This window comes from Lactuca serriola, chromosome 4, assembly GCF_051521515.1.
Source record: "Lactuca serriola cultivar US96UC23 chromosome 4, Lser_US96UC23_V15, whole genome shotgun sequence".
Taxonomy (NCBI): Eukaryota; Viridiplantae; Streptophyta; class Magnoliopsida; order Asterales; family Asteraceae; genus Lactuca; species Lactuca serriola.
The window spans coordinates 278,491,176-278,546,542 of record NC_136411.1 but is presented as its reverse complement, the minus strand read 5'-3'; the positions used below and the strand labels follow the sequence as shown (position 1 = coordinate 278,546,542).

Here is a 55,367-nt window from a genome sequence, read left to right as displayed (position 1 = left end):
AACATGCCATATCATATCCGATCACAGAACAACCATGCACCTCGGGTCTACTGTGTGACTGGTCCGCCGCACCAGCCAACAGTCCACCTGGTCCACCCTCTGAGTCTAGCCATATACATCGAGTCTGCAGTGTGATTGGTCCGCCCGCACCGGACCTTCAATCCACCTGGTCAACTCTCTGAGTCTACAGTATGACTGGTCCGCCCGCACTGGGCCTTCAGTCGGCCTGGTCCACTCTCCGAGCCTCGGCACGTCTGGTCCGCCCTATTGGGGCCTACAGCCTATCCGGACCGCTCGCTGGGCCTTCGGGACAACCGGTCCGCCCTGGGTATCTTAGCCTACAGCACAAAGTAGGACCCGCCTCAACCCAACCCCAGTCCAACAACCATGTGCACATAAACATACAATCACATAACAATTCACAGTCAACAAGGCGATCTAATAGATCACATAACATATCATCATCCTAACCAGGATACGACCTAACCAGTCACTAGCATAACATCATCCTACATACCAGGATACCGACCTTAACCAGGTCTCTAACATATACCATCCTAGCTACCAGGATGCTAACATATCAAAGCAATAACATAACAACAAATACCCGGATCTCAATCCGATAAAGGGCCGACCTTGGTGCCTTAGACCCTGTTGATATAGTGAGGATAACTCACCTTGCAACTGCCGACTGAAAGATAAGACCAAGATGCTCCGACCACTGATACGATCTCCACCACTAGCCAATACCAACACTGAACTCAAACAAAAGCCAACAATTACCAAAATGCCCCTGGAAGTCAACTGGTCAACCCTTGGTCAAAGTCAACCTACCTGACTAACTCTACTCGCCGAGTCAACCCGATGACTCACCGAGTCCTCATGCTCAGAACTTCCCCAATCCATGACTCGACTTGCCGAGTCACCCCGAGACTCGCCGAGTCCCATGAATCTGAGTCCCCTCGCACTCAACTCACCGAGTCCTCCCTTGACTCACTGATTCATGGCTCAACCAGAAGAAGTTTGGACCTCACGAACAGACTCGTCGAGTCCAAGAACAGACTCTCCGAGTCCAAGGCTATCTTTAACCTACTCGCCGAGTTGTTCTTCCAACTTGCCGAGTTCCAGTCCATCTTCAAGCAACTCGCCGAGTACACCTTTGTGACTCGCCGAGTGCCTCTAGATCTTAAGCCATACAGAAGCCTTCCAAGCCATGCAGTTGATCCAAAACGTAGATCTACCCTCCTATAACCCATCCATCACGTAAAGTGGCAAACTTTACGTGAATCCAAAGAGATCTAGGCATTTTACACTCTAGGGCTAGGGTTTGGGACAAGATGGCTTCACCAAACACTCGATAATAGGGACTTTAATGCACTATAGACCTTCTCCATTCCAGATTTGAGGTAGCAACCTCAGATCTAACCTTCAAACTCGAAATACCCCAAGCCAACCTTTCCTCACACTCCAAAATGATGATTCTAGATTAATAACAGCCCAAGAAACGAAGTAATACCTCAAAATGAAGCCCCAACAGAAGAGAAATCCGAATCTTAGCAAAGTCCCTTGCACCAAGCCTCCTAACTCTCCAAGATCTCCTTCAAAATCTCTTCTCCAAGGTTTAAATGCACTCAAAACCCTCACAATTGCGTCTTAGGGTTTTATGGACTTCAAGAGAGGGTAAAGAGGCTGGGGAGAGGGTATAATGTCCTTTAAATAGGGCTCATCCTCTGAAATTAGGGTTTTCTCCACTCAGCGCCTACTCGTCGAGTCCAGCCTCCGACTCGCCGAGTTGGCCACTTAACACGCGACCAGACTCACGACCCTACTCGCCGAGTCCACCCATGGACTCGCCGAGTTCCCCTTTCATACTTACACTTGGAACCCTGAATTTGCACTCCTGAACTTGGGATGTTACATATGATATCCTAGCAGTGATAGTATGTTGAGTATGAGCTAGAGTTTCAAGCTACTTGCTATGCCAATTAGGTAGATCTGTTGGACTACCGTAGTATTATGTGATTATCTGTACATGCATTTGTTGTGTTATATGTCGACATGCTATGTGGGGTGGGTTGAGGTTGTATTGCTCCGTGCGGTAGCCAACAAACCCTAGGAGCATTCCAGATACGAGCTATGGGCCCGGTAGGCAATCTAGACTCGTATTGTGGGCTCGAGAGCATTCCAGTTACGAGCTGCGAGGCCCGGTAGGCAATCCAGACTCGTACTGTGAGCTCGGTGACGATCCAAATGTGAGTTGTGGGCTGGTGGCAATCCAAACTCACATTGTGGGCCTAGGGGTAATCCAGTCTGTAAAGTTGTGGACCCATTACATGTTGTTCAGTTTGTTATGTTATGATATTGTTGACATGGTTATGTGGATTGTATGTGTATCGGTATTTTGGGGGTAACTCACTAAGCTTTCGGGCGTACAGTTTCAGTTTATTGTTTCAGGTACATAAGAGGATTGTGGCAAGGCAAATGTGTGATCATACAGCTCCTCATTTTTTATGAATTTGTTTATGGGATACTCTGATATGATACGTTTTGAAAACAAGTTTGTAATAGTTAATGGATTTGAAATGTTTTTAAAAGTTTAAATTGGTTTGAATTTTATGGGTGTTACAATGGAACAGGTTCATAGTTAATGTATCATTATTGGTCCACGATCTTGTTGCTATCTCACTAATCAAATCAGGACCACTAACTGCAATTTGGGACTTTATACTTGGGATCGGATGCTGGAGCTTAAAGGGGTAAGTGATCATGGCCAAGTAGTTTCATGAAGAATTATGCATGCAATACTAAAAACTGTAGGATATACTATAACAATGGATGTTCTTAGCATTGTAGTCTGTACCGCTGAGAGGATCACACTTGATCATGTTTGAACCGTTAGGATGAAGCACTGATGCTTGTCCCCGAGTAGAATCCATATCCAGTCTCTTTACACCACCATATTATTATTTTTTTTGCAATTTTCTTATGATTTTAGAGAGTCTTTTAGTCAAAATTTGGACATTTTCATTATTTTTGAAAAAAGCACAAGTTTGAAAAGGAGCTTACATCTTTATGCTCCACACAAGGTCATTTTCACACTTAGACCATTCAGATTATATTATTACCCTTTCGGTTCCACTTACATACTTTTGGGAACCAAATTTTGAGTCAAAAAGTTTTATTGGAAAAAAAAATCAATATGTTAGTGCATTACCTTCAAGTTAATGTTATTATGAAAAAAAGAAATCCAAGTTGTGATTATCTTAGATAGGTGACCGGTTCGATTATTGAACAAATTTTCCTACGTTTTAGTCACCCGACGTTTGATACTTATTTATTTGTTTAGGAATGTTTTATTGTATATAGATCGAGTTGTTTTTTTTTCCGCAAATTGGTGATGTTAGAGAGACTGTTGAGTCGGATACTACGGGAGGTTTGGGCCAACACTAAGTAAACTGATTCCTACAACGGTGCCCGAGCGATGAAACCCGATCACACTTGAGAGTGGCCGACAAACATCAGATCACGCAACTTTCGTGATAAGAGTGTACAATTAAAATAAGAGATCCATACGAGCCCGTCCATTTTCTTTCTCCCTACTACAGATGTTCTTCATTGTATGCATGTTCTATTGGGGCTGCGACTGACTATCCCTCCTTAATCGCCCAAAGGAGTTGTTCTGGCTTTGGCTTATGGTTCCATTGTCATCGGATGAAAAATTCATGAGATAATAGCAAGATCAAGTATGGCCATGTTGACTAACGTTGATCAAGTTCCGCGATTCTGTCCATTCTTTTTATTTTTCTTAGGTTAGTTCATCCCGAGTTCATATTAGTCTTGTCTTACTTGAGGACAAGTAAGGTTTAAGCTTGGGGTGATTTGATAGTTTCATGTCTCAGATTTAGGTTGTATGGGAAGTAGGTCGAAGGGACTCGTTGAGTCCCAAAGTGGAACTCGGCGAGTTGGATGAACAACTCGGCGAGTCCTATGAAGACTGCTTGGAACTCATTGATCTGTTCTTCAAACTCGGCGAGTCATATGAACAGTTAGTGAGTTAAGAGGGGTTTAAGTGTAGAAGGTCCAACCCTTCGTCACTACTCGCGGAATTAGCAATTTATCGAGTAGCGATAGCCCCAGAAACCCAAAGCCTCAAGATGGATGCTCTGGTGAGGATTTGGAAGCGAGTAAGGGATCTGCTCGTGGGACTCGGCGAGTTGTTCTTCAAACTCGACGAGTCGGATGAATTTCCTTGTGGCTTTCGAATGGGAGAAGAACTCGTCGAGTTGTCGATCCAACTGAACGAGTAAGGTCGCGGATGGGGACGAGTAGAGAGCGAGGGACTCGACGAGTTGATGACCCAACTCGGCGAGTCGCACTTTGACTTGACTTGGTTGAGGGTAAAATGGTAATTTTACCCTAAGTATAGAGATCGGTTTCTAACTGAGTGTTTGTGGGGTTTGTAGCTGGAGTATTTCCGGAGCAGCGGCGGACAGAGGTTTCCCGCACTGATTATCAACAGCTACTTGTATGAGGTGAGTTACCTTCCACTAGGGGTGGGTCTAAGGCCACAATGTCGGCCCACCAATGAGGAGTATTTAGAAGATAATTGTCATTGTGATAATTTATCTTGGTCTGGTATGCGTATTGGTTATGAGTTATATTTGTATGATATGTTACATGATAGGGATAGTTTCCCTGATAGTGGTCCTTAGGACCAAGGGGTAGGTCAGTACCTGGATATGCCTGACTGTGTGCTTATATCTTGCTATTGTATGCTAGTGGTAGGGGGTGGACTGGTCCCCAGTTACCGGTTGAAAGATACCGATGGCGATTACCGGTTGAAAGATACCAATGACGATTACCGGTTGAAAGACACCGATGGTATTGTATGGTATGTGGTATGATGGGGGAACTCACTAAGCTTTGTGCTTACGGTTTCAGTTTTTGGTTTTAGGTACCTCTTCGTTTAAGGGGAAGGAGCCGGCGGCGTATCATGGCATCACACACACATTTGATTTTCCGCATGGTGTTTTCTGGGATTGTACTCTGATATGTTATTTGCTTATGATGTGGGTTGAAACATGATACTTGATTTTATGAGATGACGTGTTGATTCAATATTTTCTAGTGAACGTTTTATGAACAATTTAATTAAAAATGAAATTTTTGGACTTGAATTTTGGGATGTTACAAGTTGGTATCAGAGCCCTGGTTTGAGGGATTCAGACACGCCCTCGGGGGGTGTCTGGACTCAAACTAAGGGGCTAAAAGATGTTTACAATAAAATGGTTTTCTAAAGATCTAAACGGAAGGATTTTAAGAAAGACAAGGTGTGTGATGCGTGCGACCGGCCGGGCTCAAGTAAGTTTTCCCCAAGATACCCATACATGTTATGTTATGCTATATGGCTTTGATTCAGAATTGCATGCTAGAATAGGACTAAGGATTTAGGAAGATGCCTTGTGTGCCTGATATATGATTCTTATAATTGAGTGCTAGTTAGGGCTAAGGATCTAGGAGGATGCCTTATATGCCTGTTGTATGAGTTGTATGCTAGGACTGTTTAGTCAGCAGTAGGATGGCCTGTATAGGTTATGCCTGATTTGGTTACTCGATGCACGAATGTTGCTTGCTTTGTGCTATGGGGGTTCTGGCTATTTCCAACTAACTAAGGAGCGGATATGTAACAGTACATGCTAGTTAGTTAGGGGGAAATGGTAGGGGCTCCTGGTGCAGCTGATGGCGGAGGGTAGGTCGGAAAGTGCCCTAGGGGAGCCTAGGATGAGGTCAGTGGAAAGGGTATCGGAAAAAGGGACTTGGTGAGGTCGAAGCAATCCTTGAGGAAAGTACAGGTAGATGTGGAAGGTAGTATGGGCCCGTACTACTGAAAGCAGAGGACCTGTACTCAAATCAAGGAGGGCCTAAATGGAACCAGAGACCTTGGAGAGTGAGTTAGATCTCTCGAGTATATGTATGATCCTGACGTTTATGCGTGTATTTCTAGCATGGTAACCACACGTCATGGGACAGGGGGTTCCGGATCAAGATCGGGATCAGGCTCGGGTGCGGGATCCGAGCATGTTGATGACGGGCTACGCGAGTTCATCGCGTCTGAGATCACGAGAGGCATCCTTGAGTCGACCCCTATCATCTTCGGGTCGATCAAGGAGGGGATTGTTGAGCTGATGAAGGATCGCCTCCGATCATTCAGGAGTGACATGGCATCTGGCCAGTCGGGATCTTGCACACTGTCCTTTAAGGACTTCAGGGGCAGTGGTGCGCCAGATTTCCATGGGGCGAAGGACCCCATTGTTGCCAGACGATGGATTGTGGACATTGAGTCCGCACAGCTGACCAGCTTCTGCCCCGAGGGGTCGAAGGTGAGATATGCAGCAGGATGCTTGCGAGACAGGGCCAAAGATTGGTGGGAGTCTGTTGGTGACTCATTGGGAGCCTCGGCTATTGAGGCTATGACTTGGTCGGACTTTGTGACCAGATGCAGGGAGGAGTTTGCGCCGACTGTGGAGCTTCAGTGGTTGGCCAGAGAGTTTTTAGATATGAGGCAGACTACGGAGACTGTGGCGGAGATCACCGCCAAGTTCCGGGAGAGGGCATTGTTGGTGCCCCAGTATGCGGGTGATGAGGATATGAGGAGGACCCGCTACCATGTCATGCTACGAGCTGACATTCGGGAGCATGTTAGTTTTTTCAGCTGGCCCTACCTTGGATTCCATGATTTCTAGGGCTAGGGAGAGGGAGATTGATCTGGAGCACGTCCAGAAGAGGAAGGCAGTGGAGGGGCTGACGACCGGGGGCTTCGGGGAAGAAGCCCAAGGGATCTGATGGTAGGCCGAAAGGCCAGGTAGAACGAGACCGCTATGGAAAGTGTGGTCGGTCACATGAGGGAGCTTGTCGCACTGGGCCAGGTTCGGGCTGCTATAAGTGTGGCAAGGTGGGGCATTTCGGCAGGGATTGTACTGCCCCCGCCCCTGCGGTACAGATGACAGACCTGATTTGCTTCCATTGCAATCAGAGGGGCCACAAAAGGGCCAATTGCCCGAGATTGACAGCAGCGTCAGCAGCGACGCCGGCCTCAGGGACGGCGCGGGTTACAGATGGCCGGAAGGTCAAGACAGAGGCTCCAGTGGTGAGGAGCCGAGCATTTCAGTGGACAGCCGAGGAGGCACGCGCTGCACCCGATGTGGTGACGGGTATGATTCTTTCCCTCTGATTTATGCATATGATGTTTGTGATGTTGATATGTGCTTTGTTTAGGATCGTTCTATGTGAACGGCATCCCAGTTCAGGCATTGTTTGATTCAGGTGCTACCCGATCATTTGTTTCTCTTGCGCTTAGCAAGAAGTTTTCTGAATCTTCGGGCATGTTGGATTGCTCTCTAGAGGTCGATATTGCAGACGACCAGTCAGTGTGAGCATCTGAGGTCTTCCGAGATTGTGTGCTGAGGTTATTTGAGGAGCGCTACTTGGTAGACTTGGTTCCCATTCCATTACGTGGGAACAAGGTGATTATAGGCATGGATTGGCTCAACCCTAATGGGGCAGTGATCGACTGCGCACAACAGTTGGTGCGGGTCAGGACCCCAAGTAGGAGAGAGCTGGTGATTCAGGACGAGAGGCCACAGCGAGGACCAGCTTTATGTTCAGCAACGAGAGCTAGGCGTTACCTCCAGCAGGGTTGCGCAAGTTATGTCGCGTATGTTATGGATACCCGGGAGACGAGTAGGGAGACGGTGGACGATGTACCTGTGGTACGAGAGTTTGCGGACGTATTCCCCGAGGAGTTGCCTGGGATACCTTCGGAGCGACAGGTGGAGTTCAGGATCAACCTAGTCCCTGGTGCGACTCCGATAGCCAAGGCACCGTATCGGTTGGCTCCTCCTGAGATGCAGGAGTTGTCTACACAGCTGCAGGAGTTGTTGGACAAGGGTTTCATTAGACCGAGCAGCTCACCCTGGGGAGCCCCGATTCTGTTTGTAAAGAAGAAGGACGGGTCACATCGGATGTGTATAGATTATCGGGAGCTGAACAAGGTAACAGTGAAGAACCGTTACCTACTCCCAAGGATTGATGATCTCTTTGACTAGTTACAGGGAGCATCTTGGTTCTCCAAGATCGATTTGCATTCAGGTTATCATCATATGAGGGTCAGAGAAGAGGATGTGCAGAAGACCGTGTTCCGGACGTGCTACGGCCATTATGAGTTCGTGGTGATGCCGTTTGGGCTCACCAATGCTCTTGCCACGTTCATGGACCTCATGAACCGCGTATGTAGACCGATGTTAGACCGGTTTGTGATAGTGTTTATCGACGATATCTTGGTTTACTCCAAGACGCGAGAGCAGCATGAGGAGCATCTACGAGAGGTTATGGAGACTTTGAGGAGGGAGAACTTGTATGCTAAGTTCTCCAAGTGTGAGTTCTGGTTGCGCGAGGTGCAGTTTCTTGGGCACCTGGTCAACCAGAACGGGATTTCGGTAGACCTGGACAAAGTGGAGGCCGTGATGAGTTGGGAGGTTCCGAGGTCTCCACCTGAGATTCGGAGCTTTCTAGGATTGGCAGGCTACTATTAGAGATTCATTCAGGACTTCTCCAAGATAGCAGTTCCGCTCACCCGACTGACTAAGAAGTCGGTGGTGTATCGCTGGGGGCCTGAGCAGCAGGCCGCATTCGAGGCATTGAGACAGAGGTTGTGCGAGGCGCCAATTTTAGCCCTGCCAGAGGGCATGGAGGATTTTGTGGTGTACTGCGATGCATCCATCGCAAGTTTGGGCGCGGTATTGATGCAGAAAGGGCATGTCATCGCCTATGCGTCGAGGTAGCTGAAGCCTCACGAGGCGAACTACCCGACGCATGATTTGGAGTTGGGGGCTGTTGTTTTCGCCCTCAAGATTTGGCGTCATTACCTCTATGGGGTTCGTTGTACGGTTTACACGGATCACGAGAGTTTGAGGTATCTCATGGACCAACCAAATCTGAATATGAGAAAGCGTCGGTGGCTTAATGTGGTAAAGGATTATGATTGTGAGATCCTTTACCATCCGGGGAAGGCCAATGTCGTGGCCGATGCGCTTAGCCGCAAGGCAGCACCGATCAGGGATATCTGTCTGAGGATGACAGTGGTGACTCCGCTTCTGGAGCGGATCCGAGAGGCTCAGCAGGAGGCTATGAAGGAGGAACATTAGAAGAGTGAGCGGATTATGGGGCAGGTTTCCTCTTTCGACTATGATAGTCGAGGATTATTGAATCTTCACCGTAGGGTGTGGGTCCCTTATCATGGAGGCATGCACCAGGTCCTGTTGGAGGAGGCACACAAATACCGATTCTCTATTCATCCTGGGGCGACGAAGATGTATAGGGATCTTTGTCTGGACTATTGGTTGCCCTGCATGAAGCGGGATGTGGCATGGTACGTGGAGCGGTGCTTGACCTGCAGGAAGGTCAAGGTCGAGCATCAGAGACCACACGGCAAGATGCAACCGTTGGATATTCTGCTGTGGAAATGGGAAGACATAATGATGGATTTTATTACCAAGCTTTCCAGGACCGCGCGGGGAGTGGATTCGATCTGGGTCATTGTCGATCGATTGACCAAGAACGCCCACTTTATCCCGATTAAGGAGAGCATCTCGGCCGAGAAATTGGCCGATATCTATATCAGGGAGGTGGTGGCGCGGCACGGAGTGCCAATTTCGGTGATTTCAGACATAGATGTGCGGTTTACTTCCAGGTTTTGGAAGAAGTTTCATGACGAGCTGGGTACTCGTCTGCATTTTAGCACTGCTTTTCACCTGCAGATGGATGGCCAGAGCGAGCAGACCATCCAGACTCTAGAGGATATGATGTGGGCATGTGTTTTAGATTTCGGAGGTAGTTGGGATACCTACCTCCCGTTGGCGGAGTTCTTGTATAATAATAGCTATCATGCGAGTATCGACCGTCCTCCCTTCGAGATGTTGTATGAGAGGAGGTGCAGGACCCCGATATGCTGGGGCAAGGTTGGCCAGAGGGTAATGGGGAGCACCGAAGTAGTGCTCAAGACGACAGGAAAGATTCAACAGGTCCGGAGTAGGCTTCAGACTGCTCAGAGTCGGCAGAAAAGTTATGCCGACAAGCGCCGATCAGAGCTGGAATTCCAGGTCGGGGATATGGTTCTCCTGAAGGTGTCGCCATGGAAGGGCGTCATCCGATTCAGGAAGCGGGGCAAGTTGGGCCCCAGGTACATTGGACCCTTCAGGGTTGTAGCCCGGGTGGGCAAGGTGGCGTACCGGCTGGATCTACCAGCCGAACTCAGTCAGATCCACAACAATTTCCACGTCTCTCAGCTGCGAAGGTGCCTGGTGGACGACTCAGCAGTGGTACCTTTGGAGGACATTTGGGTTGATGACAACCTGAATTACATCGAGCGGCCTGTAGCGATCCTCGACCGGAAGTCGAAGGATATGAGGAACAAGAAAGTGGAACTTGTAAAGGTGCAATGGCAGCACCGTAAGGGGTCGGAGTGGACTTGGGAGCCAGTGGATAAGATAATGGAGCATTACCCCGAGCTGTTTCAGGATCGAGCAGCAGACTTCGAGGATGAAGTCTAAAATAAGTGGGGGAGATTTGTAGCACCTGGTTCTTGGTACGTATTCTCTTATTTAATTCCTTGTGCATTTTGCATCTTTGCCTTGGACTCGACGAGTCAAAGGATCGACTCGCCGAGTAGAAGTGGGAAGGGGCACGGGGTTTAAGTTGTGGACTCGCCAAGTCGGGTCCCGGACTTGGCGAGTAAGCTGCTATGTGGACAAAACCCTAATCCAGGAGTGTGCACCCTATTTAAACACTCTAACTCGGCCTCCCTTGCCCCTAACACTTCCAGAAGAGTTGTAGAACGAAACCCTATCCCCCATATTGTTTTTGTGAGTGATTTTGGCTTTGTGAAGGAAGTTTGGAGCTTAGAAGAAGAAGGATAAGGTTGAAGGGTGCAAGGAAGGGAAGTAGATCTGAAATCTACTCTGTGAAAGGCTTCCATTCAGGTAGAAAAGTTCCTACCTTGATCTCTAGTTCATTAGATCCCCTTTTGTCCCTAATTTGTGGGTTTTAAGCCCAAAAACCTCAAAATCTATGTGTTTATGCTCTATGTTCTGAAAGGACTTCATATCTGGGCCTTATGGACATCTTAGAAGTGTAAAGTTTATGTGGTTGAAGTGATTGAGGTCCCTATTAAGTGTTTGACCACATAAAGAGCTTGGATTTGCCTTTTTGAGCTTATAGGGCCATGCATGCACGTAAAGTTTGCAGCTTTACATGATAAGCATGCCATAGGATCACAGATCTATGGTTTGGAAGCGTTGCATGTCTTATATTTTGGGTTGTATGTGAAGTGGGTCGAAGGGACTCGCCGAGTCCCAAAGTGGAACTCTGCGAGTTCTATGAAGATGGTCTTAGACTCGGCGAGTTGGATGAACAACTCGGCGAGTCCTATGAAGATTGCCTGGAACTCGTCTAGCTGTTCTTCAAACTCGGCGAGTCATATGAACAGTTACTGAGTTAAGAGGGGTTTAAGTGTAGAAGGTCCAACCCTTTGTCACTGCTCGTGGAATTAGCAATTTATCGAGTAGCAATATCCCCAGAAACCCAAATCCTCAAGATGGATGCTCTGGTGAGGATTTGGAAGCGAGTAGGGGATCTGCTCGTGGGACTCGGCGAGTTGTTCTTCAAACTCGACGAGTTGGATGAGTTTCCTTGTGGCTTTCGAATGGGAGAAGAACTCGTTGAGTTGTTGGCCCAACTCGACGAGTAGGGTCGCTGATGGGGACGAGTAGAGAGCGAGGGACTCGGTGAGTTGATGACCCAACTCGGCGAGTCGGGTCAACTGGAAGTTGACTTTGACTTTGACTTTGACTTGACTTGGTTGAGGGTAAAATGGTCATTTTACCCTAAGTATAGAGATCAGTTTCTAACTGAGTGTTTTTGGGGTTTGTAGCCGGAGTATTTCCGGAGCAGCAGCGGACGGAGGTTTCCCGCACTGATTATCAGTAGCTACTTGTATGAGGTGAGTTACCTTCCAGTAGGGGTGGGTCTAAGGCCACAATGCCGGCCCACCAATGAGGAGTATTTAGAAGATAATTGTCTTTGTGATGATTTATCTTGGTCTGGTATGCGTATTGGTTATGAGTTATATCTGTATGATATGTTACATGATAGGGATAGTTTCCCTGATAGTGGTCCTTAGGACCAAGGGGTAGGTCAGTACCCGGATATGCCTGACTGTGTGCTTATATCTTGTTATTGTATGCTAGTGGTAGGGGGTGGAATAGTCCCCAGTTACCGGTTGAAAGATACCGATGGCGATTACCGGTTGAAAGATACCGATGGTATTGTATGGTATGTGGTATGATGGGGGAACTCACTAAGCTTTGTGCTTACGGTTTCAGTTTTTGGTTTCAGGTACCTCTTCGTCTAAGGGGAAGGAGTCGGTGGCGTAGCATGGCATCACACACACATTTGATTTTCCACACGGTGTTTTCTGGGATTGTACTCTGATATGTTATTTGCTTATGATGTAGGTTGAAACATGATACTTGATTTTATGAGATGGCGTGTTGATTCAATATTTTCTAGTGAACGTTTTATGAACAATTTAATTAAAAATGAAATTTTTGGACTTGAATTTTGGGATGTTACAGGTAGTGGAGATGATGCATGCGTATATTATTAACCGGGCGAGTTTACGAGCTATGGAGGATTTAGAGAAGCCAAATTGGGCTTAAAATGAAGAAAACTTGAAGAAAAATGGGCTAGGAGCTGATTGGACTCGAATTGGGCTAAGTGGGCTAAGCTATGGAGGACTAAACCTCAATTAGTCCACATTCAGGAACCACCCGTGCAACATCACGTGGGCCGCGTACAGCACTGCAGGGGAAAATTCAGAATTTCATTTGGAAGGCTATTTGAGGAAGGTTGGTGCCCATCTTTTGGAGACTTTGGCACATCTGAAAATTGAACAACTCTCTGGAGAATTTGGATCTTTTGGAAGACCAAGAACCCTCAAGAACTTCATCATTTTTGCTCTTGAATCTTGTAGAATGTTTGGTAAAATCTTTTCTAACTTTGTTTCTTTGAGTTTAGCCATGCGTGGCTAAACTAAAATTGGTTGACTTTTGTTGAATCCTTTGAACTTTTGTTGAATGTTGAAGAATCCATTAACTTGCTCTTAAATTTTTATGAGAATGTTTTGTGTTTTAACATATTATCACTATTTGTATGTTTTTATTCATGAGTTTAAATGTGTTTGTGGTGATTAGTTGACTAATTTCTTGAATAAGTAAAGGATCCTCAAATTAGCAAGCAACAAATGATTTTTATGTTGTTTTTGCTTCACACAACCATAAAAACATTTCCTCCAACATGGTAGTGAAAGCATTTGACTCATCTTGAATTTGGTGACTTTTTGGTTCTTAATGCTAGTTTATTTTCACCAATTACATGCTTAATGAAAATTGTGACTTTGACTAAGGAAATTGTTATGAGCTTCTTTAACCATTTCAACAACTAAGAGAAGTCTAGGTAATCTCAAGCTCCTTGGATTACTATAGCCAAATTAAGGATTTACAACAAGTATTGCACAATTAGATTCTAATGATATGTTCATAAAAAAGTCAAAGTGAGGAAACCTCAAGTCAACCATATTTCTCTTATTGATTTTACATCAAACTCTTGTTTTTGTTGAAATTGTTTATTTAAATCTTAGTTTAATTCTAGTTTGTTTCAAGTATTTCAAAACAACCCCACCCCCATTTTTATTTTTATTGTTTTTTTACAACTATTTTTTACAAAGAGATTTTTCATAGAGTTATAAAATTGAACCGATCTATGTGGATTCGACCCCTTTACCATTATACACTATTTTAGTGTAAAAGATTTAGGGTTATTAAATTTATTTGCCTCGACAACCACCAAGGAAGCCTGCCGCCGGTCAAATAAAAAAGGTAGAACTTAAACGATGTTGGAGATGAGCACCCAACGACATATAATACTGAGCATAGAGGCGACATGCAATGACGATTTGTAGAAGAGGCGGTGGACCAGATATGCACAAGATCTAGTGGCGTTTCATGGAGATCGAGAAAAAAACGAGTCGAGATAGAAATGTGTTACCGAAGCAAGATTTGGCCACTCAATCTCACCGAAACACGTATATATATATATATATATATATATATATATATATATATATATATATATATAGAGAGAGAGAGAGAGAGAGAGAGAGAGAGAGAGAGAGAGAGAGAGAGAGAGAGAGAGAGAGAGGCGTAAGTGATAGATTTAAAAGCAAAAATCATAGATATGTCGTCGTAATTTGTAGATCTACCGCCGCAGATCATAAATATGGACTAAATCGCTACTGGTCTGATGAAAACGAAAGATTTGGAGGTCGACGACAGGCTTCTATAGTTTGGTGGAGGAGATATGAGCAGATCTAGTGGTGTTTAATGGAGATCAAGAGAGAAAGATGAAGACAAGATAGAGATGTGTCACCGGAGCAACGTTGTAAGAGTGGTAGACTTGTGGTGGTTGAGGTTTTTTCCGCCGGAGGTAGATCGCGGTGGTTGGTGGCAGCACCGGAGGTGGTGGTGGCGTGGGAAAGCCACCAGATGTGTGTGATGGAAAGGAATAGATCTTTGGTGAGAGAGAGAAATAAAGTTTTGTAGATATAATGGTTTTAGATGTAATAATAATGTTTGTGAAAATAGGATTAAACTTCATTTTATTTACAACCATGCCATTCTTCTTTAACTCTAGATAAAAATGTTTTTTATAGGATTTATAAACATCTAAAATTAGAGGTTCTTATTGTTTTTAATATTTTTTGGTTTTTATTTGAACATTTACCAAAGTATATATATATATATATATATATATATATATATATATATATATATATATAACATTTATTTGTAAGGATATAAAACTAATATATTTATATGAATATATTTGTATATTTTTTTAAAATATTTAACCTTAGTAAAAAAAAAAAAAAAACAAAGCTACTGTTTTAGTTATTATTACTTTTTTGAATTTTTTTTTGTCGGTACGGAGATTTATGTAGCAAAAGAGGTGTAACAGTGTTCGGTTCATTTTCTTTTTCAGCTCTGAAAATTTCAAAGTTGAACAAATTTGGAGGGATAAACCAAGGGCGGCAAACCAGTGCTATAGCCGGCCCCCTCTCCGTCAATCGCCACCTCCGCCCTATCAATGTCCTTCACTTCCAGATCTTCAAGGTCCTCCATCTCGCCTTTCAGGTCGAGAAAGTCATCGGAACCACCTGCCAAAGGCACCACTGCTCGCCCCACCAAGCCTCACTCACCGAAGCCACCTATTTCTCCGTCGACTCCCTCGATTTCCTCAACCAAACTCTCTGAACGTCCCATTTCGGCCAAAATCAAAGAAAATGTGACTGTCACCGTGAGGCTTCGGCCCCTAAAGTACGCTCATTTCATCCGTGTCGCTTGAAGTAATAATGAATTCGTTTTCTTCACTTAAAATTGTTGGTTTTGTTTACAGTTCAAGGGAAATCAGCAAAGGGGATGAGATAGCATGGTTTGCTGATGGAGATTATTCACTACAGAATGAGTTCAATCCCGCCCTTGCTTACGGCTTCGGTCAGTTTCGATAATCTCTATTTCAGTTTCAACTAAAGGTCTTATATGCTTCAATTGCTTTTATTTCAAAAACATCGAAACACCACAAATCTCCTTTTGGACGTCACACAGAAACGTAAATGTTTCTATGCCACTGATATACATTTTAATTGTGATCGGACGAAGATAAAACAACTTTTAAAATAAGCGACAAAAGATCCAACCAACAACTCAATCTATATCAGTTATACACGTATTTTGTTGAAATAGTGTGATTAGTGCAAAACTTTCAACTAACCTTTTAGAAGCAAGCTACTTCCCTTGCAATAATGGATCAGTTGTCTTCATGAGACCAACTCAAAATTTGAAAGGGATGTTGGGAAGTGGGATGGGATCTTAAGAACTAAAGCTGCAACTTTCTATGCATTTCATGAATGATTAATGAGAATACTCTTAATCAACTATATTCAAAACATTATTCTACAAGCAATAGCTTCAATGTTTTTTATTTCTCTCTTGATTTTTCATTCAATATCACACTCATATTGCAGACAGAGTGTTTGGACCAGCAACAACTACGCGCCAAGTTTATGATGTTGCAGCCCATCATGTGGTCAATGGTGCTATGGAAGGAATTAATGGTAATTGCTCCTTTTCTTTTCTTGAAATATTCCAAATGAAACATATGTTTTAAGTTAACATATAGAAGCTAGAAGTTTCATGCATTATCTTTCTCAAACATGCTCAAAGAAACAAAAATCTCATAACACTTGATAATTATTTTTTTGTGTCCTTTATCATTTTATGAGCCATTGGAAGCTTGGAGCATACAATTTCTCAAAAAACTGAAGCTTACAGATTTGCTGAATCTAAGATGTCATAAATTGGAATTGTTTCGTTTCCTTAAAGAAAGCTTAATACTTTTTTATGGCATATGAAACACCAATTCATCATGAAGAACTTCTTAACTGTTTTAAGTGTAATCATTTTCATATAATCGGCTAGTAGCTCTTCTCTTCTCTTCTCTCTCTCTCTCTCTCTCAGTTATAGAGAAGATATTTTATTGCTTCATTCACATACAATCTATTGACCATGGTAAAAAGTAATGAGTGTCTACTTGGATATTGGAATACCTGCATATTTTCAATGTAGTTGTTTACATTTGTCTTATTATGCAGGCACAGTGTTTGCATATGGTGTGACAAGCAGTGGGAAGACTCATACGATGCATGTATGCTACTGTAGTATAATGCTTTTGTATTTTCTTTCTTTTTGATTTGTCAAAATACAAGGAGAGAAATTGATGTTATTACACCATTTTATAAGATAAATGATAATTAGTTGATGCTGCTTATCATGTTTGGCCAAAATTTAGATATAACTTGTAGTTGCTAATAAGAATCTATTGCATGTTTAGGGTGAGCAAAAGTCACCTGGTATTATTCCATTGGCTGTGAAGGATGTGTTTGGAATTATACAAGAGGTAAATGCCTCTTCTCCATTAATCATTCTTTATTTATTTATTATTATTTAGACACTTGATTGTAAAATGGGATATGTTTGTTTCATTGATACATTCTAAAATCACTACTGTATCAGACACCTGGAAGGGAGTTCCTACTTCGTGTATCTTATTTGGAGATCTATAATGAGGTACGCATCGTTTTTGTCCCTTAGTTTCCTTGAATTTCATATAACTTTCATTAGTTTAAGACTACAAGTATACACCCATGTTTAAAAAGTTCTTCTAAACATGTAATAGATACTCTCTGTGACCATATAAATTAATATTTTGCAAATGGTAGATGCCTGAAACTTTAATAATGTTAATTAGTTAGTATTGTTTAGCTGCTGCTTATGATGTCATTACACTATGAATCTAATGTGTTTCTTTTCTCTAGGTCATAAATGACTTGCTTAATCCAACAGGACAGAATCTAAGAATACGAGAAGATAACCAGGTTTATATATTGAAATCATTATGCTCTAGCATTATTTTCTTCATCAGCTCTCTGTTTTTTTTAATGTCACAAACTAGTAAAACACTTGTTTAAATTTCTGAAATTAAAAGGGAACTTATGTTGAGGGAATCAAGGAGGAAGTTGTCCTGTCACCTGCTCATGCTCTTTCACTAATAGCATCTGGGGAAGGTATGCTGGTTTGTACTTGTCTCTCTTCATTTAGAAACATTTTTGAAAAGATATTATCTGTAAGCAAGAACACATGGAAATTGTTTCTGTAGTCCTTAAATGCATTTTGTTTTACTGGATATAGATATACTCCACATGATTCTTTCATGTCTATAATTATTCCTCAAGTAAAATAAATGGACTCCATATGTTACTAGCATTTGCTGCACAGAAATTTCTGCTTCTAAAATCTAAATTGTCTATCTACTTGAACTTTTGAATTTTACATACATACAGCATACTTATTATATTTATTGTTATTATTTCTGCAGCGCATAGACATGTGGGATCGAATAACTTCAACTTACTGAGTAGTCGTAGCCATACTATTTTTACCTTGGTAATTATATTTATACTGATGATCTTTCTATCTGTATCTTGTTTTGAATTGTGTGTCTATTTCTGTACCAGATGATTGAAAGCAGTCCATGTGGGGACAATCAGGAAGAGGACGTGACCTTGTCACAACTGGTATGCTATATGATTTATCTTCATTTACTTTGTGAGCGTTGTATTTATATCTATCGACATATGTTGATTTGTTTGATGTGATTCAGTTCACCACCTCTCTATCGTTGTAATTTGTAAATCCAATATTCATTCTCACACTTTTTCTTGTAGCACTTAATTGATCTGGCAGGATCTGAAAGTTCTAAGACAGAGACGACTGGAATGAGGAGAAAAGAGGGCTCATACATAAACAAGAGCTTGCTTACTCTTGGCACAGTAAGAACCTTTTTTTTTCTTTTTCAATTAAGTACTGAATGAATAAACTGCTGTATGGATAAATGAAGTTTGTCTTGACAAAGTGCTGTATGGACAACTGTTCTTTTGGACAGAAATGAGAGCAAATGGCCATTTTACCCTTTTGTCTAGAAGCGATGTGTTACCACTTGTCAATTAGAAGTGTAAATGACAAAAAATAAAATAAAACCGAATAATCAAAATAATAGTGATATAGATGCAATTAAATTTAATAATAACTTAAATCTAAATATAATATTTAATCACAATGTTATTAATAGTTTAAACTTTAAACTGAACATTTAATATGGACAATCACAAAAATGACCAAAATAGTGTGATCCATTTAACATAATGATTAAAGACCAACTCTATGACTCTTTGCACAAATGACCACTGATGTTGAAATTGGTGCAATGCAAATAGCAAAACTGCTTTTTGAATGGTCCCCACCACAAAAAACATTTCAAAGAAAAATCATATTTTAACAAATCACAATATTTGTACGTGTATTTTTGCAATCCTTTTTAAAAACTTTGAAGGTTTATTTTGTGGTGGAGACCATTAAGAAAGCAGTTTTGCAATTCACAGTGAGACCCATTGTGAAATTGGTGATCATTTTGTGCAACAAGTAAAAAATTGGTTGTTATTTATGTTAAATTGATCATACTATTATGGTCATTTTTGTGATTATCCGTATTTAATAAGTTAAAATACAAATCTTAAAAATGCCAACATTTGGCTTTTTATAGATTTTATACAAAACCTTATTAATGATTAACTGAGTAGATTTGCTGAAGTTTGTACTTTGTGATGGGATTAATACTGTTAAGTGTTATTCTTCCAGTTTTATTTTCCTTGTGAGAAATCACTGGTTGTGGACTTGTAATATATTCCATTCCAGGTGATATCCAAACTTACAGATGGTAAGGCTGCTCACATTCCTTATCGAGATTCAAAGCTTACACGTCTCTTGCAATCTTCCCTTAGTGGTCATGGACGAGTTTCTGTAAGTTCAAATCTTTTCTTCTTATTGGCTATTGCTTTCAATTTCATCAACAATGTTTCTTACAAAACAGTCCCTGGATATATGCTCAAGTTACAGTTCTTTTTGTCCTTCTAATCTTTTTAACATCTTTCTATCAGCTTATATGCACTGTAACGCCTTCCTCAAGCAATACAGAGGAAACACATAATACCCTCAAGTTTGCACATCGTAGTAAGCATGTGGAAATAAAGGCTTCTCAGAATAAGGTGATACTAACTGGGCAATCTTTTCTTTCATTGGAAATTTTCTGTCCTTACCTGCTGATATATGTTTGATCTTTAGATTATTGATGAGAAGTCACTTATCAAGAAGTATCAGAAGGAAATTTCCAGTTTGAAAGAAGAGCTTCAGCAATTAAAACGTGGTATGGGCATGGCACCAAACCAGGAGGATCTGGTTAATATGAAACTTCAGGTTTGTTAGTAGTACTAGAAGTTACAAGTTTTACTTTTTCCAAAATGATATTAGAGAAATGGAAATTTAATTTACCATGTGATGTGATGTGGCAGTTGGAAGCTGGACAGGTAAAATTACAGTCAAGATTGGAGGAGGAAGAACAGGCGAAAGCGGCTTTGATGGGAAGGATTCAAAGATTGACAAAATTGATTTTGGTGTCCACCAAAAACACAATGGCACCAAATCTACCTGGAAATTCAGACCACCGAAGGAGGCATTCTTTTGGTGAAGATGAAGTATGTAACAGCATGAAATAGCAACATACTTTGCTTTGTATTTAGATAACATTGTTATAATTAATTGTCTAGATTTTTAAAGTACAATGCTGTAATGGGAAAGTGGGATGCTAATATACATATCAGAGAAAGTACATTGTGTTCAAATATCACTTATTTGTTATGGGCTTACATCTCCAGCATCTATTAATATTTTGCACTTGTTTACAGCTAGTATACTTGCCAGAGAAAAAACGGGGAATCTTTATTGATGATGATGCTGGAAGCATTGATTCCGAGTATTCAGGACAGGGGAAGGCTGATCTTGATGAGCTGGTCAAAGATTACAGAAAGAATAGAAGAAGAGGAATGCTTGGATGGTTTAAACTTAAAGTATGCTGTTCTTGTTTCCTACTTCTTTATTTAACTACCAACATAATCTGAAATAATATTCTATATATAATCACTATCAGGTATTTAACTACTTCATTCTGTTTTGGTTGCTTTCTGTGTATTATTGTACTTTCAGTTTTATTTCATTAAGGCATTGCACTTTGAGAATCTACCCAATTAAACCATTGCACTTTCATTTATTTTCTTATTAGGATGTTATACTTTAAAAATTCTACTTAACTATAGCAATGAAAGTTGCTTTGTATTTGGCTGACATTGCTTTAATTGAGTAGCATTTTCAAACTACAGTGTTGTAATCGAAAGAAATGAAAGTATGATGCTACAGTAAAGAATAAACGGAAGTACGTTGCTATTTGTTGCATTTAACCCAATTTTATTAAATGTTTCGACTTACTTTTTTGATCATAGTCAATGGCAGTTTGCTTATGAGGTTAAAAATATGTAGTAATTTTGCTTGTAGTGGTTCCATTTTAAGACTTTGAGTAGAAAATATTGCAACAGCAATGGTAATCTTAATGCAGATTCCTACTGTAATGAAGTATATATTGGATATTCTGAAATCTGATCACTATTATAAATTTGTTGTTATTCTACTTTTTTCTTCAAATTTGTTGTCACTTCTAATATCATGATTTGGAGTGGCATTGATTATATTGGGTTATGTCTTTCTATTACAACCTTGTACTTTGAAAATTCTAAATCATAGCATTATCAAAGCAAATCTCACTGCTATAATTTGGTAGATTTCTTAAAATATAATGTCTTAACAGAACAATTTAAAAGTACAATGCGATAGTTGGGTAGATTTAATCAAAGTGCAATGCCTTAATAAGAAAAAAAACCGAAAGTAAAATGCTGTAATAAAAGGAACTGAAAAAAAATGCTATAATGCACAAGTGAATCAAAGTACATTGCTGTTCCTTGCATTTAACCCACTTATAGAAATAATAAAAATATAATAACTTAGTTATAATTTATGAGTTTTTTTTTTTTTTTGCAGAAACCTGATCATTTGGCTGGCTTATCACCATATACTGATCTTGAAAGCTCTGCAAGTGGTTCACCTGCATCCTCCAGATCATCAAACACAAGAATCATGCTTAGTGATATGAGGGAAGGAATGAGAAATTCAGTTGGAAGAAGAGGCGATGATGTGGCAGTTGGTGACTCACTTCCACAAAGAACACAAGCAGGTGATTTGTTTAGTGCAACTGTTGGAGGTCGCCATTTACCTCCGGTGAGAGAAATTCTACTGTTTCATGGCCTTATTTGTATTTTTTTCCCCATTAAGTGCTGTATGGATAAAGTGCTTTCAGTGTAAATGATGCTTAAAAAGTATTTGAGTGAGAAAATAAAGGCACATGAGGACAAATTTGAAATAAACCTTCATTCGTTGACTTTCTCTATTAGGTCTTTTTTTTGTGCATTAAGTAAAAAACAAAGTCATTTGTTATTCAACCTCACTTCCACACAAAAGGGTAAAATGGTCATTTACTATTTCAGACGGGAACTACTATTACTGACCAAATGGACCTTCTTCGTGAGCAAGTTAAAATGTTATCTGGTGAGGTGGCACTTTGCACTAGTTCTCTCAAGAGGCTCTCTGAGCAAGCAGCTAATAGACCTGACGACTCGCAACTCCAGGTCAGCTATTTTCCCACACAGTCACAGTGATTATTAATAAAGCTGACCTTCAAAAAATGTGGAATTGATGGTTGGATTATTATTTTGATTAGGAACAAATGAAAAACTTGAAATATGAGATTAGAGGGAAGAAATTTCAGATGCATCTACTGGAGCAACGGATGATCAGTTCAGTTGAGATGAACACACATAATTTAAATAGCTTTGAGATATCTCAGGTAATATGTGACTCTACATAGCATTTATGATTATATATGGCTATTAACTTTTTTGTTATTTCTCCTTAATATATATCCTTATACGGATTTATTGTCTCAATGTGCATATATATGTGTCTATTTAGGTTCCCTCCGAGCTTGTTACTCAACTAAATGAAAAAATATTCGAACTTGAGGTATTTTTTACTCTATGCACTTGATTAAATTCTTGATAACATGGTGCTAACAGAATAGCTCTTTATTTTATGTCTGGAAAAGATAAAAACAGCAGATAACAGGATTCTTCAGGAGCAGCTACAAGTGAAGGTAGTAGTGTACTAAAAATGCAAGAAACACCAACGTACTTTCGTTAATGCGTGTATTATAGCATCCTACTTTCATTTCTTACTGTTACAATGAGAAAAAAATTAAAGTACAATGCCTTAATTAGAAAAAAAAATTGAAAGTATATCGCTGTAATAAAACGGAAAGGAAAGTAGGATGCTATAGTAAAGAAAATAAGTGAAAGTATTTCTTGCAATTAATCATTTGCAGAAATATTGTATTGTATTGTATCACTATCACCTTCATTGTTAAAATAGTTTTTGGGCTCTAACAAACAAGTACTGCTGTTAAGGTATCTGAGAATGCTGAAATGCAACAAACCATTCTTTTGCTAAGGCAACAGCTGGAGTCTGTGATGTCAGATAACATTTCGAGTCCTCAACAACAAAGTACAGATAGCAGAAGTGTCACACTTGATCCATGTTCTCAAGAGTCATTTCAAATGAAAAACAGTGGACGAGATTGGGTTCACCAAAATGAAGAAAAATACATGAATGAAAGTACACCAACTAGTGTTATGAGTTTAAACAAAGTATTCTCCCAAGATGAATTCATACAAGGCAGTAGTAGTGATGTATCTTTGAATTCTCAGCTTCTTATTCAGGTTTGACTAAATACGTACTGTTATTATTCTTTATTACTTGAAAGTATGTTGCAATAATGGGTAAAAAAATAAAGTACATTGTCAATTTATCATGGTCCAGGCTGCAGAAATTGAGACATTGAAGAAAGAGAAAGTGCAAATGAGTGAAGAAAAGGATGGGCTTATGATTTGCAGCCAAAAACTAGCAGATGAAGGTTCATATGCAAAAGAGCTGGCTGCAGCTGCAGCTGTTGAGCTCAGAAACTTAGCTGCAGAAGTAACAAAACTTTCCTACCAAAATGCCAAACTCAATGCTGACCTGGCAGCAACAAAAGAGGCCTTATCTCAAAGATCCACGTCATTTCATTCACGAAAAAATATCGATACGTGTGTGAGAAAACCTGAAGAAGGTAATGGTAATGGTAATGGTATGCTTATAGAGGAGTTGCAACAAGAGCTTAATGCAAGACACCAAAGAGAAGCTTCTTTGATTGGTGCACTTTCTGAAAGAGATAAGTTAGAAATTGAGCTGAGAAAGAGACTAGATGCTGCAAAGCGACATGAGGAAGATTTGGAAACCGAGCTTGCTAAAATGTGGGGACTTGTTGCAAATTTACAAAAGTCTCATACTTGTGAGCCCAAGGACATCTTGTCTAAAAACAACAAAGTTATTGAAGATAATGTATTTTCTGGTCTTGATGAGACAAGGTCACTGGATCTGGATGAATTAAGAGTTTTGTATCATAAAGAAACACAAAGGTGCCGGGAACTCGACACTTATGTTTCAAGATTGAAGGTACATACATTTACCTTTTTCTTTTTCCCTTCAGATAATGCAGTTTTCTTACATTAACTTAATATTTTTTTCATTTCAGGGTGATGATATTGCTGGTTTGGACATTACTTCACTGGAGGAGCTACAAAACTTACATGTTGAGGCAATAACCAAAATCTGCCATGCAAAGGTAACACACACACTTGAATTTAAGCAATGTCTTTTAAAGGAAATAAATCCCAATTGAACATTTCTTTTTAATGCTAAATTGTGATTAGTTTTTTTGGTTGTCAACGAAGCAGGCATTGTATCGGTGATTTGATGATGCTACATTCAGTTGGAGGAATTACAAATATAAAGAAAAAATGATAATGCGGGATTTGATTTAGATGTCTGTATTTCCTCAAAATTTCCATGTACTCAGTCAGAGAATGTACATTTGCCAGTACTAAAAAGTTACATCTTGTAACAACTAAACAAACATTATGTATTTACTGGCTAAATATATATAATATATATATAACATATATAATAATTGCAATTGGGTCCGGAATCTGGAAGCTCTCTTTATTTATGAACCAAACCAACTAACTAGGTGTCATGTCAGTTTGCAGTACAATAGGGTGGTAAAATGCCCAAGTTGGACCCATAGGGCTTGCAAAGGCTTGCACTATCTGGTTCTCCATCACCATCATCATCATCATCATCATCCATGCTGTTAATAAACAAGAAAAAGTTCCTGTTTTAACAATTATTTTCCTCTATTATTATTATTTATTTTCTTTTATAAAGAAATTATTATAAGAGAAGGAGTCAGGACTTTGGGAGCCTGTTGCAGTTTGCAGGTGTCCATCCGATCTGCTGTTTCTCGTTGTCATAAATGATGATTTTGTCTTGAAATGATATGTCTGCAAATACCAAGTAAGCAAACTTTGTAATTCATAATCTACACAGGATTTAAAATAAGTTGACTTATCTTTTAAGGCTTACCTCCAATTACATTAATGTTTTCCAGGCCAACTTCTGAACCGTTTAAAATTCCAAAGCAGGCGTTTCCGTTTTTCTGGAACAAGGTATGCAAATGTTAAAACTTAAAACTATATTCTGAAATGAAATTGTAGACTTCACATCACTTACACTGATGATGAGATATGATTCAGGGTTCAACTGGAACTTTGACTTTTTAAACTTCAAAATTATTGGCTCAAATAAGTTTTTGACATCATAAATTGACTTGAAGGGTTTTGACCCTTTCCAACATACTGGGAGGCTTTTATCTTCATTTGTTATATAAACCTTCTTTCCTTTCATATCGTTCATAAGCTGCAGTGCACCCATAGGTTTTGATATTAGACCCCAACATCACAAAATGGTAAAAACAACCTAATCTCTAGGGATGACAAGGACATTCACGTCTTTTGCACAGACAATGGATTGAAAACAAAATTTTGTTGTCTGTTAAAAAGAAGTCAAGAATATTTTTCCCTCACCATGGAATATAGAGCTTTATAAGCTTCTCCACTAAAGTAAGTGTAGGTACTTCCACTATCAAACACTATAGGAAGACCTTTCATCCTAGTTGTTTTTCCACCCAAAAAAAGCTCAGCAGTTCCCAAAGAGTAGTGTTTTCTGAAAAAATAAAAAATGGTGAAAGTTAAGTGTAATATGCAGAAGAATGAATGATGCGATGCCAAATACTTTAAAAGTAGTTAGTTAGTTACTTACTCAATTTCGGTTGTGGACATGGGTGTCCAAACAACCCCTGAAGAAGGGACAAGTTGATCACCAAAAAAAAGATATCCTCCTCCTTTTGCACTAAGACAATGACCCACAACACTTCTTGTAACACCGAGTTCCCTGAGTTGATGTAAGATGCTTGCTTTGCCTAAACCCAAACCAAGGATTCCGTCCGTGTAAGGCGGATTCATCGAGGCCGGAACTTCCTGATTGTAACCGCATCTGAAACATAAAACTACAAAGTCATTAAAAATTGGAATTTTTGTTCCATTATGCATGCCAAACACAGTACAAGTAGAATTTATTATGTCTTGTAACAAACAAGGTGAAAAGTCTGACCCGAATGCTAGAACGGATTTGGCTACGGTTCCATTGATGTATTGTAAGGAAAAGGAGTCTTTAACCAACACACCAATAGACGATCCATCATCCGCGTATTGAACGGTGTAGTCACACTGCTCTTTAGGAGATTGACATTGGTGTGTTTCCGGCCAATGAACAGATTCGCAAAGTGGATCCATACATTCCACGAGTTCCTTGTTAGGCTTATAAGGCTTGTGAGGTGCCTACACAACCAACAACCAAATATTAATACAGAAAAACATAACTTTTTTTTTTTTTTTTTTTTATCATTTTATTAAGGGAAGAGTTACTTACCGGGGTGCATTTGGTGCAAGGTGCATCACATTGAAGCCAAGTCAGATCACTGCCTGTGTCTATATCTAAAAAATATGATTTTGGTGGATTTCCTATGCTCAATGTCGCATGATAGTATCTGCATACAAACATTTTATTTAAAATAATAACCTACCAAAGCCTAAACCCATAATATGTAAAGGTAAAATGCAATAAAAGTTATTTCTTGTATTTAACCCTAGAATTATAAACTAACTTTCACCTCTCTTTTTATTTCTCGAAACTCAAAATGCTTGGGGAGAACTATTCTATATTTTCCTACTTTTGAGTTCAATAATACTTTTTTTTTCTTAACAGAACATCATACTTTATAGGTCTACCTAATTATGGCAGCATTATAATTTCAATTCTTTTTCAACTGTAATATTATCTTTAAAAAAATACTCGATTACAACACTTAAAATCAATGCTATTGCTATAGATATATTAAATAAACTAATTGTTATTTCTTGTATTTAACCCTAGAATCATAAAAAAAAAAGTGCAACTGATTTGTAAGTCCTCACAGAAACCTCATTTTGAAGTCAGGAAAGGTATGCTTGTATGTATATAAATAGGAAAAAGATGCATTCGTCAAGCACGAATGCTTGAAGTATATGAAAGATGAAAAGTGGGTAAGAAATTAATATTAACATTTAAGCAGGAGAAGTGTTTAAAAGGGTAATAAAGGAAAAAAAAAGGAAAAAAGTGACATGGTGTAAAGGTACTAAAAGTTCAATTATTAAACAAACCGAGAGAAATTCATAACACATGTAACAGAGGAACATCAATTGATGAAAACATACATTCCACAAGCTTCGTAAATCGTAATCAATCCCACAATGAATTTGCATAAACAGATTTGAACTAAAATCAATAATCTATAGAAATTAAAATGAAGAAAATAGGTGTGAGGTATGCGTACCCGGTAGGATAAACATTTCCGGTGACTGGAAGGACGACGGAGGAGGTGTGATCCCCGGGCGGAGTGGCTGCTGAATAGCATCCTTGGAATGGTGCATAGAAGAGAGGTAAGACGCAGAAGAAGAGGGTTGTGATGAAGTTCATTGTTGAATGTGATTAGCCAATCGAATTTCGATCAGACGACGGGATGGAAGACAAATATTGACGAGAGTGGAGAGAGGAGTTGGACTTGGACTTGTTCTGCTTGCTTCCTCTCTACGTGTCTGTGGACACTGGAGTGGAGTCTGGACACACTTGCTTCCTGGAACCTCCTTTATTTCCACCTAAACGCGCTAATTTATTACATACCACATACGGAAATCCTATTGCATACAAATATATAACATTTCACATTTAAAATAAATAAATAAATAGAAAATAATAAATTAACTAGAGAGTACATTATGTTTTGTACGCTAATCTATTAATCAACTACTAATAACAATGCAATCGTGACCATAAAATTTAAATTGGTTCGTTTTAAAATATTTAATGGATTGCAAAACAAACTATTATTTCGCAACTTGTATATCGAAACTCTAAATTTTTAGAAATCATTGACAAGTAATTTGTCACTTTGTTTTTTAGAAAGCATTGACAAGTAGTTCTGTCATATTGTGTACTCCAATTTCGAAATTATTATATGTCGTGTAATTGTGATTCTTTTTTGCTGTATATTTTCTAGTTTTATATCTTCGTCTTCAATATCTTCGGACGTAATTTCCACACTTTTTCAAACTAAATATAGTACAAATCAAAATGATTTATCCAATGAGGTATTTAGAGTACTATTGTGTGTATTGGAGGGTCTTAAAGAGAGAACCTAAAAAGTTTTTGCAATGTATAACGTTACATTGGTCGAATTATTGTATGAATTGCCTTCAACAATAAACTATTCTCATTTGGTGATTTGGTTGGATGATTCAAATGCCCATGACTTGAACCACAAAAAAGGCCCTTAGGCCCTAATGTCCGACAAATTAAATTATATAAACCCAAGTTTTTTTTATTTTTATTTATTTATTTTTTTTTAACGACGATAAGTTTCAGAAATCTGTTTTTCTCGTGTGAAAGTACTAATTTTTTCAAGAAAATCGGGTTGAATCAAAATGGTCAGGTTCAACCTCTCCGAGACTACAAGTACAATTTTTCCGAAAAAATGCAATTTAAAACATAAGTAGTTGGTGAATTAGCAATCAATTACTTTAATGAATCTAACTTTGACAATATAAGTACTTGGTGAAATAGAAAACCAATACAAGTACTATAATAAAGTCCATTATCCGGTTTAAATTTCGTATTATATATAAATATAACATCCTGTTTAGGATCATTCTGTGATTTAGGGCCATGGGTCGTAAGTCGATTGTGTAAAGACTTTGGGTCTTAATGAGGCGATGTTTAGACCTTTTTAAAGGAGGCAATGATGGTTATGAGATCTAAACCTTTGAATTGTGTTTTGGAGTTAAAGGGTAAAATTGGAAAGTCTTAGGTCGAGTTCTTGCATAAAATATGGATTTTTGTTCGAAAAGTTTTTAGTCCAATATATTTAGATAATATTGTAGCGCTCTTCAATACCTTTCCGTGGATATAAAGATCGTCGAAAACGGAGTTGGAACGAAGAAGTTATGACCGTTTGAAGTTAGGGCAGTTTTGGGATAACCGCATACGCTGGGCGTATAGGGCAAAGTATGTTGGGCGTACTAGGGTATCCTGAATACGCTGGGTGTATGCAATCAGTGCCCAAACCTTATTTTCATGGTATGAGCCCTATTTAAGCTCCTTAACTTCCCCAAACCCATTCTATTCTCAACCTTCATCTTTCCACCACCCTCTCTTGAAACCCTAACCCTAGTGTGAGCATTGTGAGCAAAAAGAAGGTGTTTTTAAGTGTTTTGGAGTGTTCTTGGTGCACCCTGGAGATGAAGGAACTCATTGAAGAAGTGTTGGTTGTATTAGAGCTTGTAGATCTAGACTTCGTTCATCCTGATCTTTCTTTTAGAGGTAAAAAGCTTGATTCTTGATGATGCATTTGTTAGATCTAGCTAGTTTTGGATGTTATGAGCTTTTGGTCACTCTAGTGCATAAAGTTTAGATCTTGAAAGTTTGTGACCTTGTTATAGATAAAGTTGGAAACTTTATCCATCTAAACATCATATTGATTCAAATCTAAAGGTTGGAGACTTGGACTTAGTCTATGTTTGGCGGACTAGCTGAAAAGCTAGCTGATGGCTGAAAAACTAGCTGTTTAATAAAAAGCTAGCTGATAGCTGAAAAGCTAGCTAATAAAAAATAACGTTTGGTAAAACTAGCTGAAATATATAAAATTACATAAAAGGACATGTAAGAATATGTGTTTCTATAATTAATTAAGGGGTGTATTTGGAAAAATTTTAAAAAGCTTCTAAAAAACTAGTCTAAGTAGCTTTTCAAAAAGCTAGCTTATAAGCTAGCTTATCAGCTACTTTTTGGCTTACCAAACACGACAACATAAAAAAGCTCGAAAAATAAGTAGCTTATCAGCTAGTTGTGGCGCGCCAAACACAACCTTAATGTATTAAGTTGAAAAAGATGCACTTTTGGTTCCTTTGAGACTTAAAGACCAGATCTTGGATGTTTGGATCATTCTAATAGATAAAGTTGGAAACTTTATCCATTATGGAGTCATTACGAACCATAAAAATGTGACCTTGGTCCCTAGTTTTCCTCTATGCTTGGTCTTGGATGTCTTAATGGGTTAAGAAGTTAGGGTTTTTTTGATCTTGAAGACTTAATAGCCATGCAAGACCATAAAGTTGGAAACTTATGGTTAATGATATCATTTGAGGGTTAGATCTGGATTTTGGTTGAAAGAGCTTAAATGATTAAGCTCTTAATGGATTGGGAGGATGGTAGCCGCATACGTTGGGCGTACCAAAGGGTACGCTGCGCGCATGTGGTTAGCCCCTCGACTTTTGGTCAAGGCATAGTACTCCCCACATATGTGTTGAGTACGCCCAACATACTCAGCTGAGTTGAGTCGGTCGACTCGATTGACTTTTGACTTTGACCAGGATTTTGACCAAGTTTGACCTAAGGGCATTTTGGGTAATTTGATTTATAGTTTGAGATTTGGGTTCCTGTTAGTTGTATAGGTGATTGGTAGATATAACTTTTAGAGCAGTGATCGGTGCAACTATTCTTTCAGACTATGAGATGAGTTTTCTCACTATATCCATGGGCCAAAGACACCAATGCCGACCCATTACGTGGAATGCTAGTTGTCTTTGTGATGCTTGCATGAAAGACCAAGATTTGGCCCCTAACAATTGTACGAAAGATCAGGATCTGGCCCCTGGCAATTGAATGAAAGACCAAGATCTGGTCCCTGGAAATTTTATGAAAGACCAGGATCTGGCCCCTGACACTTATAGGTAATACTGGGATTTGATCCTCGACATTGCAAGGAAAGACCAAAGGGTAGCCCATGACACTTGTACGTTTTGGTATGTGGTATTTTGGGGAACTCACTAAGCTTTGTGCTTACGTTTTCATATTTATGGTTTCAGGTACTTTCGGCCCGAAAGGGAAGGGCACGACATGACTGCACAACATCCCCCAAAGTTTTCCGCATTGAATATATATATCCAACCAAACAAGTAGAATAAATAACTTCATTCGACTAATGATGGAATTCTCTATCCTTATCTAAAAGGTATAGAGTTATGGAGCTTATGTTATACAAGAAACTTAACTCAACCTGAGATCTATTAATTGCATTATGTAGACTATCCTAAATGATTGTTTAGGATAAAGTTTTTACAATCCCTTTGATTGTCATTCCAGAAGCCATACACTTAGAAAGTTCTTTTTCTAGGTGGGAGCAATATGGAACTGTAAGGGTTAAAGAACAATAAACTAAATACATCATAATTTAGAACTAGCAAGTTTTTCAATAATTATTTAACTTTTTCAAATAGTTGATCAGAAACTAATAGAACTGAAACATCCCAAAAATACAGACTAAAAATTTCGTTTTAAATCAATAATAAAACCATATTCATCGACGTCGTATAAGAATCATAAACAATATATCTCGAAATATCATAACAACTGTCAAATATATCAGAGTATAAACATCCCAGGCTGAACAAATGGTGTGTGCACTGCAACCTCTCCGAGCTCCTCTTTTGAAAACTGAGTACCTGAAACCAAAACTGAAAACCGTAAGCACGAAGCTTAGTGAGCTCCCCCAAACTACCACCTACCACACAATAACAAATAAAGCACATACTGGGCCTTGCCCACTGCATCAGACCGAAGTCCAGAACTAACTGCATCGGACCGAAGTCCGGAACTGACTGCATCGGACCGAAGTCCGGAACTAATTGCATCGGACCGTAATCCAGAACTGACTGGGACCTTGTCCCCTGCATCGGACCGGATTCCGGAACTGACTGCATCGGACCGAAGTCCGGAACTGATTGGGACCTTGTCCCTTGCATCGGACCGGAGTCCGGAACTAGCTGCATCGGACCGAAGTCCGGAACTGACTGGGACCTTGTCCCCTGCATCGAACCGGAGTCTGGAACTAGCTGCATCGGACCGAAATCCGGAACTGTCTGAACATAGCATAACATAAACACGTATCTGCTAACATAACACATATACTACATCGGACTGGTGTCCGGAACACATAACACAAAACATGCTTGAATCACAAAGACATCAAGCACTCTAACTACTGCATTGGACTGAAGTCCGGAACTACTGCTAACTAAACGGGGCGGCATTGTGGCCGTAGACCCGTTCCTACTGGAAGGAAACTCACCTCACACTGCTGAAGTCCCGTAGACACAATCCCACACTGCTGAAGTCCCGCAAACTCCACCCCAGCTGCTGGCTGACAGATTCCCGAACTGTCAAAACCAAATAACACCCAATTAATAATTGGGTTCTAACACATAACTAAAAATACATGCTTTGGATAATTACTACTGAACCCCTAGCTTGGCTTACCCAAGCCCAAGGCCCATTCCATAGGCCCAAAGTCAACTAGGGATCAAAGCCCAACATATGGCCCAATTTTCCAAATTGGGCCCAAACCTCCACATGGACATCCCTTAAGGCCTAATTGATCAGTCCAGTCCAACATCTATCATTCTAGGGCCCAATATCATACAACCATCTAGGCCCCAACTATGGCCCATCTATGGCCCAATTTTCCAAATTGGGCCCAATCCTTCATATGGGCCTTACCCTAAAGCCCAACTAATTACTCTAGCCCATTTGATTATTCTCGGATGGCCCAACACAAAGCCCAAGTGAAATTAGGGTTTCACATCAAATGATAACAAGGGTTAAGTGTTTCTTACTTAACCCACTAAGGACTTAACACACTAGGGACTTAATCCATTAAGTCCATTATTGCTTACATTAATTCCTGCCAATGATTATTATTTAATATTCACTTATTAAATAATTCTCGTGTGTGTGCTGATAATCTCTCAAATATTAGTATTTTCTCAATTAGCTCATTAAGGACTTAGTCCATTAAGTTCTTTACTCTACTAGATAAATGAGATGGAGTGATTGGGCTTAATACATAATCCCATCTCAATGGCCCAAAAGTGGGTCCAATAAGTCTAAGGCCCAATACTCATAATTAGGGTTTTCCACCCAAACATGGCCCAATAGGCCCAAAACCAATCTCTAAGCCCATTAGGGTTTGCTAGCGGGGCACCACCCACTACCATCTCGGGTAGTGGTGGTCGATGGCGGCTCACGGCGGCGGCCACCACCTTACGGTGGTGGTTACTACTATTTTTATTATTAACCAAATTAATTACAATTACAATGTTTGATCAAAACGTAACCACACACACACACTAACTAATACACACACACCAACCACACCATGGTGGCCGGCGGTGGCGCTTGGCGGCAGCCACCACCTCATGGTGGTGGTAGTGGCTTCCTTGCTATATCCGGCTAGACTAAACACCCAAACACCACTAAACTGCAATAAACACACACATACAATTTCTGCTTGCAAAACGAACTCAGCCACCTCCCCTAGGTGGCATACGGCGGCGACAACAATTGATTCACGCTGACAGCCACCACCTCACGGTGGTGGCACTGGTTCCTTTTTGGCTCCCAATCTCGTAGCAACACACTCCAGTAGGTCGAACCCTTGAATCAGTGAAACACTTCATCGACGGAATCGACATCAACGACGCTAAAGGCCGGAGATGGCGGCGGAGATCGCTGAATGAAAACCACTAGCGACGGCGGAGTGGCGACAGTTGACGACAGTACCCCACCACGATCATGGCGGCGTCACATCCTGACGATACCGGCGACATGGCTGACTGAGTAATAGAAGAAGAAGAAAGAAACACGGAGAGGCGACTCAGCGGCTGTTGGAACGATCCCAGCAGCGGCGGTGGTCGGAACAGAACCAGCGACAACAACTCTCCGTACTCGGCCTTCGACGGTCCTACCTTGGCTGTTCGTGACCTCACCGACATCGGGTTATGGCGGTGCTCAGCACACCAGGTGGCTCGTGATCGGAGAAACAAGGGAAGGCCGGCGATGACGGCTGGAGCAAGGAAGATAGGGGTGACGGCTGCCTCTCATTCTTTAGGGTTAGGGTTACTCGACTTCTCTTCATTAAGCGGGAAAGAATGAGCACCGGGTCTTAACCCGTGTCTCATCCAAACATTTGACCATTTTGTCAATACTAGCCCCTCCTCCCATAATCTTTTTCAATTCAACTCCTAAATTTACCCTTTTCGCCCCTGACTCCAAAAGTCCTTTCATAATAGGTCCTGAAATTACCAATAAGCCCTTAGCTTCCAACATCTTTCAAAAGTAAGTCCATTAATTACCAAACGTACCCTGATTTCTGAAACCCTTTTCAAATTAAATCCATAACTTACTCTTTTAACCTCCAACTTCTAAATTCTTCACCAATTAGTCCGGGACTTTCATTTGTTATTTTATTTAAATAACCGGTGTAACACCGAAAATTTCAAAACAATTTTTCGTTTAAAAATAATCGTTTAATTCTTAAAAACACTTTGCTTAAAATCTCATTCATAATCGAATTAGAAAACATAATTCCATTTTCACTTGCATAATAAACCAGGATCCTCAAAACATGACTCTTTCTCTGGTGTGTACAATCGAGCCGGTGCCGTCCCGTGATCCTGAGAGAAACCTGAAACACATAACACAAAACACTGTAAGCACGAAGCTTAGTGAGTTCCCCAAAATACCACACATAACACATATTAGCCACTCGAGGCTATAACTCTGTGGGTCCGTGGACCCTACTCTGTGAACCTTCCGGTTCTAACTCTGTGAACCTTCCGGTTCTAACTCTGTAAACATGCACATCATAAATCACATAGAAATAATGCAGTACAACACGTAACATACACATCATACAAATACTCTGTCACATAACTCTGGTTACCTACTCAAGGTAAAGTATAGTGAGAAGACTCACCTGGCAATCAGAAAGCAATTATCTGCACATGCGAACCTCGGACTCGCCACCGCCTAACACATATGGCAAATATCTCTAATTAATACTCGAAGTCCCAACTCTAATTAACCGGCGATTACTCTTTCCTTCTCTAGTCAGGTAATGGGTAAAAGAACATTTTACCCTTCCCTGACCTCTATTACCTCTGTTGACCAAAACTCCTAAAGTCAACATAAGACAACTCCAGTCAACGGTCAACACTGACCAGACTCGGCGAGTACACAAGAGTGACTCGGCGAGTCCATACGGGTTCTCTAAATCCTCTTTAAACCTCTTAGACACAACGAGTTCCCTCTCCACTCGTCGAGTTACTCGAAAACGAATCACGGGGCAACCCCGACTCGGCTCGTCGAGTCTGCCTATGGACTCGGCGAGTTGCTCCCATGACAACCCTCATCTGACCTTCTGAGGTCAGATCTGCTTCACCAAACCATAGATCTAACTCCCTCAAAGCCAATAACCATGAAAAGATCGAACCTTGGGCACTCATGCAAGGTTCTACAAGCTCATTTGGGTGAAACCCTCAATTACATAACAACCCTAGCTCAAAACTCCAAATAGAATGCATAAAGCAGGATGGAAGGGACTCTCTGGACCTCTTTGGGTCCAGATCTATGGCTTCACACTCAATGGGACACTATACTCCACAAATCAAGCCATAAAAGAAGCTAGAAAACCCTAAAATCACCAATCTTACCCAAAACAGAAAAGGGAGAACGATTTGATACCTCAATGGTGAAGATGCAAGCTCAGAAGCTCTGAATCGACACCCCCCTTGACCTCCCTTTGTTGGAAATGACTACTCCATTGCACAACCACCTCAAGAATGCTCCAAAGTGGCTCTTCTTCACTCTCTCAGCTCTCTGGTTCGATAGGAGTCTCTCAAAGGTGTAGGTGGCCGCCACTGAAGGCCGTAAGGGCCTTTAAATAGGTCCCAAACCCGGACAATTAGGGTTTTCCTTGACAGCGACGACTCGGCGAGTCCAAATACCCGACTCGTCGAGTCCCTTCATTAAACTAGTCCCCAAAACGCGATCCTACTCGACGAGTTGAGGCGTCAACTCGCCGAGTCTCCTCATTCTTTAATATATGATACTCAAATTCCCATATCTGGATATCCGGATGTTACAATTGGGGCGTTACAACTCTCCCCCGCTTAAATTAGATTTCATCCTCGAAATCATTCCTTACTTTTCCCTGCCCGCTCACTTCTCAAGTTATATGGTCATGATCCTGGGTACACCCTAGCCTTCTCAGGGTAGCTGTGACTAGCCATCACAAAGCCCTAATATTTGCAGGCGAACTAATTCCTCACGAAAAGTTCACACCTCCTTCATCTGAATACTACTGTCTCGGGATGGTCTGAATCCCCAATAGACCAATCTTACCGAATCACTATTGTTGAATCCAATCCACTTGTCTCTCAGCTGCCTGCTCATCTCCTGATAACTCAAGGATCCTACTAGAAAACTGAATTTCAGATCTACTTATCCCTATGATTCACTTATACTTGGCCAAAGCTCCGATAATCTCGCTGAGGGTGACTTGTCACTTCCCATTAAACCAACTATCCTGTCTGTACTTGCAACTTAGGGCACAATTACTAACATTGCCCAAAAGCTGTAATTGCCTGAAACACTGAACTTTCTGAACACTGAACTACCTGAACACTGAACTGTCCGAAACATTGAATTGTCTGAACACTGAAATGCTCGAAGCACTGAACTATTTGAACACTGAACTGCTCGAAGCACTGAACTATTTGAACACTGAACTGCTCGGAACACTGAATTGCCTGAAACTGTATGTTGCCACGTGGCTGCTTCCTGACATCTACCGAGACCTACCTGGTCTCAATTTTCCGCCAATCATCTAAATATCGGGTTCCAGCCCAACTGCAGAGTCAAAGGACTCCTTACTTAGCCGCCTCGCACGACTTCTGGACGAAATCCTTCTATGGATCTAGCTGCTACTAGTTATCCTGACACTGTGGCCCTAACGGCCTTCTGCTCTAACTGATTGGTTCCATGCGTCGAATCCTGATGTCACCGAGCCCAAAGCTAAACGCGATTGCTACAGCACCAATTGTAGCCTTATGTCATAAATGACCTTAAGCAGTCCACTGCTTCCTTGCTCTCATCTCTATAGTGGCACTTCTACAGTCTTATCACTGGCTTAACCAGGTCTCATCCGTCTGGGAAATTCTGAAATCCAATCCGTGGATTTCCATTTCCTCACTGCTACACCCGAACTGGTGGGTACTACTGTTCTTTCTGCATCCTAACAACGCACTCACGCTATCTACCAACCTAGTGAAGGTTGCGGCTACACCCACAGACTCACATCACTCTAGTACTATCTGCTAATCTTGTGAATGCTACGGCTACACCCGCAGACTTACAACACTCTAATACTATCTGACTGCTAGTGAATGCTACGGCTACACCCGCAGACTTACAACACTCTGATACTATCTGACTGCTAGTGAATGCTACGGCTACACCCGCAGACTTACAACACTCTGATGCTATCTGACTGCTAGTGAATGCTACGGCTACACCCGCAGACTTACAACACTCTGATGCTATCTGACTGCTAGTGAATGCTACGGCTACACCCGCAGGCTTACAACACTCTAATACTGGATCGAACACGCGCTTGCCCTGCAATCAGCTGAACTTGTGTCCTAACTGGAATCCCAAACCTGATTCCCTAAGGCTTGCTAGTAACATCACGGGAACGCGATCTCCTTATTGGCAAGCTTTTCCGAACTTCCATCTCACACTATCCTCAAACCATACAACCGCTTGGGTTATCTTCCTTCCCAATAAGGATGAAAAACTTATCCTAGTCTCAAAACTGCTCCTGCTTCTGAATCCTTGGGTGATTCTCCCCCACTTTGATTCAGCTAATGCCCTACAACACACAGAACTGGAAGAATTCCCAATCCTTCTCGCCACCCATGACCAATCTGCTAGAAACCACACTTACCATTGCTAGTGTTTCAACACTAGCTAATCCAAAAGATCACACAACTTCTAAAAATCCGAATAAATCTCCGGTAATAACATGCTAAACCCAGGAAGCTCCGAATCTCAGTTGGAGACCTCAGAATTCTCCTCTGCATCACGGCCTCTATCTTGGCCGGATCGACTAGAATATCCTTATGATTGACAAGGTGCCCAAGAAATTGCACCCCGGGCAACCAGAACTCACAATTAGAGAACCTTGCAAAAATTCTCTCCTTCCTCAAAATCTCTAGCACCTCCCTCAGGTGCTTCTCGTGCTGCTCCTCAGTCTTGGAATAAACCAAGATGACATTGTACTTCCCAATCCCGCAAGTGTTGCACCGAATTTGGTCCTGCTGGTCTCTCGAAAGCTAATCTGAAATCTACGGTCTCCTCCCGAGACCCCTCACTATAAGCAACTGATTTGGTTCCCTCTACCAATGTGCTCCAAGTCCATATCCCGCTCTCGAGCTCTAGAAGTCATATCATTCGGGGTCTTGCACCCCGAGATACTCACAATCTCCCTGCTATCATTCTACAGTATGTTCTGATAACTTACCTTCTTCATTTGCTCATCTACTGCATACCGTGGTACCATATAAGCTCTTTCCCGAGACTAGGCAGTGATCTCTGCCACAGTCTCATTCGTCTGGTGAGGATCTAACAACTCTGGCGCCAACTGCTGCGCCTCAATCGCCTGGGCACACTCTGCCCAGAATCTGGTCTGGAAGTCATCCCATGACATAGCATCAACCACATCATCCCTCAACTCACTACCAACCTCTTCCTATCAATCTCGTGCTCTATCCCTCAGGAGATAGGAAGTAAGTCAGATCTTGTCTCCTTTCGAGACAACGTCTGGTACGAAAAGTGTTGGTGACATATGCCAACCATCTGCTGCTAACAATGGGGTCCCTAACCCCCATGACAATCTGAAGCCTCACAAACTCTGAATTCCCGAAACATCAACGTACGGGTCTCTATCATGACTGCTATCTCAGTGCAGAATGCACTCGGCCTCTCATTACAAATCTCTATAATGCCCTCCTTGATCACACTGAGGATCACAGGAGTCTGGTCAGTGATACTGCGTAAAATTCTCAGATGAAATGAACTCTCTCATCTGATCATTAATCTGCCCGACTCCAGAGTCCGAGCCTAATCCCCTGTCGACACCAGAACTACCATCTGGTCTACCACGTAGCGTCACTATACTCGGCAACATGCCATCACTGACATTACAATACTCATCCAATCTCGAGGGATCTCACACACTAGAAGTTCCCAGGATTCATCTCAGCCTTCCTTGATTCGAGTACGGATCCTCTGCTTCCAGTAGTACGGGCCCATACTACCTTCCACATCTATCCGTACTTTCCTCAAGTACTGCCTCGACTCCACCAAGTCACTTCTACTACTACTGATCTCTGCTACTCTCATCCTAGGCTTGCCCTAGGGAAATCTCTGACTCCACCAACTCACTCCCCGCCATCAGCTGCATAAGAAGTTCCTGCTTTCTTTCCCTAACTAGCTCGTGAATACTATTACATATTACTTAGACTAGATAATTCTTCGAATGAGAGACCCTACCCTATAACGGTTGGACTCAGACAAGAGCTGCGAAATAGGGCTAGACCTAACCTTCTGAAATTATTTAGTCCTTGCAATATGTAACTTATCATATTCGTCTACAAGTTAGTAAAAGACAACTAGAACTCCTAGGAGCACGAAGCAAGCAGCATTCGGGCGTTGAGTACACATACTAAAGCATATACTACTCTGGCTATCATACAGGCTACTCTGTACCAGCATGCATCTCTCAATAAGCTGGTACACATATAACAGGCACATAAGGCATCCTCCCTAGATCCTTAGCCCTAACTAGCATGCAATTCTCATAAAGCCGATACACATATAATAGGCACATAAGGCATCCTCCCTAGATCCTTAGCCCTATTCTAGCATGCTGTTCTACTGAGACTGAAACTGAAACTGAAACTGATACTGACAATCATAACATAAACTTGTATGGGTAATTTGGGAGTACTTACTTGAGCTCGACCGATTGCATGCACCACACCCTTTTCTCTTTTCAAAACTCTTTTCGCTTTTTCTAAAACTCTTTTCTTTATAATTTTTCTAAAATTGTTTTCTTTTCTCAAAATTCTTTTGTAACCATGGTTTTTCTCTTAAAAACTTTATACCACTTCCTTAGTTTGAGTTCAGACACACTCGAGAGTGCGCCCGAATCCCTCAAACCAAGGCTCTGATACCAACTTGAAACATCCCAAAAATACAGTCTAAAAATTTCGTTTTAAATCAGTAATAAAACCATATTCATCGACGTCGTATAAGAACTATAAACAATATATCTCAAAATATCATAACAACTGTCAAATATATCAGAGTATAAACATCCCAGGCTGAACAAATGGTGTGTGCACTGCAACCTCTCCGAGCTCCTCTTTTGAAAACTGAGTACCTGAAACCAAAACTGAAAACCGTAAGCACGAAGCTTAGTGAGCTCCCCCAAACTACCACCTACCACACAATAACAAATAAAGCACATACTGGGCCTTGCCCACTGCATCAGACCGAAGTCCAGAACTAACTGCATCGGACCGAAGTCCGGAACTGACTGCATCAGACCGAAGTCCGGAACTAATTGCATCGGACCGTAATCCAGAACTGACTGGGACCTTGTCCCCTGCATCGGACCGGATTCCGGAACTGACTGCATCGGACCGAAGTCCGGAACTGACTGGGACCTTGTCCCCTGCATCGGACCGGAGTCCGGAACTAGCTGCATCGGACCGAAGTCCGGAACTGACTGGGACCTTGTCCCCTGCATCGAACCGGAGTCCGGAACTAGCTGCATCGGACCGAAATACGGAACTGTCTGAACATAGCATAACATAAACACGTATCTGCTAACATAACACATATACTGCATCAGACTGGTGTCCGGAACACATAACACAAAACATGCTTGAATCACAAAGACATCAAGCACTCTAACTACTGCATTGGACTGAAGTCCGGAACTACTGCTAACTAAACGGGGCGGCATTGTGGCCGTAGACCCGTTCCTACTGGAAGGAAACTCACCTCACACTGCTGAAGTCCCGTAGACACAATCCCACACTGCTGAAGTCCCGCAAACTCCACCCCAGCTGCTGGCTGACAGATTCCCGAACTGTACTCCATCTTCTCAAAAGCTGGCCTCGGTACCTGTCTACTGATGACCTGAGAATACAAGTTATTTTGAAAGAGTTTATCAGCATTAAGCTGGTGAGTTCATAAGTATTTTAGTGTCAATGTTTCTTGCAAAAACGTTTGAACCTGTCTCAATGTATAAGTTTGTAAAAATGTAAGTAAATGTTTGAAAGTGTTTGTAAAAGTTTGAATCACTCAGAAAATCCTATATTTTCTATAAAAGTAACCTTCTACCAAGGCTAGGCTGTTTTGTAAACTTTTCTGTTGTAAAAGTGTGTGATTACCCAAATATAACTATCATTTGTTAAAAATATAGTTTGTACACTAATGCTTAAGTGAGATTATCACTAAAATATGTAATGGGTAAATCATTGTAGTACTGTAGCTTTGTATAATAAGACTACTGCTGTACTAAATACTACTACCTTAAACCGGATTTATATTAAGGCATAATGTGATAAATTGCACCATGCTATCGACTGAAAATCAACGACATAATGAACGGTCGTAATAAGAAATGACGTTTGGCACCCGCAGACATGCAGGTCCGGCTGTAGCTAGCAGCAAGGTGTAGGATAGTCAATCCAGTATAGATCTATACGCAAACTCACGCTCTCCCTCCAAGAGAATTCTGGCTACAACTCGGGCCATGACATTTAAGGCATGCCCGATACAGTGGATCACAATTATTACGTATTTATGTATATGTATTGTTTCTCGTATATCTGTATATGTATTGTTTCTTGTATCTCTGTATATGTATTGTTTCTAGTATATATGTATATGTATTGTTTCTAGTATATCTGTATATGTATTGTTTCTAGTATATCTGTATATGTATTGTTTCTAGTATATCTGTATATGTATTGTCTCTAGTATATCTGTATATGTATTGTTTCTAGTATATCTGTATATGTATTGTTTCTAGTATTTCTGTATATGTATGATCCTGCGTTACCCCGATGGTAACCAGCTAATGATGTACTGATGAGTATGAATATGGAAGTACTTTTATGTCTATACATGTATATATGATATATAAGTAATATGGAAACGACCTTCGGATGGTCACCCGAAATCCCACCAGACCACATCCAAATCGAGGAAAAGGAAATAGGGCGGATGGCATTCCTAAGCCTTTTGAACATTATTTATATATCTATACATATACGGGCATGCAATTGTATACATAAAGCATAAATAAGTTTTCATAAAACATTTTAAAACATAAATATAATTTCAAGAGATGATTGACTTGATGTCGATCTATAAATCATTTTGAAGGCATACATTGGTAAAACAGTTTAAGTATAAGAAGCAGTTGATTGAATCACAGTCTATAAGTAAATTTGGATAGTAAAACAGTTTATAAAACATTTCAATAGTAAAGCAGTTGAAAAACAGTTTAAACAGTGCGAAAATCGTTGTTTTCCTAGTTATTAATCACATGTGATTAAATGCAATCACATGTGATTGAAGCAATAACTTATAAGTATTTGACTTGTATTCCCCCCCATAAAGTATTTAAAACACTTAAAATCATTTCAAAGGTTGATTCAAGGGGTATGAACTCACTTGTGGTGAGTCGTCTGAATTGCAGTGTCGGCTACCGTGCTAGGTGACAAACGGAGACTGGTTTACACGCACGAGCCTAGTTATCATATAATAAACATATATATAACTAATTAGACATATAATAACTTAAATAAATAAGTTAAGACACTTAGAAAACATTTAAACACTTTTGTGAGTGTTTAGGGTTCAAATGGTTGTATCTAAGTTGCTACGGGACAAGGCAAGAGGGTTTGAAACATCAAAGGGCCTTGTATAGGAGTTCACCATCCAACAAACCCCACACCTTGGAGTTTACGGCCGTAAACTCATAGGTTTATGGCCGTGAACTCCTCAAATGGTGTTTTTGGGTGTTTTGTGGTGTTAACTTGCATCTAGAACACTCCTATCTTTATTGGAATAATGCATGAAGTAGTTTTAAGGCTTTAGAACACTCCATAAGGGAGTTTACGGCCTAAGGTCCTTCACCTTAGAGTTTACGGCCGTAAACTCTAGGAAATTAATTGATTTGAGGCACTTAAACACCAAGAATGGCATCCATGATTTTATCTAAGGCTAATGGGGGCAAGAGGCACACTTTGGTGCCTTCACTTGGAGTTTACGGCCCAAGTCATGTTCCTTGGCTGTAAACTCCTTCCAAGGAGTTGTTTCTATGTGTTCTTCTCTCCATTCTAGTCCCAAAGGTGCAAGGTAAATTGTCTAAAGGCCTTAGGTGTGCTTGGAATGATTTTTGTCCCACAAAATGGGGTTTACGGCCCAAGAAGGGTTCTTGGCCGTAAACTCCTAAAAACTTATGGTTTTTATGGGCTTTTGGTGTTCTAAACAAGCACAAGTACAAGTGGTTAAGGTCCTTAAGCATTTGGGGAGAGTTTTAGGGCATTTAAGCCCTTGAAAAGGGGTTTACGGCCCAAGGGAGTTCCTTGGCCGTAAACTCCTAGAACTTATGGTTCCTGGTTGCTTTTTGATCCATAAATGTAATAGCCTATCTCCTAAACAAGTCTTATAACAAGGAATTGGGACAAGGAAGCTATAATGTTCCATTTTGGAGTTTACTCCCCAAGAACGATCTTGGGCGGTAAACTCCCGGATCTTGACATCTAGACATGTAATTTGAGTTAACAAGCATTAAACTAGTATTGAATCACATATAGAAAAGTAGACTCACAATCTGGGATGAAAACCCGAAGATCCGTCAGAGAGAATATGGCTTTTCTCTATTTGGAATTGTGAATAATGAATTAATTTAATTCAGAAAACTATTTATAGTCCTGGAATATTTTGGCAGAAAATATTTTCATTCCTGATGTTGGACTGTAACAGTATGAAACTTGAAATGCCCAAGTTTCACAAAACCAGGAGTATCCACTCTCCTGATATCATCTAAAACATAAACCCTAATGTACACAAACTTGTTTGGAAAAACTTGAAAATCACAGAACCTGAACTAGCTTCTATTGAATAGATGATGTTCATACAATTGGAAATTTCGGGTTGTCACATCATCCCCCTGTTAGAGGGAATTTCGTCCCGAAATTAGAATTTAAGCAAATGAAAGTTACAAACAATCAAGCGAAAAGATGAGGGTATTTCAACTTCATCTGATCCTCGCGTTCCCAAGTGAATTCCGGTCCTCGCTTGGCGTTCCAGCGAACCTTCACGATAGGGATACGGCTTTGTTTTGTCTGCTTGACCTCACGGTCCATGACCTCTACAGGTTCTTCCACGAAGTTGAGGCTCTCGTTGATCTCGATCTCGTCAAGTGGGATTACGAGAGTCTCGTCAGACAGACACTTTCTCAAGTTAGATACGTGGAATGTAGAATGCACGTTACGCAGTGTGTCGGGTAGATCAAGTTTGTAAGCTACGGGGCCGACTCTGGCAAGAATCTCGAAAGGCCCTATGTACCTCGGATTAAGCTTCCCACGCTTGCCGAAGCGTATCAAGCTTTTCCAGGGTGAGACTTTGAGAAGGACTCGGTCTCCCACCTGAAATTCCAAAGGTTTTCTTCGCTTATCGGCGTAGCTCTTCTGTCGGTCTCTAGAGGCTTTTAATCGTTCACGGATTTGAACGATCTTCTCTGTCGTTTCCCGAATGATTTCCGGACCAGTGAGAGTACTGTCGGAAGTTTGCCCTCTCGCTAATTGGGTATCACCAACCTCAGCCCAGCACAGAGGGGATCTGCACTTGCGGCCGTAGAGAGCTTCGAATGGAGCAGCCTTGATGCTGGTGTGATAACTGTTATTATAGGAAAATTCGACCAGGGGTAAATGAGTATCCCATTCCTTCCCAAAATCAATCACACAGGCTCGCAACATATCTTCCAATGTTTGAATGGTCCTCTCACTCTGTCCGTCGGTCTGTGGATGGTAGGCTGTGCTCATATCCAGCCTCGTTCCTAGGGAATGTTGTAGGGATTGCCAAAATCTTGAGGTGAACCTACTATCTCTATCGGAGATAATGGAAATAGGTACACCATGCAACCGTACAATTTCCCTAATGTATGTTCTCGTAAGTTTCTCCATCTTGTCTGTTTCTTTGATAGGCAGGAAGTGTGCAGACTTGGTCAATCTATCAACGATGACCCATATGGTGTCAAGTCCACCCGTTGTCTTGGGTAACTTGGTTATGAAATCCATAGTGATCCGCTCCCACTTCCATTCTGGAATCTCTGGTTGTTGCAGTAAACCAGAGGGCTTCTGGTACTCGACCTTAACCTTCGCGCAAGTAAGGCATTTACTCACGAAGGTAGCGATCTCTGCTTTCATATTAGGCCACCAGTATAGATTTTTCAGATCCAGATACATCTTATCTGAACCTGGGTGGACGGAATACCGAGTGTTGTGCGCCTCGGTCATGACCAAGTCTCGGAAACCACCGTGTTTCGGTGTCCAGATCCGGTTCATGAAGTATAAAGCTCCGTCACCCTTGGCTTCGAAGTTCTTGTCCATTCCCCTAAGGGATTCACTCGACACATTTTCAAGTTTCATGGCTTCTAGTTGAGCCGCCTGAATTTGCTTAGTCAAGTGTGAATGGATGGTTATGGATAATGACTTGACCTTGCGACCAGAATATTCTTTCCGACTTAGGGCATCTGCTACTACGTTGGCTTTACCCGGATGATAACGAATATCGCATTCGTAATCACTGAGTAGCTCAACCCACCGTCGTTGTCTCATGTTGAGCTCCTTCTGATCGAAAATGTGTTGTAAACTCTTGTGGTCGGTAAAGATAGTGCTCTTCGTTCCATACAAGTAATGTCTCCAGATCTTCAGAGCAAACACTACTGCTCCTAGTTCGAGATCGTGGGTCGTGTAGTTAACCTCATGTGTCTTCAACTGTCTCGAGGCGTAGGCGATGACCTTACCTCGCTGCATCAGAACACATCCGAGTCCTTGATTGGATGCATCGCAATAGACTACGAAGTCTTCTATTCCTTCTGGAAGGGATAGTATTGGTGCGGTGCACAAGGCTCGTTTGAGCGTTTGGAACGCTCTTTCTTGCTTCTCTTCCCAGTCAAAGGCCACGCCTTTCTGGGTCAGGGTCGTAAGAGGCTTCTCTATTCGGGAGAAGTTCTGAATGAACCTGCGGTAGTAGCCAGCGAGACCTAGAAATTGGCGAATTTCTGTAGGTGTCTTTGGTGCTGACCAGCTCTCAATGGCTTTTATTTTGGATGGGTCCACGTGGATTCCCTCTTCGCTTACCACGTGTCCTAAGAATTCGACTCTTCGGATCCAAAATTCACACTTCGAGAACTTCGCATAAAGTTTCTCTTTTCGTAATGTCTCTAGAACTTGTCGCAGATGATCACCATGCTCTTTCTTACTTCGGGAGTAGATCAGGATGTCGTCAATGAAAACGATGACGAACTGATCTAAGTAAGGTCGGCATACTCTATTCATCAGATCCATGAAGACTGCGGGCGCATTGGTCAATCCGAATGGCATCACCACGAACTACTAGGGGAGTCGATGCTATTTGGGTGATTGTGGACAGGTTGACAAAGAGCGCCCACTTCCTTGCTATCAGTGAGAGCTCTTCCGTAGAGAAGTTGGCAGAGATAAACGTGAAGGAAGTGGTATCTCGGCATGGAGTGCCGATCTCGATTGTCTCAGACCGAGATGTGCGTTTTACTTCCAGATTCTCGAAGAAGTTTCATGAAGAGTTGGGTACTAGGCTGCATTTTAGTACCACATATCACCCCCCAGACTGACGGACAGAGTGAACGGACAATTCAGACGCTCGAGGATATGCTCCGTGCGTGTGTGTTGGATTTCGGGGGGAGTTGGGACACGTATTTGCCCTCGGCAGAGTTTTCCTACAACAACAGCCATCATCCGAGCATTGGTATGCCACTCTTTGAGCTGTTGTATGGGAGGAGGTGTCGGAATCCCATTTGCTGGGGAGAGGTCGGGCAACGTGTTATGGGTAGTACCGAGATCGTGCTTCAGACGACAGAGCAGATCCAACAGGTCAGCCAGAAGTTATTGACCACTCAGAGTCGTCAGAAGAGTTATGCGGACAGACGCCGTTCCGAGCTTGAGTTTCAGGTTGGCGACCTTGTGCTCCTGAAGGTCTCTCCTTGGAAAGGAGTGATGCGATTCAGGAAGAGGAGCAAGTTGGGGCCCCGATATATCGGTCCATTCAGGGTAGTCGCGAGGGTAGGCATGGTAGCCTATCGTTTGGAGTTGCCAGCAGAGTTGGGTCAGATTCACGACACTTTCCACGTGTCGCAATTGCGGAAGTGTATAGCTGATGAGTCGGCAGTGGTACCATTAGAGGATATTCAGGTGGATGCGAGCCTGAATTGTGCTGAGAGACCGGTGGCAATCAGAGATAGGAAAATCAAGGTTTTGAGGAACAAGGAGGTACCTTTGGTTTTGGTTCAGTGGCAACATCGGAAGGGGTCCGAGATGACTTGGGAGCCGGAGAGTGAGATGCGTGAGCAGCATCCGGAGTTATTTGCAGAGCGAGACTTCGAGGGCGAAGCCTAATTCTAGTGGGGGAGAATTGTAACACCCCAGATTTCCAGGTATTATCTATTCTTGTATTTTTGGGTGAATTGTGAGGAGACTCGGCGAGTTGGAGTCCAAACTCGCCGAGTAGGATCGCGGTTTTGGGCGCGGGTTCGCGTCTGGACTCGGTGAGTCCATACTGTTTAATGAAACCCTAATTTCCAGGGTTTGAGACCTATTTAAGGGGCTTATAGCCGTCATTTGCAGCCACTAACCCCTAGAGAGAAACCCTAAAGAGATTTGAGCGTTTTGGGGAGAGAGAAGAGGCCATTGTTGACCCTTGAAGCTTTGTTTGGCAAGGCAAAGGAGATTCTAGCTAAGAGAAGGCAAGGGAGGTGGACATCTTTCGATTTTGGAGCTCAGAGCATCATCTTGGAGGTATATTTGGCTCCCTTTTTCTGTTGTTATGTTGAACATGGGGGTTTAGGGTTTCTTGACCCCTTTGTTGGTTAGATTTGATGTCCATTTCGTCCCTATTTGTGATGAGGCTTGAGATGAGATCCATAGAGGTCCAGAGAAGCTTTATTCCTTAAGCTTTATGAGGGTTCATGAGAGTATTGACCTAGAGTTGTGAGATATGGGGCTAAAACATCATTTATGAGCAAATAGTTGTTGTTTGAGCACCAAGGTTTGGACTTTACGTGATTATCATGCCTAGGGAGGTCAGATCTATGATTGTATGGAACAGATCTGACCTCAGAAGTGAGTTTGAGTTTATGCATGGCATGGACTCGCCGAGTCTGAAGAACAGACTCGGCGAGTAGCATGAAGGTTGCCCGTAATCACTCAGCGAGTGGTCTTGCCGAGTTGAGGGGTCGACTCAGTGAGTCAGGGAGAGTCAAGGGGTGGGGCTGAGTCAAGCCTGAACTCGCCGAGTTGTTCTTGAGACTCGGCGAGTTGAGTCGTGGTGGTCCCGCGATTCATGCCAGGTGGAACTTGTCGAGTTAGGGAAGCACTCGACGTGTCAAGAGAGGATCCAAGGGAGTCAGTGGACACGTATAGACTCGCCGAGTCGCCCTAGTGCACTCGCCGAGTCCGGTCAAAGTTGACCGTTGACCTTGTTGACCTTTAGGGTTGAGTTCAGTTGTATTGATGGGTCTATTACTTTGTGTGATTAGGCGGAGGCTAGATCACATTTATTCCGAGACAGATATTTACCGAGACACCCGAGGTGAGTCTTCTCACTATACTTTACCTAGTGTGGTAATAGAGTTCAGAGACAGAGTATTATAGAGTTATATGCCAGAGTGATTGCATGTTATTATGTGTTGTGATATGTGATATGCATGATTATAGAGTTACAGAGTTGGGACTTTCGGGTCCCTAGAGTTAGGGCCAGAGGGCCCACAGAAATTTGGGGCTAGAGGGCCCCATTGAGACACATTGACCAGAGGGTCAATAGAGTTACAGCCTCGAGTGGCTACTATGTGATTAGTGTGGTATTTTGGGGAAACTCACTAAGCTTATGCTTACAGTGTTCAGTGTTATGTGTTTCAGGTACCAGTGATGACCGCGGGAAGACGCCGGCTTGATTCGTACACACATATGGGAATTGGATGTATTTTGATCTTGGGAGACATTTTGATTTGAAAACTTGATGTTATGACGTTTTGTGAACGAATTGTTTAGTTAATAATGTGTTTTTCAAAAGTTAAAAAGTGTTTTAATTTTTACGGTGTAACAAGTTGGTATTAGAGCCTAGGTTTGAGGGATTCGGGTGCACCTTCGGGCATATGTGAACTCAAACCGAGGATTTGAGAAAAATTTTGATAATAAAACAAGTTTTCAAAAGAAGAACTTGCGAGATAAACAGATCAGAGTCGTGTGTACGAACAGCCAGCGCCCGAACGGTGATTTCCCAAAATACCATCATTATAAGTGTTATAATATATGATGTGATATGTTATCTGATGAGCTATGATATGCATGCTAGAGTAGACTAGGTATTCTTATTAGGACTAGAGTGGCCTGATATGTGATGCCTGAGTCTAGGAGTCTTGCTGCTAGGAATATTTCAGAGTGGTTAGGTAGCAGCGAGGAGATTTTGAGAGATCTGTTGCGAATATCATATGATCAGAGAGAGTAGAGTGCTTGGAACTTGGGACTCTGGGAGGAGGACTTGGGGTGGATGCTGATGCGGTGTGGACGGTAGTATTGGGCCCGTACTACTGAAGACACCGGGTCAGTGTACAGTCCAAGTAAGAATCTTTGGAGTACCAGGGAACAAGTAGGATGGAGTACTCGAGTGTGAGTATACTCGAGCGAGTCCTTGATATTATTCTTATGTTGTATTTCAGAGAGAGAGAGATCATGGTTGGGACTCGCCAGACATCAGGGACCAGTGACACGAGGGATGAGGAGATCCGTAGGATCATCCAAGAGGAGGTGGTTGCGGCCATCAGGGCAGAGATACCAGAGATGTTCGGGTCTATCAAGACCACGTTGATAGAGACATTTGATGAGAAGTACGCTGCTCATTCTGAGACTGCTGTTGCTGCAGCCACTGCAACCATAGCCGCGACGAGGCCGCAGGGTGGTGATGCGTTGCTGTTCCGAGAGTTCAGCAACACGAAACCATCGGAGTTTGACGGGACCCAGGACCCGATTGCGGCGATGAGATGGGTTTCATACATAGAGGGGTGTTTCCTCACTTGCTCATCTCCAGAGCATTTGAGAGTCCGGTTCGCGCTGAACCAGCTTCGCTTGGGGGCGAAGGACTGGTGGAAATTTGTGATGGCGCACTATACGCCTGCTGAGCTTGCAGAAGTGACCTGGGAGAGGTTCACTGCTATGTTCCGAGATGAGTACGTTCCCCAGGTGGAGAGGGAGCGTTTGGCCCAGGAGTTTCTGACCCTCAAGCAGGGTACTGAGTCTGTTACTGTGATCACGAGGATGTTTCATGAGCGGGCGATGTTCTGCCCAGAGTACGTGTCCTCCGAGCAGGCACGTATGAGTCGATATTTGAGCATTCTGAGAAAGGACATATGTGAGTTCGTGGCGAACTCGACGTACTGGACATTTTCCGAGCTTCAGGCAAATGCCCGAAAGAGGGAGATAGAGCTAGAGACTCAGGCTAGGGAGGAGGCTGAGTCTCAGGGGAGGGATCGACGACCGGCACAGTCCCAGCCGGTAGCCAAGCGGGCCAAGCCCGCCGATTCGAGATCAGGGAACCAGAGGGGCCGCACTTGTGGCAAGTGCGGCAAGAGCTACGACGGAGTGTGTAGAGCAGGGTCTTGCTACAAATGTGGCAAGGAGGGGCATATGGCCAAGGACTGCCCCAAGGGATTTGCAATATGTTTTCACTGCAACCAGACCGGACACCGGAAGGCAGAGTGTCCGTAGTTACGGGGATCAGCACCGGGAGCACCTCAGGGATCTCCCCCTGCAGCCATCAGAGCTACCGAGAGTTGGCCAATGAAGGCCAAGGCGCCGAGGGCACGAGGGAGAGCCTTTCAGTTGACCGCGGAGGAGGTCTGCGCAGCGCCCGATGTCGTGGCTGGTATGTATTCTTTCATGTATTTATTTTGACGTTGAGATATTGTGCTTATATTATGTTATGCGTAGGTACTTTTCTTTTGAACTCTGTACCCGCCTTGGTGTTATTTGACTCAGGTGCGGGTCGGTCTTTTGTATCTCTGGCTTTTAGTCAGCATATCAGTGTTAGTCGTGAGGCGTTGAGTCGGCCTCTGAGAGTTTCCATAGCTGACGAGAGAGTGATATATGGCACGGAGGTGGTCCTTGGGTGCGTATTTGAGATTTTCGGTGTTGAGTTCCCGATTGATTTGATTCCTATTGAGATGGGTGATGTATGTGTCATTGTGGGCATGGACTGGTTAAGTAGATTCGGTACGGTTATCGACTGCGAGCGACAGCTGGTGACCATACGAGACTCTAGTGGGGGAGTTCTTACGGTGTACGGCGAGGGTACACGTTCTGGGTCAGCGTTTTGTTCGGCCGCTAGGGTGAGGCAGTGTCTTCAGCAGGGCTGTAAGGGCTTTGTGGCGTATGTGATGGATACGTGGGTTGATTTAGGGAGACCGAGGTCAGTTGAGGAGGTTCCGATAGTGCGTGAGTTCCCGGATGTATTTCCAGAGGAGTTTCCGGGTGTGCCTCCTGTGAGGCAAGTGGAGTTCAGTATCGATTTGGTTCCGGGGGCCGCGCCTATTGCCAAGGTGCCCTATCGCCTTGCACCTCCAGAGATGCAGGAGTTATCCTCGCAGCTTCAGGAGCTGTTGGGGAAGGGGTTTATTCGGCCGAGCAGCTCGTCGTGGGGAGCGTCTATCCTTTTTGTCAAGAAGAAGGATGGTTCACACCGGATGTGCATTGATTACCGGGAGTTGAACAAGCTGATGGTCAAGAACCGTTACCCGTTGCCGAGGATCGATGATTTGTTCGATCAATTGCAGGGAGCATCTTGGTTCTCCAAGATCGATTTGAGGTCGGGGTATCATCAGGTAAGGGTGCGAGATGAGGACATCCAGAAGACAGCGTTCAGGACTCGTTATGGGCATTATGAGTTTGTGGTGATGCCTTTCGGACTCACCAATGCCCCGGCAGTGTTCATGGATCTCATGAACAGGGTGTGCAGGCCGATGTTGGATCGGTCGGTGATCGTGTTCATCGACGATATTTTGGTGTATTCGAGATCCAGAGAGCAGCATGAGGAGCATTTGAGGGAGATCCTCAGAGTTCTGAGATCGGAGAGGCTTTACGCCAAATTCCCCAAGTGTGATTTCTGGTTGCGAGAGGTCCAGTTCCTAGGGCACCTCGTTAACCAGAAGGGGATTTTGGTCGACCCGGCCAAAGTGGAGGCAGTGATGAGTTGGGAGGTGCCGAGGTCACCGTCTGAGATCAGGAGTTTCTTGGGGTTGGCAGGCTATTATCGGAGATTTATCAGGGATTTCTCCAAGATCGCCGTACCACTCACCAGGTTAACCCGGAAGGGTGTCGCTTTTTCATGGGGACCAGAGCAGCAGACCTCCTTTGAGACGCTTCACCAGAGGCTATGTGAAGCCCCAGTGTTAGCCCTCCCGGAGGGGATGGAGGACTTTATGGTGTATTGTGATGCATCGATCTTGGGGTTGGGAGCAGTACTGATGCAGAGAGAGCATGTGATAGCATACGCATCAAGGCAGCTGAAGCCTCATGAGACGAGGTATCCCACCCACAATCTTGAGTTGGGGGCAGTGGTGTTCGCCCTCAAGATTTGGCGTCACTATCTGTATGGGGTTCGGTGTACGATATACACGGACCACAAGAGCCTGAAGTATTTGATGGATCAGCCCAACCTAAACATGCGACTGAGGAGGTGGTTGGACGTGGTCAAGGATTATGATTGTGAGATCCTGTACCACCCGGGCAAGGCTAATGTTGTAACCGATGCACTGAGCCGCAGGGCGGGGAGCACCCCATTGCGAGATGTATGTTTGTGATTGACCGTGATAGCTCCGGTGTTAGATGCCATTCGTGGGGCACAAGTTGAGGCTGTGCAGCCTGAGATGCAGAAGAAAGAGCGAGTTGTTGGGTTGGTATCGGGGTTCGTTACCAATGGCCGGGGGCTTATGACTTTTCAGGGGCGTATCTGGGTACCGTTTGTGGGAGGGACGTGTACCATTTTGATGGAGGAGGCTCATCGGTCGAAGTTCTCGATCCATCCTGGGGCCACCAAGATGTATTTAGTCCTGAGGAGGGAGTATTGGTGGCCATGTATGAAGATGGATGTCGCATGGTTTGTTGAGAGGTGCTTAACCTGCCGTAGGGTTAAGGCCGAGCACCAGAGACCGCATGGTAAGTTGCAGCCGTTGGAGGTTCCCGAATGGAAGTGGGAACAGATTACCATGGATTTTATCACCAAATTGCCAAGGACTACTAGGGGAGTCGATGCAATTTGGGTGATTGTGGACAGGTTGACAAAGAGCGCCCACTTCCTTGCTATCAGTGAGAGCTCTTCCGTAGAGAAGTTGGCAGAGATAAACGTGAAGGAAGTGGTATCTCGGCATGGAGTGCCGATCTCGATTGTCTCAGACCGAGATGTGCGTTTTACTTCCAGATTCTCGAAGAAGTTTCATGAAGAGTTGGGTACTAGGCTGCATTTTAGTACCACATATCACCCCCCAGACTGACGGACAGAGTGAACGGACAATTCAGACGCTCGAGGATATGCTCCGTGCGTGTGTGTTGGATTTCGGGGGGAGTTGGGACACGTATTTGCCCTCGGCAGAGTTTTCCTACAACAACAGCCATCATCCGAGCATTGGTATGCCACTCTTTGAGCTGTTGTATGGGAGGAGGTGTCGGAATCCCATTTGCTGGGGAGAGGTCGGGCAACGTGTTATGGGTAGTACCGAGATCGTGCTTCAGACGACAGAGCAGATCCAACAGGTCAGCCAGAAGTTATTGACCACTCAGAGTCGTCAGAAGAGTTATGCGGACAGACGTCGTTCCGAGCTTGAGTTTCAGGTTGGCGACCTTGTGCTCCTGAAGGTCTCTCCTTGGAAAGGAGTGATGCGATTCAGGAAGAGGAGCAAGTTGGGGCCCCGATATATCGGTCCATTCAGGGTAGTCGCGAGGGTAGGCATGGTAGCCTATCGTTTGGAGTTGCCAGCAGAGTTGGGTCAGATTCACGACACTTTCCACGTGTCGCAATTGCGGAAGTGTATAGCTGATGAGTCGGCAGTGGTACCATTAGAGGATATTCAGGTGGATGCGAGCCTGAATTGTGCTGAGAGACCGGTGGCAATCAGAGATAGGAAAATCAAGGTTTTGAGGAACAAGGAGGTACCTTTGGTTTTGGTTCAGTGGCAACATCGGAAGGGGTCCGAGATGACTTGGGAGCCGGAGAGTGAGATGCGTGAGCAGCATCCGGAGTTATTTGCAGAGCGAGACTTCGAGGGCGAAGCCTAATTCTAGTGGGGGAGAATTGTAACACCCCAGATTTCCAGGTATTATCTATTCTTGTATTTTTGGGTGAATTGTGAGGAGACTCGGCGAGTTGGAGTCCAAACTCGCCGAGTAGGATCGCGGTTTTGGGCGCGGGTTCGCGTCTGGACTCGGTGAGTCCATACTGTTTAATGAAACCCTAATTTCTAGGGTTTGAGACCTATTTAAGGGGCTTATAGCCATCATTTGCAGCCACTAACCCCTAGAGAGAAACCCTAAAGAGATTTGAGCGTTTTGGGGAGAGAGAAGAGGCCATTGTTGACCCTTGAAGCTTTGTTTGGCAAGGCAAAGGAGATTCTAGCTAAGAGAAGGCAAGGGAGGTGGACATCTTTCGATTTTGGAGCTCAGAGCATCATCTTGGAGGTATATTTGGCTCCCTTTTTCTGTTGTTATGTTGAACATGGGGGTTTAGGGTTTCTTGACCCCTTTGTTGGTTAGATTTGATGTCCATTTCGTC

General features: G+C 42.4%; 2 protein-coding genes across 3 annotated transcripts; one reads left to right on the top strand and one right to left on the bottom strand.

The window, feature by feature from the left end:
* The first annotated feature begins 15,154 nt into the window (after positions 1 to 15,154).
* Positions 15,155 to 24,795, top strand: LOC145097062 (P-loop containing nucleoside triphosphate hydrolases superfamily protein). Its single transcript, XM_079034552.1, has 25 exons — positions 15,155 to 15,488; positions 15,568 to 15,665; positions 16,196 to 16,285; positions 16,823 to 16,875; positions 17,062 to 17,127; positions 17,244 to 17,297; positions 17,546 to 17,605; positions 17,716 to 17,794; positions 18,106 to 18,173; positions 18,245 to 18,304; positions 18,455 to 18,559; positions 19,482 to 19,586; positions 19,724 to 19,831; positions 19,908 to 20,039; positions 20,135 to 20,317; positions 20,528 to 20,689; positions 21,711 to 21,947; positions 22,214 to 22,354; positions 22,447 to 22,572; positions 22,698 to 22,748; positions 22,831 to 22,878; positions 23,189 to 23,500; positions 23,601 to 24,275; positions 24,355 to 24,444; positions 24,557 to 24,795. Exons 1-25 carry the CDS (start codon positions 15,259 to 15,261, stop codon positions 24,569 to 24,571), a joined length of 3,348 nt encoding a protein of 1,115 aa, XP_078890678.1. The 5' UTR covers positions 15,155 to 15,258; the 3' UTR covers positions 24,572 to 24,795.
* On the bottom strand, positions 24,649 to 27,917 carry LOC145097063 (aspartic proteinase Asp1-like). 2 transcript variants are annotated; one of them, XM_079034553.1, is made up of 9 exons: positions 27,592 to 27,917; positions 26,649 to 26,766; positions 26,331 to 26,557; positions 25,980 to 26,213; positions 25,745 to 25,883; positions 25,392 to 25,577; positions 25,245 to 25,317; positions 25,075 to 25,162; positions 24,649 to 24,993 (listed from the first exon to the last, which is right to left on the bottom strand). In XM_079034553.1, exons 1-9 carry the CDS (start codon positions 27,732 to 27,734, stop codon positions 24,858 to 24,860), a joined length of 1,344 nt encoding a protein of 447 aa, XP_078890679.1. In that variant the 5' UTR covers positions 27,735 to 27,917; the 3' UTR covers positions 24,649 to 24,857. The 2 variants fall into 2 exon arrangements, with proteins under 2 accessions (XP_078890679.1, XP_078890680.1); XM_079034554.1 differs by having other exon boundaries at positions 24,649 to 24,969; positions 27,592 to 27,916.
* Positions 27,918 to 55,367: the final 27,450 nt, after the last annotated feature.

Coding starts and splice junctions, on each gene's coding strand:
- LOC145097063 (XM_079034553.1), bottom strand. CDS start 27,734: ATGAACTTCATCACAACCCTCTTCTTCTGCGTCTTACCTCTCTTCTAT. Junction 26,214..26,330: donor AAATCCGTTCTAGCATTCGG/GTCAGACTTTTC, acceptor TTTATGTTTCAG/ATGCGGTTACAATCAGGAAG. Junction 25,884..25,979: donor ATGTCCACAACCGAAATTGA/GTAAGTAACTAA, acceptor TTATTTTTTCAG/AAAACACTACTCTTTGGGAA.
- LOC145097062 (XM_079034552.1), top strand. CDS start 15,259: ATGTCCTTCACTTCCAGATCTTCAAGGTCCTCCATCTCGCCTTTCAGG. Junction 19,832..19,907: donor TAAAGGCTTCTCAGAATAAG/GTGATACTAACT, acceptor TTTGATCTTTAG/ATTATTGATGAGAAGTCACT. Junction 22,355..22,446: donor CTGACGACTCGCAACTCCAG/GTCAGCTATTTT, acceptor TATTTTGATTAG/GAACAAATGAAAAACTTGAA.